Source organism: Elephas maximus, chromosome 8, assembly GCF_024166365.1.
Source record: "Elephas maximus indicus isolate mEleMax1 chromosome 8, mEleMax1 primary haplotype, whole genome shotgun sequence".
Classification (NCBI taxonomy): Eukaryota; Metazoa; Chordata; class Mammalia; order Proboscidea; family Elephantidae; genus Elephas; species Elephas maximus.
In genome coordinates this window covers 36,644,707-36,711,474 of record NC_064826.1, presented here as the reverse complement: position 1 = coordinate 36,711,474, position 66,768 = coordinate 36,644,707, and the positions used below count along the sequence as shown (strand labels likewise).

Below are 66,768 nucleotides of genomic sequence, written 5' to 3'. Positions count from 1 at the left end.
TGCTACATGGGGGAAAGATATAGCAGTCTGCTTCATGAAGATTGCAGTCTTGAAAACCCTGTGGGGCAGTTTTACCCTGTCCTATAGGGTTTATAAGATGGCTATGCGTAGGAATCGACTCAAGGGCAGTGGATTTGGTTTTGGTTTTACCCTACATAATGCAAGAAATGTGCTAAATCCTGCAAGAAATGTAAAAATCAGGTGATGGGACCTTGAACAGGTTGTTGCATCAATGTAGGGAAAGCCCGAACTAGTGGAAGAGGGAGGGATGAAATGAATGAGAACAAAAGAATGCATCTGATTGGTAAGAGGAGGTAGAAGCCATATTTCTTATCAAGTAGTTAGATAAGGGAAGCAAAGAGATTGAAGAGTAAAAAATGAGTCTCTGGTTTACAGCTTGCACAACTGGGAGGCAGGATAATTAGGAGACATTATTAACCAGAGATAGCAAAAATTTTTAAAAGGGGGAGAGATGGTTTGGGAACGAAGATCATGAATTAATTTTAGGCGCACTGACTGTGAAATGCTGGTGGGGGTATTCATATGTAGATGTCTTAGATGCAGTTGGATGTGAGAGCCACAACTCAGGACATACCTGTAGGTGATGGTGGAGCTCCAGGAGCTGCTGGATGGCATGGCCGTGGGAGAGATTGAGGAGAGAAAAGATGGTTAAACAAACAAGTCCATACTGAAAAACTAAGGGGATGCTGACATTTAAGAAACAAGAAGGGTCATGGAAGAATCATAGAAAGAACAACTTGAAAGGAAGGAGGAAAACCAGTGTCATCGACCCTAGAGGAGAAGAGAATTTCAGAGAGGGAGTAGCAATCGGTGTCAACTCTCTAGGAGGCTTAAAAGGAGGAGGGATGAGAAGACATGATTGGACCTGGTGATGAGGAAATCGTTAGCAACTTTTAGGAGAGGAGTTTCAGAGGATCAAGTCAGGCTACAAAGGATTAACAAATGAGGGGCTTGGGTTTAAGGGTTGTAATTTGGGCTAAGAAACTATTTTGCTATTAATGACAACATTGCCTTAGTGATAAAGGTTTTCATGAATTCCTTGATGTTTTATAAACAAAGTGGTAATTATTTAAATACCTACAGTATGCCTTCTTCTTCTAGAAGTCTTCAAAACTCTTCTTTAATTACAGATTATCTAAATGTGGTCCTGCGTATGCAGAGACCAACTGCAAGTTTCCTGACTAATGCCTGGTAAAATTTTAGAGCATTGAGAAAAAGCCTGTGGTGTGTTAAAATATTGTAAGTTGTCTCATTCCCCTTTGCCTTTTTTTTTTAGATGAAGTTAGTCTTAACTGCGACAGAGAAAAGTGACCCACATGGGTATGGTGTGAGCATGAGTGTGTGTGTGTGTGTGTGTGTGTTGGGGGTATAGGTAGAGAGGGGGAGCAAGTGTTGGTAAAGTGATTAAGCAAGGGGAAGTTAATTTAATATTCAGGTTAATGGAGAGCCATAGATATCTTACATGGATTATAAATTTTCACAAAATAAAAATGCAATATAATTTTTAAAACCCTAGAAGTATCAGACATTTTTTCCCCCTTGGATTATTCAGAAGTTACTGCAATCTTATAGTTTATTAAGGCTATTATTCTGAGCACTAGTTATATGATAATACAAGGACATTTTGGTTACTTAAGCTTTTGTAGTGTTTAGCATTTTGACAAATGGGGATAATTATAACATGGCTGGAAGTAAAGAATGTTACGTTAGATTCTACTTTAAGACCTTCCAATATTGACTGTCTAATCCTGTGTTTGGATTTTCTGATTAGCACTTCCACTTTCATTTCTCCTAATTCTTAAACTTTATAACTTCCTCTTTACAGAGTAACAACACTGTAAAACTAAAACCCCACCCCATCATAAATATGATTACTTCTTTAATTTGATTAACATTTGGGCCTCATTCTACATTTAAAAACATTGTTAAGGGTAAGCCCTGGAGGCAACATTATTTCACTCATTCAACAAACATCCTGATCTCCATTAGAATATGAGCCCTATCAGAACATGAACGGTGTCTTATTTTTCTACTGTTCTTCCCTGGTGCCCAAACAGAGCCTGGCACATAGTAGGCATTTAGCACATTTTTGTTGAATGGGTGATTTTGACCCAGCTTTTTATATGAGGGCTGGAGCCCTGGTGGCACAGTGGTTAAGAGCTCAGCTGCTAACCAAAAGATCTGCAGTTTGAATCCACCAGCTGCTCTTTGGAAACCCTATGGGGCAGTTCTACTCTGTCCTCAAGGGTTGCTATGAGTTGGAAATCAACTCCTTGGGAACGGGTTCGTTTGTTTTTGTGTATGAGGGCTGAGAATCACTGGTGGTGTAATGGTTAGGTGGTTGGCTGATAACCAATATTTTTGGACCCACCAGCAGCTCCACAGCAAAAAAGACTTGGTAAAGGCTGGAACCTAAGAAACTCTATGGGTTGGTTCTACTCTGTCACATAGGATCACTATGAGTCAGAAGGAAACCCTGGTGGCGTAGCGGTTAAGTGCTACGACTGTTAACCAAGAAGTCGGCAATTTGAATTCGCCAGGTGCTCCTTGGAAATTCTACGGGGCAGTTCTACTCTGTCCTATAGAGTCGCTATGAGTCGGAATCGACTCGATGGCAGTAGGAGTGGGTATGAGTCAGAAAGGACTTGACAGCATGCAACAACAGCAATATATGAGGGCTGCTGTGCTGGGCACTGTGGGTTGGATTTAAAAAAAGAAAATAAAAAAACCAGACAGTGATCCAGGCTCCAACAAAACTCTGTTTTCCTTAATTTAATAATGTTGAATAATTATTTGTATTATGGGCCCAAAGTTTTCCCGGCCAAGGATTTACTATGGATTTGGGGGAATTTTATTTGCTTCTTAGCCTTCATACATTAGCATTTACATTAGTCCTTATTTGCCTTACTACTCAGTAATTTCAAACCATTTTCTAATAACTTAATGTCTGTCATGCAGATTATGATCCAAGAGCAGATGTTTTATGCTTTGAGCTCCTAACCTCATGCTCAGCTACATGACAAAATATCTGCAGTTTTTATCAAACTTGAGACTTATGATCATTAAATTTTAAGTGTGGTGTGTCTTGAAAAAAAAATGAAACCATCTTTAAAAAAGCTCGAAAATATTAAAAAAAATTTTTACATGGTGAATATTTTCTCCTCTAATTTTGCCTGTGGATTTTCATACTTATGAATAGGACAGAAAGAAAAGAGGTTGAAACAGAAACTTGCTATTTAGCTGCTTGGAAAAGAAACCTCACAAGGATGGTTATTCATAGGTAAAAATCAGGCTTACCTTGTCTTGCTTTTTTCTTTATCTTCTTTTTAGAAGATATTCCTTTTCCTTCTTTATCAGGCATAAATTAGAGCTGAATATAAGAAGTTCTTATATTAAATAGTGCTGATTCATCTTACTAATTGAATACAATAAGAAAGCTACCAGCCAAATCACCCTTTAAGTCCTCTTAGCTTGAACAAAGGCCAGAGCTGATGATACAGTTTATAATCTCTGGAACAAGAAAAGCATAGAAAAATGCGTCCAACGACTCTCAAGAGGGTGGCAGTGCACTTTGAGAAGGTAGTGATGAATGGGGCTGGGTGTATACAACTTCATCCAGTAGAAGCTCGGTTAGGCTTGCCTTTCTCCTTTATTTGATCCTGAATCACAGCGTCGTATATTGGCAGTTGGTATGTGATTTATAGTAGTTGTTTTCTGGCATGACTATAGTTGTTGTTGTTGGTAGCTACCATCCACTCAATTCTGACTCATAAAATCTGACCATCCACTCACTTCTGACTCATAAAAAAAAAAAAAAAATTTTTTTTTTTGATAGGGACCCTATATATAACAGAACAGGCCTGGTCCTGCACCATCCTTAACAATCATTTTCATATCTGAGCCCATTGTTGCAGCAACTGTGTTAATCCATGTTATTGAGGGTCCTCCCTCTTTTTTGCTGATTCTCTACCTTATCAAGCATGATGTCTTTCTCCAGGGACTGGTCCCTACTGATAACATGTACAATGTATGTGAGACATACATAGTCTTGCCATCCTTGCTTCCAAGGAGCACTCTGGCAGTATTTCTTCCAAGACAGATTTGTTCATTTTTCTGGCAGTCCATGGTATATTTGATATTTTTTGCCAACAACATAATTTAAAAACATAATTCCTCTTAGCTCTTCCTTATTCCTTGTCCAGCTTTTGCACAGCATATGAGGCAATTGACAATACCATGGATTGGGTCAGGTGCACTTTAGTCCTCAAAATGATGTCTTTGCTTTTTAACACTTGAAACAGGTCTTTTGCAGCAGATTTGCCTAATGAAATGTGCCGTTTGATTTCCTGACTGCTGCTTCCATGGGGATCCATTGTGGATCCAAGTAAAATGAAATTCTTGACAACATTAGTCTTTTCTCCATTTATCTTGATGTTGATTATTGTTCCAGGTGTAAGGATTTTTTTTTTCAATTGTAGTTTAGGTGAATGTACACAGAGCAAATTCGTTTCTCATTAAATAATTAATATATACATTGTTTTGTGACAACACATTGGTTGCCAACCCCACAACATATCAACACTTTCCCCTTCTCGACCTTGGGTTCCCCATTACCAGCTTTCCTGTCCCCTCCTACCTTCTCATCTTTGCCTCTGGGCTGGTGCGTCCATTTAGTCTAGTTTTGTTTTACGGGCCTCCCTGATCTTTGGCTGAAGGGCAAACCTCAGAAGTGACTTCAGTATTGAGTTCAACAAGTGGTTTCTCCAGTCTCTGTCAAACCAGTAAGTCTGGTCCTTTTTTTGTGAGTTAGAATTTTGTTCTACATTTTTTCCAGCTCTGTCTGGGACCCTCTATTGTGATCCCTATCAGAGTAGTTGGTGCTGGGCACTATCTAGTTGTGCTAGACTCAGTCTGGTAGAGGCTGTGGTATTTGTGGCCCATAAGTCCTTTGGACTAATCTTTCCCTTGTACCTTTGGTTTTCTTCATTCTCCATTGCTCCAGATGGGTTGGGACCAGTGAAGTATCTTAGATGGCCTCTCACAAGCTTTTAAGACCCCAGATGCTACTTATCAAAGTAAGATGTAGAACATTTCAGTTGTGAGGATTTTTGTTTTCTTTTTTGTGTTGAGGTATAATCCATACTGAAGACTGGAGTCTTTGATCTTCATCAGTGTTTCAAGTCTTCTTTGTTTTCAACAAACAAGGCTGTGTCATCTGCATATCAGAGGTTGTTAATGAGTCTTCCATCAGTCCTGATGCCACATTCTTCTTCACAGAGTCGGTGGATTATTTGCTTAGCATACAGATTGAATAAGAATGGTGAAAAGATGCAATCCTGACACACACCTTTCTTGATTTTAAACCCTTGCTCTTTTAGAATGACTGCCTCTTAGTGGACAATGACTGCCTCTTAGTGGACGTATAGGTTCCTCATGAGCACAATTAAGTGTTCTAGAATTCCCATTTTTCACAATGTTATCCATATTTTGTTATGATCCACATAGTCAAATGCCTTTGCATATTCAATAAAACACAGGTAAACACTTACTGGTATTCTCTGCTTTCAGCCAGGATCCATCTGACATCAGCAGTTATATTCCTTATTCCATATCCTTTTCTGAATCTGGTTGAATTTCTGGCAGTTCCCTGTTGATGTACTGGTGCAGTTGCTTTTGAATGATCTTCAGCAAAATTTTACTTGTGTATGATATTAATGATATTGTTCGATAATTTTTGCATTCTATTGGATCACCCTTCTTTGCAATGGGCATAAATATGGATCTCCTCCAGTCAGTTGGCCAGCTGTCTTCCAAATTTCTTGGCATAGTGAGAGAGCACCTCCAGCGCTGCATCCATTTGTTGAAACATCTCAACTGGTATTCCATCAATTCCTGGAGCCTTGTTTTTTGCCAATGCCTTCAGTGCAGCTTGGACTTCTTCATTTGATATCATTGGCTCTTGATAGTATGCTACCTCCTGAAATGTTTGAACATCGACCAGTTCTTTTTGGTACAGTGACAGTGTATTCTTTCCATCTTCTTTTGATGCTGCCTGCATTGTTCAATATTTTGCCCATAGAATCCTTCAATATTTCACTTGAGGCTTTATTTTTTTCCTTCAGTTCTTTCAGCTTGAGAAATTCAGAGCATGTTCTTTCCTTTTAGTTTTCTAACTCCAGGTCTTTGGACATTTCATTATAATATCTTACTTTGTCTTCTTGAGCTGCCCCTCGAAATCTGTTCAGCTCTTTTATTTCATCATTTCTTCATTGGCTTTAGCTACTCTAAGTTCAAGAGCAAGTTTCATAGTCTCTTCTGATATCCATTTTCGTCTTTTATTTCTTTCCTGTCTTTTTAATAACCTTTTGCTTTCTTCATGTATGATGTCCTCAATATCTTCCCATAACTCGTCTGGTCTTTGATCATTCGTGTTCAATACATCAAATCTGTTCTTGAGATGATCTCCAAATTCAGGTGGAATATACTGAAGGTGGTATTTTATCTCTCGAGGACTTGGTTTAATTTTCTACAGCTTCAACTTGAACTTGCTTATGAGCAGCTGATGGTCTGTTTTGCAGTTGGGCTCTGGCCTTGTTCTGACTGATGATATTGAGCTTTTCCATTTTCTCTTTCCACAGATTTAGTCAATTTGATTCCTGTGTTTTCCATCCAGTGAGGTCCACATGTATAGTCACTGTTTGTGTTGTTGAAAAAAACAATGTTTGTGCCACCCAGGGACTCCTGGTTTAAAGGATAGGAATACCTTTATGGCACTTAGTTATAACAGCCTATTTCTCTTATTATTTCCACCACTTGTCTATCAGTTAATTTTACTGTGGTGGCTTGCATGTTGCTGTGATGCTTGAAGCTCTGCCACCAGTATTTCAAATATCAGCAGGGTCATCCACGGTGGACAGGCTTCAGTAGAGCTTCCAGACTAAGACAGACTAGGAATAAGGACCTGGCAGTCTGCTTCTGAAGAAATTGGCCTGTGAAAACTTCATGTATAGCAGTGGAACACTGATATAGTGCTGGAAGATGAGCCCCTCCAGGTTGGAATGCACTCAAAATGCGACTGAGAAAGAGCTGCCTCCTCAAAGTAGATTCGACCTTAATGACATGGGATGGAGTCAAGCTTTCAGGACCCTCATTTGCTGATGTGGCACGATTCAATATGAAAAGAAACAGCTGCAAACATCCATTAATAATCAGAACATGGTATGTACCAAGTATGAATCTAGGAAAATTGGAAGTCGTCAAAAATGAAATGGAACACATAAACATTGATATCCTAGGCATTAGTGAGCTGTTGCTGTTGTATTCTGTTGAGTAGATTCCAACTCACAGCAACCCTGTAGGAGAGAGTAGAATTGCCCCATTGGGTTTCCAAAGCTGTGATCTTTCTGGAAGCCGATTGCCATGTCTTCCTCCTGCAGAGCTGCTGGTTGGTTTGAAACTGCTGACCTTTCAGTTAGCAGCTGAACACTTAACCACTGCACCACCAGGGCTCCTTATAGTCTTATCAATAATGCCAAGGAGTTGAAAACCACTGAAATGTTCCAGCATTACTATACAGATGGTTTTTAAATAAGCGATAGCAAATGTATGGGATGGACTATTATGTGGTTTTTAAAATGTTTATGAAACGTTTAAATGTTTACCCAAAAACTGGAAAACAAAATGGTATGCTTGCTCTAATGGCAGTTTCATAGAAATTATGCATGTAGAGGGTAGCAAGCAAAGGTGAAAATTATTTTGCCGAAGACAGGTAAGGTGGGGATCATTTGGTGTTGTAACATTATCATTACTTAATGCTGTTGATATAATTTTGTTTTTTAAAGTAATACATTATACAGCATACAAAGGAAATAATTTTGTTTTAAAGTTACAAAAAATTGTTTTTATTACATTAAATTCACTTGTTTTTGTTTTTAACCAACTGTGTAACTTTGTGCAATTGATTTAACTTTTCTAAACCTTAGTATCTTTATCTGTTAAACTGGGGATAATGTCAGAATTGAGCAAGAACACAGAGGTCTCATTCATTTGGAGAATTAGCTCATGCAGTGGTTGCTCTTTCTATTTCTTGTCACATGCCTCTTTCACACATGGGATTTACCTCTGAATTATTTCTGATTCATTCTAAAAACTAACTGCTCAAAAATAAAGACTTCTCTTTGCTGGAATATTTGAAGGAGTGTGTCACAGGCCAAATATGAGTACCAAATATGCTTTGAATAATGGCAGCACCAGTGAAATTAAGTCCACATTTCTGTGAAGAAGTTATTCTATAAAGGGCCTGGACATTTGGATGAACAAGTTGCTTTTTAAAAAATGACCTTCAGTGCTTCTTTATACCTTTAGTCACACCTGGACTCTAAGTTGATTTACTCTTTCATAGGGGAAAGTCACAGGACCTGGGAGAAAGATTAAGCATAATAGCTGGTTAGAATCACAAAGCAGTTACTCATAGTTCATTCATCATGACTGATGGTGAAAGTAGAATCCTATTTGAGGCTCTTTATTTGAGGGAGCCATCTCTGGAAATACAGAAGGACTTTGGGTTCCAAGTATCTTTTCTTTTTTTGTCTGATAAAGCCTTCTCACTGAATGAACTATGAGCTTTGGCATCACCTGTGTTAGCATCATCAAGGAACTACAATGTGTTGGCAGCTGTCTTCATGTTTTTTCACAAGGGTATTTTTTAATGGATGACAGAGTAAATAGGAATTTCTAGCTGGTTTCAGGAAGATAGAGGTTGCACATTCATGCATAAAAGAAAAACTCCCAACCTGCAGTGTTATTAAAAAGCAATAATATTAGTTTCAACATTACAGTCTGTCAGCATGGAGACTTGTTTATTTGATGCTACTATATTAATTTTTTCTTCCAATTTTTAGGAACTAAACTCAATAAACAAATAAAAAACAGCATATTTACTGAGACCTCTTCCAGCATGGACTAGGTGTTTAATACTTGTAATAATTAAAAGGCACAATCTTGATTTCAAGAAATTTAAGATCTAGATGACAGGTCCAGGGGATGGAAGGAAGCAAGGGGGCTGGTGAAGAAAAGGGATAAGAAGTATCTAAATAACCATAAAACAAGACTGAATGAAATAAAATAATACAGGTAAAGACAATGCAGTATGGACTGTGGAGGATGGATGTTGCTAAATCCTCTTGGGAAAGGCTTTGTGGAGGAGATGACGTCTGTAAGAGTATGAAGGATGAGCACAGAGGCATGGCAAGGCATGAGATCTTGGTAATGCAGGTAGTCCAGTGTTGCTGGAGTATAGTATGAGTAGGAGACTGCGAAGGAGACAAAGAAGTAAACCATCCTCTGGCTTATCGTTTTCAAAATGGTGGATCACTTCTAAACTAAATGTTGAACAAATTAAATGTTGAACAAACCATTAAAAATGCAGGCTTTTTACAGTGCATACAATTATTCGAGTAAACTAACAAGACTATATCTTAATACTCATTAAAATCATGTTCTATAATTTAGATGTCCAAAAAAAAAAAAAAAGATAAACACTCACTATGCATCTCAGACCTGCCCCACGCAAGACCTGAAGTGTTGGTAGAGCTGTATTGAGGACGGTGAAGGCACAGCCAGGGTTAGTGAGAGGATGCCATGATTCACTGTGTATCCCAGGCTGGGGCATCTGTTTGCTGCATTAGCTCTGTAGTGACATACTCATTCTGCAGAAGACTGAGTGAGCACCTTGTACGTGCCAGACATTATGCTGGAAGCTGTGAGTCCCTGCCCTCATAGAGTTTAGAACCCTAGAATGAGGGTAAGGGTGGTTGAGGGGTCCCAATACAGGAAATACGTGCTTGGTGGGGGGGCATAAAGAATGCTGTGTGAGCACACAGTAGGGTATGCAACCCAAACAGGAAGGGCCGGGGAAGACTTCCTAAAGAAGTGGTGTTCAAGTATAAGGAGGTAAGATGTCAGGTGAACTGGGGAAGATTGCTCCAGGCAGAGGGAATAGCCTGCAGACCTAGAGAGGAAGAGAAAGGAGGGAAGTGAGAGGGAGAATGAGAAGGAGAGGGAAAGAGTGGGGAAAGGGAAAAAGAGAGAGGGAGGAAGAGAGAGGGGAAAAAGAGGGAGAAAGAGAAGAAAATGAGAACAGTGCTTTCAAGGAACTGAAAAAATTTAACATGGCTGGAAGTTAGAATGCACGGTAGGTTGTTGGTCACGGTCATAGATGAGGCTGGAGAAAGAAGAAATGGAAATAGGGCAGATCAAACAGTGCTTTTTCTCTAAAGCTTGTTAAGGAATTCATAAAAACGAAGAAATTCTTTAAGGATTTTGGCTGGGATATACCAGGATTGGACTTGGGTTTTAAGTTTGCCATGGTTGCTGTATTCAGAAAAGACTGCAGAGGGATGACACAGGAGTTCAGAAGAACACCTACAAGGATGATGTAGGTGCAAGGTGATGGTGGTCTGAACTTGGGTAGGAGCTGTGGGTGAAGAAAAGGGAGTGAATACTAGCAATATTTTGGAGGCCAATCTGATAGAACTTAGAGATGGATCAGATGTGGAGGGTGAGGAAAAGGGAGATGCCATACATCTTCTCAAATGTCTGGCTTGGTCACTGGGATGATGATGTCTGTCGGCTGAATCTCGCTGGTGGTGCCAGAGTGGACTGAGCATATGAAACTGCGAGGCTGCTTGTTCTTTGTCGCTGGATACTGCCTACTGACATCAATTAGCATGTGGGCTGTTTGCTGTGGGTGGGAATGGCAGGGCTATGGCTTGTTTTTATTCTTCCTTCTTGAGACAATCTCTAATCATACTCATTTAGTGCAAAAAATGAGCTGCCCTTGCTTCATTCAGTTGAAATCCAAAAATGTACCAAATGACTAGACTATAGTTTTCATTGAGGAATTGGAAGAGGAAAGCAGCTTCTCATTGCTGCTGACTGAAATGGATAATTACAATATTTTTAACACATTATACCTTATTTTTTGAAATTAGGAAAACTCTTTTCATGGGGACACAAAATTCTATCACTAGAAGCCTCTTAGACATTACTGAAAAATAATTTTACAGATGAAAAAAATTACTGGATCAAGGTCAATCACCTGGCAGTGAATTTTTTTTTTGTTCCTTTCTAAAGATTACTGATGATGTCTTGAAAAGTGTTGATTAAACAAGTGAAAGTTAGCCGATGTCATCATAGGACCTATAAAACCGTTTTATGTTGGTATAGAAATGTCCTGGCAATTTTTGTGGCAAAATGAAAGGATTGTTCTGACAAATCAACTGAAATAGAATATGGTATAGTTTCTGTTCTTGGTGATCATGCCTCCTTCTAAATTCTTTTGTTAAAATGATTTATGCATATTTATCCAGAGCATAATTATCTTGATTAATATTGAGAAATATGGTATTTACAATCCCAATATTTAACAAAGTACTACATGATTAGCCCTTTAAAAAATAATTACCCCTCTTGTATATACGATTTCATAATTTCACCTCAGATTATAACGTGCCAACTAATATTTTCAAAAATGTAATCACCCACGTACAATGGTATTCAGTGGAAATATGTGTGAGAGGGGAATTGTAGCTCTGAGACTGCAAATCAAGGAGAAATTAACGTACACTTTGACTTTCTGCAGCAATCACGTGTTTTTCCAGGCTTCTGCCTCTTGCATTTAGATATTAGATCTATATTATTTAATCACAGAAAAGATTTAGGAAAAAAGCTACTAAAAAGTAGAAAAAAATTTAAATGTTACTCTGCAAGCACTTTTATTGATTTGGCACTATTTTTACCAAAGGGGAACATCTTGTCTGGGATTAATAAGTCAAGATAGGGGCTTCCCTCTTCATCCCACCATAGGAAACAAACATTAAACAAATTTTATGTGGCTTGTGTCTTTATGACTTCTAATGAGATAAGTAGTCGTCAGAGTATTTTTCCTGGTGGAATGTGGACCAGATCAGCTGTTTTCTTGGGCAGGCAAAACCAAACTCCTCGCATCTCCTTAGCAGTTGCTACTAGGCTTTTGTTATGTCACTCAGGAAAGATCCATGGTTGAACATGTTAGGAGTTAGTACAACAAATCAATTCTTTTTTTTTTTTCCCTCAAAAGCCTCAGGTACAAACAAAACTTGGGAAAACTTCAGGGTAGCCAAGTTTTCTTTACCAATGTCTTTGAGCTTCATCAATTTGTAAGCCTATAGTGGTGTGCGTGAGGGGGAACTATGATAAAGAAAACAAAGACTGGGTATCTTTGAAGGTCTAAGAGACCTTGGGAAAATATCAAAATTAAAATACAAAGACCAGATGAATATAGGATTCGTTTATATAACTTTCTACCTATGTCTTCTTTCTATTTAAATACAAAATTTATGCTGGTGAAGTTTTTTTTTTTTTTTCCTGTCTTTAGGAAAGGAAACCGTGGTGGAGTAATGGTTAAGTGCTACGGCTGCTAACCAGAAGGTCGGCAGTTCAAATCCACCAGGCGTTCCTCAGAAGCTCTATGGGGCAGTTCTACTCTGTCCTGTGGGGTTGCTATGAGTCAGAATCGACTCGAGAACAATGGGTTCGGTTTTTTGTGTGTTTAGGAAACATTTCCAAATACCACTACCAATAGTAATGATAATAACAACAACGTCCAGTATGCCAAGTCTTCCACATGCATCACCTTATGTAATCCTCATCTATCTCTGAGGGAGGTGCCGTTATCCCCATTTAACAGGTCCACCACCACAACCACCAGGTGCCATAGAGTAGATTCCGACTCATGGCATACCATCTGTGTCGCAGGAGAATTGTGCTCCATAGCGTTTTCGATGGCTGATTTTTCAGAGGAGATTGCCAGGCCTTTCTTTTGACGTACTTCTGGGTAGACTTGAACCTTCAGCCTTTCAGTTACCAGCCAAGCACATTAAATGTTTGCACCACCCAAGGAGACAGAAATTGATTTAAGTAACTTGCCCAAGACCACATTTTAAGTGGTGGTGTCTGGTTATCTATCCTGGTCTGTTGGATTCCAGAGCTTAGGCTCTTAATCCCTATTGCAGTGCCACCAACCCGACTGATATGTGAGTCTCTGTGATGGAGATAGGTCATATGCAGAGAATATTCTTCCCTTCATTATGTGCTGCAAGCTGAGCTACATCGCTTTTCCTATGCCCAAAGTAGGAAATGGAGGTTGACAAGCTTCTGCAGAGCCTAGAAAGCCCAACAGGGTGAAGGAGTGCAGCTCCTGAGAAATGCTGGCCCTGGCTAGTTCTTCTATAGCTAGCACATTTGGCACCACATCAGCTTTTCCAGAAGCAGCTATTGTTCTCTCAAGGCTGAGACAAAATATGGAACAGCTTATTTTTTCAAACATCATCTGCACACCGGCATTCTTGACAGTGAGTCACACTCTCTAGTTGAGCTTATTGGAATACAGAATATGTTAGATGGGTGAAGAGGGGAATGAAGAAGTGGGAGATCAGAGGACACAGGTCTGTGTGTGAATACCTTGATTTGATCATTTACCTGTTGTTTTCTCTACCTGTGGAGTACCTGAGAAAATTCATTCCTTAAATATGCACTGAGGAGACATTTGCTTCCAGGAAGATGGAGTGAAGGTACTTTTCCCTATTCAACCTACTAAGTACAAACCTCATATGTGAAACAAGCATAAGAAGACTCTGAAAGGTGGACAGAAGAATGGCTAGGGACCTTGGAACCCGAGGAACAACACAGTGGTGAATTCTCTGAGGGTTTTTTTTTTTTTGCCTCATACAGTATATCTCAGACTGGGTACTTGACAAATTGGCAACCCAGAAATGCCAAAGAACACAGACAGAAGAAGCCCCCCAAAAAGACTGCTCTCTCTAGCCAAAATACCAGCCTAGCGAAACAGAAAGCTTTAGACAGTAACTGTTCCACTGCAACTAGACACCACAGAAAAACCAAAACTTCCACCTTCATCAGGCTGTAATGAGATGCCCCAACTTTCTCACTGGGGTGGTACCAGAGAAGGCAGAGTGGTGAGCTCACCTCCTGTTGTGGTATCAGTGGACATTATGCGGGAAGCCTGGACCTCTGTGCCAACCCAGGAATAACGAAGTGCCACTGACGTTCTCCTGGAGGTGGTATCAGAAAAGGTCTAGTGGAGAGTATGGACTTTCAACAACACTCAGTGGCAACCAGGTCACTCTCTCCACCCACCCCTGGTGACAGTGAAGGGCATGTGGGTAGCAGTAACAAAGCACTCTTTCTCCTCTATACAGGATGGGATAAACAGAAGCTTATTGGGGATTTTGAACTTCCCCCGTCTCCAGCAGTAACTTTGAGCCCTCTCCTCCTGGGTGTCAAAAGAAGCTGAATGGAGAACCTGAACTTCCATCTCCATCTGGCAGTAACAAGGCAGTGTCCTCTCTTCCCCTGCAGGAGTGGCTAAAGCACAAAATTTAAATAAGATCCAGTGTCTTTAAGATGATACCCACAATGTCTAGGTTTCAATTGAGAGTCACTCATCACACCAAGAACTTGGAAGAACTCAACTTGAACAAGGAAAGAAAATGGGCAGATGCCAACACTATAATTACACAGATGTTAGAATCATCTGAGAAGGATTTTGAAGCAGCCATCATGAAAGTATTTCACTGAGTAATTACAAATACCCTGGAAACAAATGAAAAAACAGAAAGTCTCACCAAAGAAATGGGTGGTCTCAGCAAAGGAAAAAAAAGATATTAAAAAAAAAAAAAAAGAAAATTTTAGAACTAAAAGATACAACTGCAGAATAGAGAGGACAGAGGAAAAGAATCCGTGAGTTTGAGAATAGAACAAGGGAAATTAACCAGTCTGAACAACAAAGAAAACAGACTGGGAAAAAATAGACTAAAATAAACTGAGCCTTAGGGACATGTAGGACCATAACAAAAGGATCTAACATTTGAGTCACTGAAGTCTCAGGAGGGGAGAAAAAGGATGGGGCCGAAAAAGTATCTGAAGAAATAATGGCTGAAAATTTCCCAAATTTGGTAAAAGACCTAAGCCTACAGATTCAAGATGCGGAATGAATCTCAAACAGGATAAACTCAGAGAAATCCATGCCAAGGCACATTAGTGTCAAACTTCCGAAAATTAAAGACAAAGAAAAAACTCTTGAAAGGAGCCAGAGAGAAACAATGCAAGCATTATTGGCATTAAAGTACTAGGTGAGTTACCATAAAATAACAAAAAAATAGAAATTTAAGAATTGTCAAAGTCCTTAAATTCTTCAGTCCTTATTGATTTCACCCATTGTCTTCTACCTTTCTAGCTGAACTCAAACCAATCTAGTATGTACAGAGCATTTACTAGATTCCCAAGTATCAGTATTTTGTGACAAATTGGGACATTTGTCAGTCCCATTCTTGCTTTAACTGCTTCACAGCAGATGTACGCCTTAAAGCAAATCAAGGGATTCTAGAATCAGAAAGAACCTCAAAAAAAAAAAAAAAAAAGGAAACTCAACAGCAATTTGTAACTTGGCATTCATGGATGGTCTTCAGGTTTGTGAACTCTCTGAAGTTAATCTAAAAAAGCCAACATGCATGTGCATTTTTTCAAAGGGGCTGGTGGTCCTGAAAAGGTTAAGAAACACTAAGAAATAGGGTTTCTATTCTTTCAGGTAAAATCATAAAATCTAACTTAGATGAGAAATGAGGCTATTTTTAGAGGTGTTCCCCGTCATACCCATTATCTTTGTTATCTAGTGCTGCTATAACAGAAATACAACTGGGTGGCTTTAACAAAGAAAAATTTATTCTCTTAGTCTAGTCGGCTACAAGTCCAATTTCAGGGTGCCAGCTCCACAGGAAGGCTTTCTCTGTCAGTCTGGGGGAAGGTCCAAAGGACCTTCTCAGTCTCCCCTCCCCCTGCCACCCATCTAGGAGTTTCTCAGCCCAGGGACCCCAGGTCCAAAGGATGTGCTATTCTCCTGGCTCTTGTTTCTTGGTGGTATGAGGTTCCCTCTGTCTCTGTACTGGCTTCTCTCTTTTATATCTCAAAAGAGATTGATTTAAGACAAAATCTAATCTTGTAGACTGAGTCCTGCCTCATTAATATAACTGCTGATAATCCCACCTCTTTAACATCATAGAAGTAGGATTTACTACACATAGGAAAGTCACATCAGATGACAAAATGGTAGACAATCACACAATAGTGGGAATCATGGCTTAGCCAAGTTGACATACATTTTTGGGGGACACAATTCAATCCATGACACACATCAAAACTCCTGAATGGCACTTTAAGAGAATTTTTTATTGTTAAGGAGAAGATAGGAAAATGGCAGTTTTTTAATCCCTCCCAAGCACTTCTGGAAATACACGTTTATTAAAGAATGTTTGCCTGTAGTCTTATTTTGAACATTTTAAAAATAGTACCTGAAGATGACTAAATGAGTAATGCACTGTGATTTAAAATGTACTTTAGGTTTGATTTCTCCCAATCCTAATGCAAAAGTCGATCCGCAAGGCAGAACAGCAGCCTTTTTACATCAGTTCCAATGGGCTAGTTTATAGATGACAAGTGTCTTACAACCTGTGTTCCTTTTCCTCCTTAAAAACAAAATCAAGTTCTCTTAATTACACAATGTATAACAGAACCCTGTTGCCACTGAGTCAATTCTGACTCATAGCAACCCCATAGGATAGAGCAGAATTGCACCATATGGTTTCCAAGGCTGTAATCTTTACGGAAGCAGACTGTCACATCTTTCTTCCACTGGTGGGTTCGAACTGCCAACTTTTTGGTTAGAGACCTTTCCCTTAACCACTGTATCACTAGGGTCCCCCAAAATATTAGTGCTTTCTCTGGTGAAAAAAATGAAACAGCTATGATAAAAAGTCATGCAGTTTCCATGTTTTTATAACATGTCTGTCCCTCACTGCTTGTATCCTCTACCAATCTCATGCAAGCCAGGTCAGCTCACACCAGAACTGTAAAAAGGATTGTAGGCTGTGGCTGCCGGTTTCCAGATCAAAACCGAGGCTCCTGATGTCACCTAGAGACTAGAGATTGGATAATGCATTATTTTATGAAGAAACTTAACTACCTGCTTCCAGTGAGACCCCAAAGCAGATTTACTCAGACTGTAGACTGATTTACTATGCATTCTGCACCAACAGAATCTAAGAGTCACTGGAGGCCCTTGTTAACACATAGTTCCAACCACCCCCACCCCCCGGCCCTTAGATTTACTGAAGCACAATATTCAGAAGAGGGGTCTGGGAATCTGAGTCTTATCAAGTGCCTAGGGTGATCCCTGGGCTCAAGGAAGTTTGGGAAACACTACCTAGCACTCTTCTTAAACTTTCATGTGCCTACAAATTATCTTGGGCTCTTGATACAAACGTAGATTCTGAATTAGTTGGCCTGGGTGAGCCCTGAGAGTCTGTATTTCTAAAGTCTCTAGTTGACATTGCTGGTTGGAGGAAACTTTGAGTAGTTAGTCTGAAGATCTCATCAGATTGGTGTGCCATTACATTTTCCTTCCCTATCTGTGGATTTTCTACCAGAAACCCCTAGGCTGCCCATTTCTCAAGCTCGTGTGATTAGGTAAGCCATTCTGCTCTTCTCCAGTTAGCTTATGTAAAAATTTAGTCCACACATATAAAAAGCAGCCCAAAATAAACACAGATACCATACATTTACTTCCAACATAATGAGTTTATATTTAATATATAATTTCTCACTATCAGGGTATTAGTCAGTTAATCAATATAAAGGTTTTATTTATTTTTTTTAAACAATATTTTTCTCCATTTCAATGTTCAATATAAAGTTTTTTTAACATTAAATAATTTCTCCATTTCAATACTAGATACATTGAATACATTTTTCTAAACTATTTTTTTCCCCAAAGAATTAAAGATTTCAATTTTTGATTAACTAAATTTGATATATAAGTACAATACTAACTTAGGATATAACAAAACACAAATCCAATAAAAACAGGGAGAAAAGACTCTTCAGTGATTCAGGAAGCCTCAATGGTAACCAAACAATGGCGGTTTCCTAGGATTCCGGACAAGGGCTTCCTTCTTCCTATTTCATGTGGTCTGGGACTTCTGAAGCCAGTTTTAGTCAGTATTTCTTTCACCTCCTTTCTAATCAGCAAATGCAAACTACAGTCTGCACTTTTTAGCGCGTTTTTCATGAGAAGAAAACATTTTTCCCCATTTAACATACATCAATTTGTTCCCATTTAGAGGAAAACATTTAAAGGCCAAACTACCCTAGTCACTGTTGCTTAGGAACTTTCAGACATCAATGCTCAGTTTTAACTTCAACAGGACAAAGGTTTTTAGGGTGAGGTTTGATCCAGGGGCCCTTCAAAGTCACATCTGTCCATTTCTCTTTCTTGCATATACCCCTAAACAAGCACAGATGCCGGTAATGCTGAGAACCACACCTAACAAGAGAGCAATTGCATCTCCTGCTTCTACTGCTTCAACAACAGGGAGCAGCAAAAGCAGTGAAATGAGGGCGAACAGGAACTGTGTGGAAACTGAAGTCATGATGCTGGAATCTTCGCTTGGTTAGGACTTTAGGGCTGATGGTTCCTAGAAGTTAGAACATTAACACAAAAAGGAACCATTAAAAATTGCTAAAATCCCTACATTTTCAAATGACAATATGAATATGACAAATAATAGTACACCCAACTTTTTAAATGACTTTATAAATCATTTTAGACCCAACTTCTCATTTCACAGACGGAAAAAGCAAGCATACATAAGAGGTACTTAACTGTGGCCATTTGAGGATAATCTCCCCTTGTCATGATAACCCCCTCACCCCGGCAATTTTTCCATACCCTATAATGGAAACTATAATGTAAACTACGTGTGCATCAACCAAACAGAAAAGAAACAGCAGGACATAATTAAGAACAGAATATGCACAAGACACTCACTTGACCACTTAAAATATCCTAGTGTTAAAAATTACATTTTCTTAGGGTTTCCTCCCACCCCGGAAATGCAGACAAATCTGGCAAAAGTCACACAACCTATAACTCTGTGAAGTTGTGGTGAATGAGTAAGACTTACCAAAGGAACCGGATATATATGTAACTCTGACTTAAAATACTCAGTTCTTGGAGCTCCGATTGCTGAGGCTAAGAGGTTCCACGTGACAGCGCCTATTATCAGAATGGGAAGGGGAGGATTTAAAAATAACTCATTATTATTACTTTAAAGAGGCAGCTACAGTCAGTGCAGGGCAGGGAGGCTGTATGAAAGGGAGCGAAATGGGTAGTGAATTGAGAGTAGTTTGTCCAATCGGGAACTAGACGTAAAGTTGGTCAGTTCACCCACACTTAAACACTAAAATAAATCGAACCGAGAGATAAGTTGGCTCCACGACTTGATGTTAAGGATTTGAAAAAAGAATCCCTGCTTTGGCTGGCAAAGTGTAAATTTGCTCCCTGTTTTGCAAATACACTGAGGAACTCTAACTATCCTTTAGGGACGAGTTTGTACATTACCTTTCGGGGAGCAGCCATTACAGAAATGGCGAGGAGGGCGGAGTCTGGAAACTACATTTCCCACAATCCCCGCGGCCGACGACGCCCATGATGCACTGGTGCGCTACCCTGTAAGTGGCTGAGGCAGTGACGGTCACGGTTCACTGCTGACGTAGAGGAGCGAACAGGCTAGGTTTTCCCGCATGGACGTTCCTTTACTGCACAAATGACTTAACAAAAGCTTACTTAAAAATAAGCTGACAAAATGACAGCGGGAGGTTTTCTACCTTGTCTCAAGACAAACCTATCTTTTTTCCTGGACTGAAATGATGACGTAACAGCGGGAGGCGGTAACCCCAATAGAGCCATCTGTTGGGACGTTTTTGAACCAGAAGCAGGGAAACTCCAGTTACCATTTTGCGAATGTGCCCTACAGCATTTGTGGCTTTAGTCAGTGGCGGGGCGGGGGGGTGGGGGGCGCGTTTAATAAAACATTTTGGAATATTACAATTACTTGTAGTGCCTATACAGTGATTTATGGAAAACTGGTTTAGGAAAAATAGTTTAAGCCCTAAAAGCAGAAGCCCTCTTTATGATTCTTTAAGTTGCTGGAGTTCTGAGTTTACCTGTTATAGTTCAAGAGTGTGGTGATTCCTTCCCAATCTTTTTTTTTTTATTGTGCTTTAGGTGCAAGATTATAGCTCAAATTAATTTCTCATATAAAAACTTATATTGTTATCTAACACTAGTTGCAATTCCCGAAATGTGACAGTACATTCCCCCTTTCCACCCTGGATTTCCTGCGTCCATCCAACCAGCTCTTGTGCCTTTCTGCCTTCTCATGCTGTCTCCAGACAGGAGCCATCCATTTGGTCTCACGTATCTGCTTGAACTAAGAAGCATACTGCTCATGAGTATGTTTTATAGTCCAGTCTAATCTTTGAAGAGTGGGCTTCAGGAATGGTTTTAGCTCTGAATTAACAGAATGTCGGGAGGCCACGTCTTTGGGGTTCCTCCAGCCTCAGTCAGACCATTAAGTCTGGTCTTTTTATGTGAATTTGAGTTCTGCTCCACATTTTTCTCCTGCTCTGTTAGGGACTCTCTGTTGTGTTACCTGTCAGGGTGGTCATTGGTGGTAGCAGGGCACCATCTAGTTCTTCTGGTCTCAGGCTGATGGAGTCTCTGGTTTATATGGCCCTTTTGTCTCTTGGGCTAATATTTTCCTTGTATCTTTGGTATTCTTCATTCTCCTTTGCTCCAAGTGGGTTGGGACCAATTGATGCATCTTAGATAGCCACTGGAAAGCTCTTAAGACCTTAGAGGCCACTCACCAAAGTAAGACGTAGAATATTTTCTTAATAAACTTTGTTATGCCAATTGGCCTAGATGTTCTCTGAAACCATGGTCCCCAGACCCCCACCCCAGCTACTCTGTCCCTCGAAGTGTTTGTTTGTGTTCAGGAAACTTCTTAGCTTTTGGTTTAGTCCAGTTGTGCTGACTTCTGTACTGTGATGTTGTCTTTCCCTTCACCTAAGATGATTCTTGTATACTATGTAGTTGGTGAATTCCCCTCTCCCTCCCTCTGAGCATGTTTTTGTAAACCTCTGCCCCAGTATCCTCAGATATTTATGAAGACATGTAAAATTATTACTTTCAAACCATAACACAAAAATTATTTTCATGTGTAGGTCTTACCCATTTCTGAAAGGCTCTCTTGAAGTCTGTGAAGTCCATACTGAACATTTCTAGTCACATGGTCTTCTGAACTCATTCATCATTACTTACTCAGCAATTTATTTGGCACATACCCACTCATTTAGTTATTAATGATGTGTCTTAGGGATGAAGTTTCTGACCTTTCTGAAAGGTCCACTGGCTCAGTGTCTCAGATACTGCAGATGTATTCAGTTCAACACCCATAATTAGCATGTAACCTTGTATTGCTGGCTACCTTTTTTTCTTAACACATTTCTAGTCTTTATACACTGACAGCAAGCTTCACACCCCTATATTCTAACACCCATCCAGCAGGTGCTCAATAATATTGGCCATTAATAGTTATTTAGCTGCACGTAAGCTAAAAAAGGAAGATGGAAGAAGAATTGATGCCTTTGAATTGTGCTGTTGGCAAAGAATATTGAATACTCCATGGGATGCCAGAAGAACAAACAAATCTGTCTGGGAAGAAGTACAATTTCAGAATGCCCATTAGAAGGAAGGATGGTGAGCCTTTGTGTCACATACTTTGGACATGTTATCAGGAGGGACCAATCCTTAGGGAAGTACATCATGCTTGGTAAAGTAGAGGGTGAGTGAAAAAGAGGAAGACCCTCAAGGAGATGGATTGGCACAGTGGCTGCAACAATGGGCTCAAGCATAACAAGGATTTTGAGGATGGTGCAGGGCCTGGGGGTGTTTCATTCTGTTATACGTCGAGACCAACTTGATGACACCTAACAACAACAACAGTTATTTAAATAAAAAGCACGTCAATAAGCTAAAGCCAACAGGTACCATATAAACCAAGTAAGTGTCTGGCAAATTAGAGGTCTGAAAATAACTGCCCAATTATGTTGTCAGCATTGCTTCTCTAAACTTGGTTATTTTAATGAGCTCTTTCTAAATGTTTTGTTTGGCTTGAGCTACTTTTATTTTCATACCTTTCTAATCAATTGTATTTCAAATGTTGCTGTTTTTATTGTTGTTGTTTTACTTCAAATAGGAACCCCCCCGCCCCCGCCACCCATGGCTTCCAAAACATCTTTTTAGTCTTATGTAAACATTTGGAGACTTCATTTTTTCCTATATATTTATTTCAATTAGCTAAAATCAACACAGACCATTTTAAAGTAAGAGTTATTAACAACTTGTTTCTAAATGTGTCAATGTTGAAGATAATTGTTTAGTTTTAAGTTTGAAGAGATTTGGAATGGTAAGAATTCTTATTTCTTTAAATTGTACTCTTAAGAGATCAATTAATGACCTTACCCATATGAAAAATAGTGGAATGAATTTGTTCAGGGATGATTTGGTCCTGAGCAGTTTTGAAGTGGAGTCCTGGGGTGGTGTTTAAATCCCTTTCCTCTTTGGTTTTATGCTGACTACAGATTTCTTTCTGTGTTCCATCAGAGTCCCTGCCAGGCACCTTTGGCACCTATAATAGTACCAATATGCAAATAGAAATAAAATTTCTGTTTATATATTATGCCTGCCATTCAGTTTGGTTTTTAAGTTACAGGGAGGTTGTGTGATATAGTGTAAAGAATTTTAGCTTTGTGCTTTGCCGGCTTTGTGGATTTGGGTGAAAAGTATGTTATTTAATCTCTGAGTCTTAAGTTTTGTTTGTTGTGGAATGTGTTGTGTGAGGATTAAATGGAGAGTTTCTGAAGTACCTGAAAAAGTGAGAAGAGCTCAATACTTATCAGTTCCCCCATTAATCAGGCAGCTAATAACAACAACAAAGGTTAGTGGTTAAGAGGTAGGGTCTCTGGGGTCAGAGTGCTTGGTTAGAATCCTGATTCTGCTGATTACTAGCTATGTGACAATAAGTAAGTCCTAAACTTTTCTAAGACTTAGCTTATCCATCTATAAAATGGGGATGTTAATAGTACCTACTTCATATGTTTATTATAAAGATTAATTACATGTGTTAATTCTCAAAAAGGGTTTAGCATAGTGCCTGTCATATTGTAACTCTTTTTTAAATATTAACTATTGTTATTACTTGCTGTTACTCATATCCATGAAATGTGGGTCCTAGAATGTGGCTCCTCTCCATCGTGAGTGCGCTCTTCTGCTGCCACACACAATAAGTAGAAAATATCGGTAGAAGCCTTGGCTGGAGAAGTATTATAAGCTTTCTAGGCTTTGGGTTGAGGCTGACTGGAAAACCAAGAAGAAAAAGAAAAACCCACTGCCGTCGAGTAAATTCCGACTCATAGTGACCCTGTAGGACAGAGTAGAACTGCTCTATAGGGTCTCCAAGGCTGCAATCTTTATGGAAACACACTGCCACATCTCTTTTCCATGCAACCTCTAGTGGGTTCGAGCCACCAGCGTTTCAGTTAGCAGCCAAGTATTTAACCACTGCACCACCGGAGCTCCTTTGACTGGAAAACACTTCCCTGTTGCTCTAAAGCTGTGGTTAGAAAACTGTCCAGTTGCTGTCTTGATGAGGCTTTTATATTCAACTCTTAACTACCCACTTGGGGTTACATTTGTGTTTAAAACATGTTCTCCACTCAGCTTGTGTCACATCATTAATTCACAAGACTGGGTCCAACAGGTTTTGAAAATATGGTTGAAAGAGTCTAGATTTGGATGAATGGCCTCAAGAAATCCTTCATCTGGAATGGCCTCTACAGCCATTCCAACAAAACCTAACAACCGAGGAAATAAACATTTTTTTTTATTAACTTTTATTGAGCTTCAAGTGAACATTTATAAATCAAGTCAGTCTGTCACATATAAGTTAATATACATCTTACTCCTTACTCCCACTTGCTCTCCCCCTAATGAGTCAGCCCTTCCAGTCTCTCCTTTCGTGACAATTTTGCCAGCTTCCAACTCTCTCTATCCTCCCATCCCCCCTCCAGACAGGAGATGCCAACACAGTCTCAAGCGTCCACCTGATATAATTAACTCACTCTTCATCAGCATCTCTCTCCTACCCACTGTCCAGTCCCTTTCATGTCTGATGAATTGTCTTCGTGGATGGTTCCTGTCCTGTGCCAACAGAAGGTTTGGGGACGATGACCGCCGGGATTCCTCTAGTCACAGTCAGACCATTAAGTATGGTCTTTTTATGAGAATTTGGGGTCTGTATCCCACTGATCTCCTGCTCCCTCAGGGGTTCTCTATTGTGCTCCCTGTGAGGGCAGTCACGATTGTGGCCGGGCACCAACTAGTTCTTCTGGCCTCAGGATAATGTAGGTCTCTGGTTCATGTGGCCCTTTCTGTCTCTTGGGCTCTTAGTTGTTGTGTGACCTTGGTGTTCTTCCTTCTCCTTTGCTCCAGGTGGGTTGAGACCAATTGATGCATCTTAGATGGCCGCTTGTTAGTATTTAAGACCCCAGATGCCACATTTCAAAGTGGGATACAGAATGTTTTCATAATAGAATTATTTTGCCAATTGACTTAGAAGTCCCCTTAAACCATGGTTCCCAAACCTCTGCCCTTGCTCTGCTGACCTTTGAAGTATTCAGTTTACCCGGAAACTTCTTTGCTTTTGGTCCAGTCCAGTCCAGTTGAGCTGACCTTCCCTGTATTGAGTGTTGTCCTTCCCTTCACCTAAAGTAGTTCTTATCTGCTAATTAGTCAGTAAAAAACCCTCTCCCTCCCTCTTTCCCTCCCCCCTCGTAACCACAAAAGTATGTGTTCTTCTCAGTTTATACTATTTCTCAAGATCTTATAATAGTGGTCTTATACAATATTTGTCCTTTTGTCTCTGACTGATTTCGCTCAGCATAATGCCTTCCAGGTTCCTCCATGTTATGAAATGTTTCAGAGATTCGTCACTGTTCTTTATCGATGCGTAGTATTCCATTGTGTGAATATACCACAATTTATTTACCCATTCATCCGTTGATGGACACCTTGGTTGCTTCCAGCTTTTTGCTATTGTAAACAGAGCTGCAATAAACATGGGTGTGCATATATCTGTTTGTGTGAAGGCTCTTGTATGTCTAGGGTATATTCCGAGGAGTGGGATTTCTGGGTTGTATGGTAGTTCTATTTCTAACTTTTTAAGAAAATGCCAGATAGATTTCCAAAGTGGTTGTACCATTTTACATTCCCACCAGCAGTGTATAAGAGTTCCAATCTCTCCACAGCCTCTCCAACATTTATTATTTTGTGTTTTTTGGATTAATGCCAGCCTTGTTGGTGTGAGATGGAATCTCATCGTAGTTTTAATTTGCATTTCTCTAATGGCTAATGATCGAGAGCATTTTCTCTGTTGGCTGCCTGAATATCTTCTTTAGTGAAATGTGTGTTCATTTCCTTTGCCCACTTCTTGATTGGGTTGTTTGTCTTTTTGTGGTTGAGTTTTGACAGAATCATGTAGATTTTGGAGATCAGGCGCTGGTCGGAGATGTCATAGCTGAAAATTCTTTCCCAGTCTGTAGGTGGTCTTTTTACTCTTTTGGTGAAGTCTTTAGATGAGCATAGGTGTTTGATTTTTAGGAGCTCCCAGTTATCTGGTTTCTCTTCATCATTTTTGGTAATGTTTTGCATTCTGTTTATGCCTTGTATTAGGGCTCCTAGGGTTGTCCCTATTTTTTCTTCCATGATCTTTATCGTTTTAGTCTTTATGTTTAGGTCTTTGATCCACTTGGAGTTAGTTTTTGTGCTTGGTGTGAGGTATGGGTCCTGTTTCATTTTTTTGCAAATGGATATCCCATTATGCCAGCACCATTTGTTAAAAAGACTATCTTTTCCCAATTAACTGACACTGGGCCTTTGTCAAATATCAGCTGCTCATATGTGGATGGATTTATATCTGGGTTCTCAATTCCGTTCCACTGGTCTATGTGCCTGTTGTTGTACCAGTACCAGGCTGTTTTGACTACCGTGGCTGTATAATAGGTTCTGAAATCAGGTAGAGTGAGGCCTCCCACTTTCTTCTTCTTTTTCAGTAATGCTTTGCTTATCCGAGGCTTCTTTCCCTTCCATATGAAGTTGGTGATTTGTTTCTCTATCACCTTAAAAAATGGCATTGGAATTTGGATCGGAAGTGCATTGTATGTATAGATGGCTTTTGGTAGAATAGACATTTTTACTATGTTAAGTCTTCCTATCCATGAGCAAGGTATGTTTTTCCACTTAAGTATGTCCTTTTTAATTTCTTGTAGTAGAGCTTTGTAGTTTTCTTTGTATAGGTCTTTTACATCCTTGGTAAGATTTATTCCTAAGTATTTTATCTTCTTGGGGGCTACTGTGAATGGTATTGATTTGGTTATTTCCTCTTTGCTGTTCTTTTTGTTGATGTAGAGGAATCCAAGTGATTTTTGTATGTTTATCTTATAACCTGAGACTCTGCCAAACTCTTCTATTAGTTTCAGTAGTTTTCTGGAGGATTCCTTAGGGTTTTCTGTGTATAAGATCATGAATAAACAGCCTTAATTCCTTTCAAAGTCTATTTTTAATTACTACAGCTAGTCTGTAACTCTGTTCTGCTTTTTCCATAAACTGCATCAAAGAAAAGGCAATGTTAGATGCCTTGCTAAAAGGGAATTGTAATAATTGAAATTTATGGGCTCAGAGGAATATATTACTCTTGATAGATTGTTATGGGATAATTAATTGCAGAGCTTGCACAAAAGAAGGAAATGCTTTTGTATTACCTCTGGAGGCAGCATTCCACACAGCATTGAATGTGATACCAAGACTTTTACTTAACCTTCTCGGCTTCGGTAAGATCCACAGTCTGAAGAGGATATACATTATTCTTACAGCCCCTACTTAGAACACATTTGCTTAGTATAAAGGAACTTTATCTATTTTACCAAAAGCTTAATAAAAAGATCATTAAAAAAAATATTTGGCTTTAATGAATAAGTCAGGATCATACAAATGGCTTTCATTAGTTCATGATATATACTGTATTTGGAAATGTTTCACCCAAGGGGTACCAGTACTAAGTGATATGGATACTGGAATTAATTTCTGGGATATAGTGAATATGATAATCTCCTCCAATCCCTTGATCTGAAGCTACTCTTTGATTTTTTAACATGCCTTCAATCCATCTCAATGAACCATTATCTCCTAGCTCTAACCTGATTTAGATATCTCAGGACAATAACTGCCATGTTGTGGATGTGTGGTCCCTCACCTAAAAGAGACAATTGCTTCTTAAGCAGTGCTAGCTGGATGAGCAGCTCCTTCTGTGCCTAGCATCTGCTAGCTCCAAGTTCTGCCTGTGAACATCTCTGCTAGCAATGTGAACCACCATTTTCCTGAAGCAATGCCACATTCTGATTTTTCCCTCCAGCTGTCTGAATGTGCCTGCAGGCTTCTATGTGGTTGCTGTTTTGACATTATCTAGTATTATCAAATCTAGAATTTTGTTTTCAAGTCAAGAAAATCTAAACCTATATACCATCCTTCATCAAAACAGATCACTGATAGCCACTGGTATACTCAAAGACAAAGAACATTACTTTAGTCACTTATCTGAGTGGTGGAGGGCAAAATTTCCCGAGTCAGTTGTTACCAAGAAGTGGTTTCAGAGAAGAAAGGAGAAGTGGCTTTTGCTTGTTTTATGACTGTTAGAAGTGAGTCATTGCTAGGCCCTGAAGGAGGCACTTCTGGGATCTATCAGAGGAGGCAGGATTGGCACATATTAGGGTTTTGCAGTGACTGGTGTGTATCAGGGAATTCATAAAACCCAGATTTCCTGATTAGCAATTGAGCAAGCCAAGTGAGTGGAAACATTTTATTGGAAGCATCACAATAAAAAAAGGACAACCCAGAGCTAGTTAGTATTTCCCATCAATAATAGGACATTCATCACTGAGATCTTTACATTAGGCCTAACCATTAGGCTAACAGAATGGGGCAAGCTCCACTTTCCAGAATTCTTCAGCAGCTGCAGGAAAAAAAAAAAAAAAATGCCTGTTGAAGCTAAATATGTCTTGTGCCAGAAATCTACAAAGATGTACGGGAGAGTTATGAAATGTTATTTTTGGCATATAGTTTCAGGCATCATCTCGAGCCCATTTCAGATGTGGACACAGTACCACTGAACCTCAGGAACCTGTGAGAACCAATCACACAAACCTGTAGTGTCTAAGAAAGTAGGGGAACCACACCCATAGACACAGACAGATTCAATTTTTTCTTATATTACTGAGCTTCCAGAAGGAAACAGAAGCAAATTAAGCATGCCTGTATGGGACAAATTTATACTTTTGACAGCTGTGAGGTAATCTCTCTATAAAGCCCTTTTTCCATGGTAATGGGCGGACCAAGATCACAGCCCCATGGTCCAAAATTCATCCCTTCCACCTATTAACTCTATGAACTTGTGCAAACTATATAACTTCTTGAAATTCAAATTTTCTCATCCATAGTGAGAAAATCACTAATCTCCATAGGAATGCTAATGCAGATTAAATGAGGTAACATGTAAAATGCCTAGTACGGTCAGTGTAAGTGCTGTTATTATTAGCCACAGAATAGAACTTTCTGATACATGGGCTAGCTGATCAAATAATATTTATTAAGTGCTGCAAAAGGAAATTTAAAGTCAGTCACGGGAGGGTGGATGTATTAGTTTCTTATGGCTGCCGAAGTACCACAGCCTGGGTGGCTTAAAACAACATTAATTTATTGTCTCGCAGTTCTGGGGGAATGCAAGTCTGAAATCAAGGTGTCAGCAGGGTCATGTTCTCTCTGAAGGCTCTAGGGGAAGATCCCTCCTTGCCTTTTCCTAGCTTTTGATGATTCCTTGCAATTCTTGGCATTCCTCAGCTTGTAAATAGATCACTGTAATCTCTGCTTCTGTCTTTACATGGCATCTTCCTTCTGTGTCTGTGTCTCTTCTTTTTAGAAGGATATCACTAATATGGGTTAGGACTCATCCTAAAATATGACCTCATGTTAACTTAATTGATAACATTTTCAGAGACCCAATTTCCAAACAAAGTCACATTCACAGGTGCTGGAAATTAGGATTTCAACACATCTTTTTTGAGGGCACAAGTCAATCTATAACAGTGGACAAATATTTATTAGGAAAAAAATACAGAATATGGTTTCATAATACATGTGGTAAGATAGACTCATTTACTTACTTTTATTTAACACTTATATAATGCTTAATACGTTCCAGAAACTACTCCACACATTTACAAATACAAACTCTTTCACTCCTTAAAACAAGTCTTCGAGTTAGTTATGATTATCATTATCTGTTACAAATGAGGAAATTGAGGCCCCTTATTTTACCTCAGATCACATAACTAGTGTGTGATAGAATCAGAATTTGAATACAGGAAATCTGACAGACTACACTTAATCATTGCTCCCATACTATTATGTGGAAAATGGCCACAGAATCAAGCACCCTTTTAATTTTCCTTGTAATAAGGTGCTCTAGTGTCACTTCCACCTTTTGCCTGTCAGTTCGTTGTACTGTGGTGTCTTGTGTGTTGCTGTGATGCTGGAGCTATGCCACCAGAATTTCAAATACCGGCAGGGTCACTCACAGTGGACAGGTTTCAGTGGATCTTCCAGACTAAGACAGACTAGAAAGAAGGACCTGGCGGTCTACTTCTGAAAAAACTGGCCAGTGAAAATCTTACGAAAGCAGTGGAACATTGTTTGATATAGTGCCAGAAGGTGAGCCCCTTAGGTTGGGAGGCACTCATAATACTGGGGAAAAATTGCCTCCTCAAAGTAGAGTCAGCCTTAATGGAGAAATGTTTTTGGGACCTTCATTTGCTGGTGTGGCATGACTCAAAATGAGAAGAAAGAGCTGCAAACATATGTAAATAATCGGAACATACAAAGTATGAAGAATGAATCTAGGAAAATTGGAAATAGTCAAAAATGAAATGGAATGCAGAAACATCGATATCCTAGGCATTAGTGAGCTGAAATGGACTGATATTGGCCATTTTGAATCAGACAATCATATGGTCTACTATGTTGGAAATGACAAAAGAGGAATGGTGTTGCATTCATTGTCAAAAAGAACATTTCGAGATATATCCTGAAGTGCAGCACTGTCAGTAGTAGGATAATATCCATACGCCCACAAGGAGGAAGATCAGTTAATACAACTATTATTCAAAATTTGCCAACAACTATTAAGGCCAAAGATGAAGAGAGTGAAGATTTTTACAAACTTCTACAATTGGAAATTGATCAAACATGCAATCAAGGTGCATTGATAATTACTGGTGAGAGGAATGCAAAAGTTGGAAACAAAGAAGAAGGATCGGTAATTGGAAAATATGGTCTTGGTGACAGAAACAATGGTGGAGCATGATAGAATTTTGGAAGACCAATGAATTGTTCATTGGAAATACCTTTCTTCAACAATATAAATGGTGACTATACACATGGACCTCACTGGATGGAATACACAGCATCAAATCAACTACATCTGTGGAAAGAGACAAAGGAAAAGCTCGGTGTTATCAGAACAAGGCCAGAGGCTGACTGCAGAACAGATCATCAGTTGCTCATATACAAGTTCAAGCTGAAGCTGATGAAAACTGAGACAAGTCCACAAGAGTCAAAGTACGACCTTGAGTATATCCCACCTGAGTTTAGAGACCATCTCAAGAATAGATCTAATGCATTGAACAGTGATAAATGAAGACCAGATAAGTTGTGGAATATATCAAACACATCATTTATAAAGAAATGAAATGGTCATTAAAAGTCAGAAAAAAAAAAAAGATCAAAATGGAAAGAAGGGACTCTGAAACTTGCTCTTGAACATACAGAGGCTAAAGCAAATGGAAGAAATGATGAAGTAAAAAACTAAACAGAAGATTTCAAAGGGCAGCTCGAGAAGTCAAAGTATGAAAATGTGCAAAAACCTGGAGTTAGAAAACCAAAAGGGAAGAATATGCTCAGCATTTCTCAAGCTAAAAAAATTGAGGAAAAAATTCAAGCTTCAAGTTGCAATATTGAAAGATTCTACGGGTAAAATATGAACGACACAGGAAGAATCAAAAGAAGATGGAAGGAATACACAGTGTCACTGTACCAGAAAGAATTGGTCAGTGTTCAACCATTTCAGGAGGTAGCCTATGATCAAGAATTATTGGTACTTGTCATGGATTGGGTTTTGTTTCCCCCAAAACATCTGTCAACTTGGCTAGGTCATTATTCCCAGTATTGTTTGATTGTCTACCATTTTGTCACCTGGTGTGATTTCCCTATGTGTTGTGAATCCTATCACTATGATGTTAATGAGATGGATTAGCAGCAGTTATATTGATGAGATCTGCAACATTAGTGTCTTAAGCCAATGTCATTTGAGATGTAAAAGAGAGAAGCGAGCAGAGAGACAAGGGGACCTCATACCACCAAGAAGGCAACACCAGGAGCAGAGTGTACCATTTGAATCCTGAGTTTCCTGTGCTGAGAAGCTCCATGACCAGAGGAAGATTGATGACAAGGATCTTCCTCCAGAGCCAACAGAGAGAGAAAGGCTCCCCTAGAGCAGACACCCTGAATTCGGACTTCCAGCCTATTAGACTGTGAGAGAATAAATTTCTCTTTGTTGAAGCCATCCACTTGTGGTATTTCTGTTACAGCAGCACTAGATGACTAAGAAATATTGAATGAAGAATTCCAAGCTACACTGAAGGCATTGGGGAAAAAATGGCTCTAGGATATGACAGAATACCAATTGAGATGTTTGAACAAAAGGATATAAAGCTGGAAGTGTCCACTCATCTATGCCAAGAAATTTGTAAGACAGCTACCTGGCCAGATGACAGGAAAAGATCCATGTTTGTGCCCATTCCAAAGAAAGGTGGCCAACAAATGTGAAAATTATCAAACAATATCATTGATATCATACTCAAGTATAATTTTGCTGAAGATAACTCAAAAATGGTTGCAGCAGTACATCAACAGGGAACTGCCAGAAATTCAAGCCTGTCTCAGAAGAGAACTTGGAACAAGGGATATCATTGCTGACATCAGATGGATGTTGGTTGATAGCAAAGAATACCAGAAAGATGTTAGTCTGTAATTTATTGACTGTGCTAAAGCATTCAACTGTGTGGATTATAACAAATTATGGATAACATTGTGAAGAATGGGAATTCCAGAACACTTAATTGTGCTCATGGGGAACCTGTACATAGAGCAAGGGGCAGTCTTTAAACTCCAGAAAGGTGTGTGTCAGTGTTGTATCCTTTCACCATAGTTATTCAATCTGTATGCCAAGTAAATAGTCCTAGAAGCCAGACTATATGAAGAAAAATGAGACATCAGGATTGGAGGAAGACTCATTAACAACCAGCGATATGCAGATGACACAAACTTGTTCACTGAAAGTGAAGAGGACTTGAAGTACTTACTGATACAGATCAAAGGCTACATGTATGAATTACAACTCATCACAAAGAAAACAAAAATCTTCACAACTGAACCAATAAGCAGCATCATAATAAATGGAGAAAAGAGTGAAGCTGTCAAGATTTCATTTTACTTGGGTCACAACCAATGCCCATGGAAGCAACGATCAAGAAATCAAAAGACATATTGCATTGGGCAAATATACTGAAAAGCCCTCTTTAAAGTGTTAAAAGCAAAGATGTCGCTTTGAGAAGTGAGGTGCGCCTAATCCAAGTCATGGTATTTTCAATCACCTCATAGGCATGTGAAAACTGGACCATTGTCCATAAGGAAGACAGAAGAAGAATTGATGCCTTTGAATTATAGTGTTGGCAAAGAATAGCGAATATACTATGGACTTCCAGAAGAATGAACAAATCTGTGTTGGAAGTAGAGCCAGAATGCTCCTGTTCTTAGAAGTGAGGATGGTGCAACTTCATCTTACCTACTTTGGACATGTTACCAGGAGGGACTGGTCCCTGGAGAAGGACACCATACTTGTTAAAGTAGGTTAGCTTAAAAGAGGAAGACCCTCAATGTTATGGATTGATCCTGTGGATGCAACAATGGGCTCAAACATAGCAACAGTTTTAAGGATGTCACAGTACTGGGTAGAGTTTCATTCTGTTTTACATAGGCTTGTTATGAGTTGGAAGTGACTTGATGGCACCCATCAGCAATAGCACAACAATGGCAATGTCCCTTGGGAAACCTAACCATGGAGAGTCATTGAGGGGTCTTTGGTGTTTGTGTGCTTTTCCTCAGATGAATAAGTGAATGCTAATACTGGTTTTGACTTAGATATAATAAATATATACAAAAAAAGTGTGTGTGTAAATTAAATATATCTGACCCAGACTCAGAAACACTGATAGGCACAGGTGTTACATGTCAAGAACATAGATTGCAATATGTTGGAAAATATCAACTATCCTAAAACCACTGAAGTCTGTATAATATATAAAATTCAAAAAGCACATGAAAGGGGACCATTTGAAAAGTCTTAGAGGTCAAGAACTTGAACTAGTCACTTCAAAGTGTAAGGAGCTTATTAATAATTAACTATATTCATAATGAAATATTAATTCCTTTGTACAGACCACTGCTCATTATGATTAAGGGCTAGTAATTGTGGGGACAGATTACATGAAATTTATACTGTGAAAACATCCTAGGTTGAAAATGCAAATAGCATAGGAGAGTGAATCATGCATCAGCTGGTCTTAGCTTGATTTCCCTTCAGTCTAAAGACTTATAAAATTTCTGTCTGGCCATCTTCTGAGTAAAATTACTCATTTTTGAGACCCTGAATTTCCACTTCAGATATTTTACCTTGTTCATTTGATAACACCTTTTTCCTACAGTTGATTTGGTCATATTAGAATGTCTAATGCTAGAGTTTTTATAGAGAAACAATATCTGAGAAGTAGTGACTTTTAACTTGATCTTAGAAACTCGAATGAGTACCAACCTTTTAGGCAGAGATTTATTGTGAATTTTCAGTTGACATAGTATAAGTGATTGGTCATTTTTAGTTTCCAAATTTATACCTTTTGCTAAATCATGTCGATGGTCCAGATAGAGAACTTTATGGTATAACATTGGTTTCTGTGTCACGGAATGAGTTAGTTTCCTATGAAATGGTGAACTGGAGAATGACAATAAAGTTCCTTTATTTCTGCCTGTAATATTTTGATTGTTTATAAATCTATTCCCTGAGCCCATTATGCCCACAGGATACTTGCCTGCAGATATCCTAAAAATGGTATTGATAATATTAAAAATTTTCAGAAAAAAATTGACAAAAAGATTTTACTTTCTGGAAGAATAATTTTACCCAAGGAAGTTGCCAGATTCTCCACTTAAAGGGAAATTCATTATTTTAAAAGTGGAATAGCCAAACCAAAACCAAACCCATTGCTGTCAAGTTGATTTCGACTCATAGTGACACTAGTAGGACAGAGTAGAACTGCCCCATAGGGTTTCCAAGGCTGTAAATTTTTATGGAAGCAGACTGCCACATCTTTCTCCTGCGGAGCGGCTGGTGGGTTTGAACCCCGGTCCTTTTAACAACTGACCGAGTGCTTTAGCCACTGCACGACCAGGGCTCCTTAAAAGTGGAATAGGTGGCATTAAAAAAATGATTGCAACTGGCTCAAATGAGGAAAAAGACCCATACAGTGCCATTCACAGTTTCATTTGATTGTGGCTCATTTTAATGCATTTTAAGTTCATTTCTCAGGATAGTCAAAGTAACTAGTCGACCTCAATCTGGCAGTCAGCCAAATCAGGCCGTGCTTTTGTGAGTGAGCATGCCTGTAGTCACTAAAAAAAAAAAAAAAAAAAAAATAAGGATGTATAAAACTGAGTGCACGATGTAAAAGCAGGGATAAAAAACAACAACAACAAAAAAACCAAACCCAGTGATATAGCCTTTAAAATCCTTTCATGTATACTGGTATATATAAGTACTACTCACATTTTCCACCTCTGGTGTTTATAGGCATGCTTTTGTAACATTTTTAGTATGTGCTGGAGTGGGGCAGGGACTTCTGTTAACTGCGTAAACCGGTAGGAAGCTCATCGTTGCCATGTTGTGCTGAGAGGTTGTTGCAGGAGGCGTTGTAGCCGGGACGAATGACTGTGAATGACTTTTGCCTCTTTTTTCCTCTGTACAGCGAGATAAGGCTTGTGAGTACATTTATTCCTTCCTTTGTGTTATTGAAAACGTGCGGTTTTCAGCATTAGGTAATACTCAAGTGCGTAAATTATTTTCCGGTGAAATATACCGTAAACATGCATCCTTGACATACTTCATGTAAAGTACCAACTATTTTTTGGCTGTTTGGAATTCTGAACAGTGAGATAAGCCTTGTAAGGATATTTGTGGTTTTCTTCGTGTTATTGTGTAGGTGTGATTTTCGGGATTAGGCAATATTCATGTGGAAAACTTGTTTTTAGGAGAAATACAATGTAAGCACACATTGTATCGTCCTTGATGTACTGCATATATGTTTTGTGCAATCACCAAGTGCCTGTGTTCTGATTTCTGAGCTGTAAGGGCTTGCTTTGCAGTAAGAGGTCATTTGTTGCAGTGGTAATGTTCCCACCACAGCACTTTTGGGGCTTTAATTTTACAGGAGGCTGCAATTAATCATATGTCTCTCCTTGTGTATTCTCACACTGGTTTGGAGGTATGGTATTTGTACTATCCTGTTGTGCTGGTTTAAGTTGTGTGTCCACGTTGCTGGGCCATGGTTCACAGTGGTTTGACATTTACATAATGATGTAGTTTGGCAGTTATGTAATGATGGATTCATCTTCCAAGATGTGATCTGATGTGACTAGCCAATCAGTTGTAAGGGCAGTTATGCAATGATGTAGGGTGCCTTTGTGTGTTACCTCATGTTTTCAAAAATTTCACTCAACAAAAACAATAACAACAAGAAAATTGATAAGAAGAATAATTTTTTCCCTGCCTCTTTCTACCTGTCTTACTTGCAGAGTCCACTGGCATATATCTGTACCACATAGTATTAATAAAAAACCATATTACATAACACTTAGTGATTACCAACACTCAGTGGTTCAACATGCATTCCATTAGCAAAAAAACATTCATCACCAAAAAAATTACAAACATAAATAATATGTTCATGAAAGAGTTTTAATCTACTCTGCTTTAGTAAGACCCCTGGTAGAGTACACTACCTATTTTTGGTAACCAGGCTGTAGAAAAGACCTAGAGAAAGAGCAGAGGGTCCAGGAAATAATGACCAAATTGATTCACGTGATTCAAAATTGGACTTTGAAGAGTCGTCACAAAGTGTGTTCTGTGGTTCACTTTTATTGTAATCACACAATGGTGAGTTTTTTAAAAAATGAAAATGTTAACAAGTCTCCAGGTAGTTCTTAGGTTCATTTGATCTAATATCTAATGCAATTGATGAAAAATAAATTATTAGGGCTGATTATTTGGGCAGAGGAGACATAGGGGCAAAGGAAAAACTTTCTTTGACTTAATTGATAATAAGCATTTGGTGAGACCCAATAAGAATTATCTGTCTTGCTGTTAGATCCCTTTTCAATTTTTGGTGGAGTACTGTAGATATTTCTTGCTATTTTTTCATTCATCATGTGGCATTTTTCTCATAATTTTTTGTAACCTTACCTTTCTCTTTCTAAAGCTTAATTTTTTTAACATAAAAAAATCATTCTGAAAATTTCCCTCATTAGATGTGTAGAAACATATTCCTCAGGGAAAGCAAACCCTTTACTAGGCTTTGAAAGGGACTCTGAGTAACAAAATGGGCAATATCCTCAGTTTTTAAAAATAGCAATGCAACTTGGAATTTCATATGGTTATTTCTTTTAACAACTTCTGTCAAAGATTAGGGCAAAACATTAAATGCAACTCAGTGAAGGTGATCAGAAATAGCCTTCTGGTAATTCAGTATTAACCAAGGATTGAACAAGAGTTGAATTTATAAGGTCTTGAACCTATCTTCCATAAATATTTCTTCTCCCACTAGGTATTTGGAAAAGAGCTGGATAACATGGAGTGCTGGTATTCTAAGTTGCTGGCCGAAGGCCCATCCATATGCTTTGGATCTGAGACCAGCAGGTAGTAGGATAGTTATCCTATTATGAAAATTGAATAGCTCTAACAAGTGTTCTTGCCATGCACCTATAGCAGGATGTGGTGGGGCTTGGATCCAGGGTCTCATCTCTTAGTTACATCACTCTGATTTCTTGTACTGTTCTTTCTATTATAATAGCTATGCAGTGGCATTCCATAAATACATGTTGAGTAAATTAACAACTAAGACTGTAAGGTTTTAGCCAACATAAAGTTCAGTATGAATCAACAGTATGCGACATAGCCAACAGAACAGTGAGTGTGATTTTAGACTACAGGAATAGATGTGTTGCATCTAGAACTGTGAGGGAAAGTTCTGCTCTACTCTTCCCAGTTCGAGCCATACCCAGCAATACGGTGTTCTTTTATAGGTTCCCCGCTTCTAGATGAGTGTTAACAAACTGTAATATTAACTAAGGTTGTGACAGAACTAGCATCATTAATTGAAGGACATAGTTGAAGGCCTATGGGATGTAAATGAGAAGACTCCATGAGACTATCTTTTATTTTTGGTGGTGTATCATCCCATAAAAGAAGCTCTAAAAGAAAGAAATTGAACTTGTTCTGCATGGCCATTGTGCAGAAGTGATAGAGAAATATGTGTCAGATCAATATAAGGAAAAGTTTTCTTATATCTTGAGAGGGAATTGCCTACCTTGCTGAGCAGTGAACTCTTGATCAATCAGTAGGTGGGCTTAATGAAGACTTGGCTGGGATGTTGTGGAAAGTATTTAGACTTCAAAAAGATGATTGAGTTAGGTGTCTTTGAAGGTTTCTTCTGAAGCTGACATTCTCTGAATCTCTTATCTTCCCCTTTCAATCCCCAATACTATGTTGGTAGGCTGGTGTTCATTACAAGGGCTTGTTTCAAGAGTCCTGAAAACACTGTCATTTATCTTTTCAAAGGCTTAGAAATTTCTATCTTTCTTTAACTGAAATTGGGAGGAAAAAATGGGCACTTTTCTATTTCTGAAAAGAAAACTTTTGTTAATATTTTGTTAATATTTATACATATATGTATGTAAATATACATATTGTTAATATTGTTCATATTTTATCATCAGCCTGTATGTCTTAGGCTGGGTTCTCTAGAGAAGCAAAACCAGTAAAGCGTATAAATATATACAGAGAGAGATTTAAATCAAGGAAATGACTCACATGGTTATAGAGACTGGGATGTCCCAAGTTTGTGGGTCAGGCTGGAAGCTTCTCCTAATTTGCATAGCGGCAGGGGCTGGCAAACCCAAGATGGCAGGTCAGAGAGCAGGGCTCTTGCTCAGAGGCTGCAAAGATCAACAAATGCCAAGATTGGCAGGCAAGACTGCAGGTAAACTGCTAGCTCAAGTCCCAAGAACCAGAGGTCAGATGAACAGGAGCTAGCTACAGGATTCAGAGTGAACAAAAGCCCAGGAACCTTGCCAGAATGTCCGCTTATATTTGATGCAGGCCACATGCCCAAGGAAACTCTCTTTCAACTAATTGGCTACTCACAACAGATTCTATTATGGGGGTGATCCAACATCATATGACTGCCAAACCACTGAGAATTATAGTCCAGCCAAATCGATACACAATCTTAACCATCACACTGTATAACATACTATTTCATAAACTATCATGTAGGCTAAAACAAACAGATAAAAAATCATTTCTGTATATTTTATTTAGACTACCCGACCCGAAACTAGCAAGGGTCATGTCTGAGGATTAAGATATAAGCTTGATCAAGCTTTTGAATATTATGTGTTCTGAATACGAATTTCTTATGGAATACTATAAAGTGCTTCCTGTCGTGAGTCAGAATGATCTTAACAGATTTGTGGATATCAAGTCATCATACTGTACGTTTCTGGATGGTTAAATTTCACCCTAGAGAAAAGTAAATTTTTATATTTTTTTTTATTCTAAATTTCACATTATGCTTTTCTGGGAGATAGCTACTTTGATTTAATTTCTGAGTGAGGAAATCACTTAAATATTGAACATCAAAATTTATTTCACATTTAAGCATATTGTTTTTGTTAGGTGCCATTGAGTTGATTTCTACTCACAGTGACCCCATGTGATAGAGTAGAGCTGGCCCATATGGTTTTCTAGGCTATAATCTTTACAGGGGGTGAATCGACAGGTCTCTCTCCCACATAGCCATTGGGTGGGTTTGAACTGCCACCCTTTCGGCTAGCAGCTGGGTACTTAGCTGTTGTGCCCCCCAGGGACCAAAATATGTGCAGTATAGAGATCATAAAGCATGTTGACACTGCTTATCATGTTATCTCTGTGATTACCTACTTAGTTAGGGAAGCAAAACCTGAAAAAAGACAAAGTCAAAGACTTAATTTGCAATGTCCTCTTTTCTAAGCAATTCAATGAAATATGTTGTTAGGTTAGAGGCGCTCTCCTTGGATTGCCCAGGGGTGTGGGAATAAAATATTCAAATTCTTTTTGTAATTAGTTTTTCTCTGGAAATAAGGAAGAAATATATAATTACTAATATTTATTATATGGTTTAACCTTGCTCTGTCTACATGTCAAACAATCATGTGTTCTGAAGAGTTCCCTAGCTACTCCAGGGAAGCTGTTGTTGTAAGGTGCCATCAAATCGATTCTGACTCATAGAGTTAACAGAGTGAAACAGTGCCCGGTTCTGTGCCATGCTCACAATCGTTGTTGTACTTAAGCCCATTGTTGTAGTCACTGTGTCAATCTATCTCATTGAGTGTCTTCCCCTTTTTCACTGACCCTCTACTTTACCAAACATGATGTCCTTCTCCAGGGACTGATCCTTCCTGATGACATGTCCAAAATATGTGAGACATAGTTTTGCCATCCTTGTTTCTAAGGAGCTTTCTGGTTGCACTTCTTCCGCAATAGATTTTTTCGTTCTTTTGGCAGTCCATGGTGTATTCAATATTCTTCTCCAACATCACAACTGACTCTAGGGAAGAGTGGGAGTCAGTCATGGTCCCATATTTATTTGTTCACTTTTAGCATACAGCCATGTATTGCAGTGCCTGGGTGTCTGGGTAAGTGGATGAACAGATTGTGCTGTCTAGTTTTTTTTTTGTTCTAAATATTTTTGTTGTGGTATGTACACATGTAAAATTAGACATTTCAGGTTTTTTTTTTGCATGAACAATTCAATGACACTAATGACTTTTATCATGTTGTATAACCATTATGTATATCTGTTTCAAAATTTTTCCATCACTCTTAACAGAAGCTCAGTGCCCCCTGTGCTATCTAGTTTTAACTAAAATAAGCCACTGGATAAGTGATTTCAAAGATTCTCACAGAGAAACCATGGACTGAATATAATACTAATCACTCAAAAGATTGTAAAATGAATATCATGATTTGATAAACACAGTGATGTGCTTCACCCATTTGGATCTATTAACTTTGTACAGCATGGTTTTTTAGCTTATGATACCTATAAATGAACTTAGAACTGGACTTTTGAATTACAGTATCAGTAAGTGTTAAAACAAGATAAAAAGAAATGTATACTAGAGTACATTGATATTAATTTAAAAATTATTAAGAATATTTTAGTGGGAGCAAAAAGATTTTTGGACCATTAAACAAACTCAAGTTATATAAATTTTATTTCATTCTTTTAACATTCCTATTTTTATATATTTTGAAAGTGTACCTACTAGTACAGTAAAGGAAACCCTGGTGGTATAGTGGTTAGGTGCTACAGCTCCTAAAAGGTCAGCAGTTTAAATCTACCAGGTACTCCTTGGAAACTCGATAGGGCAGTTCTATTCTGTCTTATAGGGTTGCTATGAGTCGGAATCTACTCGATGGCGATGGACTTTTTAACGGTTTTAATACAGTAATACTGAGACAAATATTTAAAATATTTTTACTCATTAGGATATATAATCAAATAATTTGGAAACACTGGTCTAAGTTCAAATCACTGGGAGGGAAAGAAAAAGATATATTATTTTACTTCTCCCAGAATTTGAAGATTGCTTTATACTAATTGGCACTACTCTTTAGTTTGTTCTTGATATGTTTCCTTCAAGGATAAATGCAGTTCTCTGGGAATTTAAACATTTGAAAAGAGAATAAATTAATTTTGGATCAGTTTAATCCTTGATTCCTACCAAGTAATTGGTTAAAAAAAAAAATTTTTTTTTTTTTTTTTTTACCAAATAATTGGGACAGAAGAATGCTTCCTCTTCTCCTTTTCTCTCTCACTATTCATTTGTTATCCCCCCCTTTTTTTTTTAGGACAAGGCTTTCTACTTCCTTAAAAAAGTAATTTTCCTAAAAAAAAGATATCAACAAAGTAATCAGTAATATATAACTAATAGCATGACCAGTCCTTGTTGAATAATATGAAATGTTTTGCATTTTATAAATAAAACACCCGGATACTGGGAGACAAACATAATTTAAATGACTAAAAAATTTCTGTCCGGAATTGACAGCCTCTCTTTTCAAAGAGATAAAGTCAAGCAGAAGAAGCTTACACATAGTTCACCCAGCGTGCTGCTTTGACTCTTCTCAATCTCTTCCTTTTTTCCCCCTAAGTGCCAAAGTTAAACATTTTTTTCTTACAGTTGAGGTTAATACAGGATCTTCAAGCCATAATCCTGGAGCCCCAGCAAGAAACTAACAGCACCTGATTCATCTTGTCAGGCCTTTTGTTACACAACCTCACATTACCAGAGTTAGGCTCGCATTTCCCTGGACAAGCATTCTTCCCACATCCTGAAAGTTTTTAGCTTTAGCCAATTTTCTCCAGTAGTATGAAAAATTGACGGCTTGTCTTATGGAGTAAGGAGTACTATGTAGCTTGAATGCTTATGTTAAAAAGAAAAAGTGTAATTATTGCCCCATTAAAAGTTAGAGTAATAGGGTACATTGCTGGATTGAAGATAGGCATTCCTATATAGCTGTGTGTGCCAAAGATTCTGTATAACGTAACATTTTCTCTTTGATTTACACTATGTATTCAAAGATGGCTTTCTCTTTGTTTCTGATTGATCTTCAAGTGGGTGTTAGACACTGAATGTTAGTTTAAAATTTCCTATCCTATAACCCCTTGGTCTAGTGCTTTATAGAGGAGCCATGGTGGTGCAATGGTTAAGAGCAAGGCTGCTAATGGAAAGGCTGACAGTTTGAACCCATCCCGCGGCTCCATGGGAGAAGGACCAGGTGATCTGCTTCTATAAGGATTACAGACTAGAAAACCCTATGGGCAATTCTACTCTGTCACAGGGGGTCACTATGAGTCAAAAATTGATTTGACGGTACTTAACGATTTTTTTTTTTTAACGACAGTGCTTTATATGTTTTTAAAGCAACTCTGTGCTCTAAAAAACAGAACCAAAAACAACAAAAATTTCTTCACTTTCTCATCTCGCACACACACACACACACACACGCACACACTCACACACATAGCCATTCAGTTCTTTGCCATCTGTTTAGTTGGCAATTATTTTTTCCAAATATGGCCTCAGTGAAGGCCAGGTCAGGACTGGCTACATAATTTTCACGGCCCAATGCAAAATGAAAACATGGGCCTCTTGTTCAAAAACTATGAAGAGTTTCTAGACAGTGATGGCAGAACATTAAAGACAGTGATGGCAAAGCATGGGGTCCTGTGTGACTGTACAGGTCACATGTCCATGTAGTCAACCCTAGGTTAGGCTGTGGTGAATCAAGTCCTTGTTCAATAATGGTAACTTTCCCCCCTGCTTTTGAAAGGCGGCTCCATTTTATATCAGATGCCCCAACATGCCTGAGGCTGGGCTCAAAGCCACAGCTGGCAGCACCGAGTTGGGTAGGCAGCGAAGAGGAGGCACTGCACCCGGTGCAGGCACTTTTCAAAAATCCTCCTTGGATGTGGCAGCCACTACCTGGAGCCCTGTGGGAGGAGATGGGGCCCAGGAAACCTTCCAGGCTCCTCTACCTGGCTGCATTAGGTTTCCCCTGGGGTTGGGAGGAAATGGGATGCACTTAAGTACTGGGGCAGTGGACTCCTGGGCCTGTCCCAGTCTTGAGCTACTATTGGTGCATTAGGAAGTCAAGGAGGCAAAGTTTGATGGCTTCTCCATCACCTGGGAGTGTGAAAAGCTGGCTAAGTGCACCAAAGCAGTTCGAGTTCTAGAGCCAATTGCTTTTCCAGGTAACTTCTGCTTGACTGCTGAGGAGTCCCAAGCTCTCCAAAAATATAAAAGAACGGGTTCCTGCCCTCATTTGCATTGGCTTTTTTCTCCCAACATGAATAGGGTCCTGTCATTCAGTTATAGGAAACCACTGTCAGGGATTTACTTGTACTAGAGAGAGCTAACTACTTCAGGGAAACAGAAGGCAAGTCTTTGTTTTTCTGTTATATTTTCTTAAAAGGGATGCACATCATGTTTTTTTTTTTTGCTGTTGTATTCTGATCTATTTAGGAGTTGTGTTTTTTGACTGCTGCTTCCATGGGAGTAGATTGTGAATCCAAGTAAAATGAAATCCTTGACAACTTCAGTCTTTTCTCCATTTATCATGATGTTGCTTAATAAAGTGTTGTGAGGATTTTTGTTTTCTTTATGTTGAGATGTAATCCATACTGAAGGCTGTGTGGTCTTTGACCTTATCAGTAAGTGCTTCAAGTCCTCTTCACTTTCAGCAAACAAGGTTTTGTTATCTGGATATCACCGGTTGTTAATGAGTCTTCCTCCAATTCTGATGCCCCGTTCTTCTTCACACAGTCCAGCTTCTCGGATTATTTTCTCAGTATACAGATTGAATAAGTATGGGGAAAGGATACAACCCTGACACACACCTTTACTGACTTTAAACCTTGCAGTATCCCCTTGTTCTGTTCAAATGACTGCCTAATGATCTATGTACAAGTTCCTTGTGAGCACAATTAAGTGTTCTGGAATTTTCATTCTTTGCAATGTTTATCCATAATTTGTTATGACCGACACAGTTGAATGCCTTTGCGTAGTCAATAAAACACAAGTAAACGTCTCTCTGGTATTCTCTGCTTCCAGCCAGGATCCATCTGACATTAGCAATGATATCTGTCATTCCACGTGCCCTTCTGAATCCAGCTTGAATTTCTTGCAGTTCCCTGTTGTTGTACTACTGCACCACTTTTGAATGATCCTCAGCAAAATTTTACTTGTATGTGATATTAGTAATATTATTAGATAATTTCCACATTTGGTTGGATCACCTTTCTTTAGAATGGGCACAAATATGGATCTCTTCCAGTCGGTTGGCCGTGTAGCTCTCTTCCAAACTTTTGGCATAAATGAGTGAGCACTTCCAGCTCTACATCCATTGGTTGAAACATCTCAGTTGGTATTCCATCAATTCATGGAGTTTTGTTTTTTGCCAATGCCATCAGTGCAGCTTGGACTTCTCCCTTTAGTACTATCACTTCCTGATCATGTGCTGCCTCCTGAAATGGTTGAACATCGACCAATTCTTTCTGGTATAGTGATTCTGTGTATTCCTTTTATCTTCTTTGGAGGCTTCCTGTGTCGTTTAATATTTTCCCCATTGAATTCTTCAATATTGCAACTTGAGGCTTGAATTTTTTCTTCAATTCTTTCAGCCTGAGAAATGCCGGGTGTGTTTTTCTCTTTTGGTTTTCTAACTCCAGATCTTTGCACATTTCACTGTAATACTTTGCTTTGTCTTCTGGAGCTGCCCTTTGAAATTTCCTGTTCAGCTCTTTCACTTTGTCATTTCTTCCTTTTGCTTTTGCTACTTGACGTTCAAGAGCACATTTCAGAGTCTCTTCTGACATCCATTTTGGTCTTTTCTTTCTTCCTTATCTTTTTAATGACCTCTTGCTTTCTTCATGTGTACTGTCCTTGATGTCATTCCACAACTCATCTGGTTTTCTGTCAGTGTTCAACATGTCAAATCTATTCTTGAGATGGTCTCTAAATTAAGTTGGGATATACTCAGGGTCGTACTTGGCTCTTGTGAACTTGTTCTAATTTTCTTCAACTTCAACTTGAACTTGCATGTGAGCAATTGATGGTCTACTCCACAGTTGGTCCCTGAGATACTGAGCTTTTCCATCATCTGTTTCCACAGATGTAGTTGATTTGATTCCTGCATATTGCATCTGGAGAGGTCCATGTGTATTGCTACCTTTTATGTTGTTGAAAAAACGTATTGGGATGAAGTCACTGGTCTTCCAAAATTCTATCATGTGGTCTCCAGCATGGTTTCTATCAGCAAGGCCATATTTTCCAAATACTGATCCTTCTTCTTTGTTTTCAACTTTTGGATTTCAATCACCAGTAATTATTAATGCATTCTGATTTCATGTTCAATCAATTTCAGACTGTAGATGTTGGTAAAAGTCTTCAATTTCTTCATCTTTGGCCTTAGCGGTTGGTGCATAAATTTGAATAATAGTCGTATTAACTGGTCTTCCTTGTAGGCCTATAGATATTATTCTATCAATGACACTGTTGTACTTCAGGATAGATCCTGAAATGTTCTTTTTGACTATGAATGAGATGTCATTCCTCTTTAATTTGTCGTTCCCATCATAGTTGACTATTTGTCCAATTCAAAATGGCCAATACCTGTTTATTTCAGCTTACTAATTCCTAGGATATCGATGCTTATGCCTTCCATGTTTTTTGACGATTTCTAATTTTCCTAGATTCATACTTCATACATTCCATGTTCTGATTATTAATGTATGTTTGCAGCTGTTTCTTTTCATTTTGAGTCATGCCACATCAGCAAATGAAGGTTCGGAAAGTTTGACTCCATTCACGTCATTAAGGTTGACTCTACTTTGAGGAGGCAGCTCTTCTCCAGTCATCTTTTGAGCTCCTTCCAACCTGAGGGGCTCATCATCCGGCACTATATCAGCATTTCGCTATTATTCATAAGGTTTCACTTGCTATTTCTTTTCAGAAGTAGACCGCTGGGCCCTTCTTCTAGTCTGTCTTAGTCTGAAAGCTCAGCTGAAACCTGTCCACCGAGAATCACTGTGCTTGTTTTTGAATACTGTTGGCATAGCTTCCAGCATCACAGCAACATGCAAGCCCTCACAGTAAGACAAACTGACAGACATGTGGGCGAAATGGTAGATATTAGGTAACTTTTAATACCAATGACTTAGTTCCTAAATTTTATTGCAGTTGAACAGGATGAATTACGTTCTAGACTATGACTCTGTCTCAATTAATAGATTAACACCTCTAATGGAAGGTCAAAGTCTGAGAACTTAAAGTTACTGATGAAGTTAGCAAGATAACTGTATACTGCTGAATTTGCCTAAGTGATTGTTGACTTGGGTCTTAGATAGGGTTGCCTAGAAACAGATTCTGAGATGAAGAGTTACATTAGAAGGTCTTTTGAGGAGTGTTTCCAGAGATGCACCTGTAAGGAAGAAAGCACAGCAGGACTGGGCAGAGGGGAAAGGTGACCAAAATGCAGATGTATCTGAAGCCTCAGTGAAGCCTACAGGGAGCTTTGAGCTGGGATGCTCTTTGAGTTGCTACAAACTAAAGCAAGGATCCTTTGTACCTTGTCTTGAGTGGGTCTGTGACTGGGGCTGTTTCCTGAGAGTGGATTAAACTTTAGATGAGGTAGTTCCTTGCAGCCAAGGGCATTTCTCAGTGATACAACTGTGAGCTGTTAACAGATGGTATTCCTAACAGCTGGGGAATGGGTGCTCTAACCCTGAAGAAGGGAAACAGGTGGAGCGTCACAGTACCAACTACAGTTGGTAGGGTAGCACAGCATTCCCCTGTTATTCATACAGGGTATGGAATAACAGCTGGGCAGGGAAGGTGAGTCCTTGTGGATTATAGACCCTGTTCTTGGCAAGACCAATACCTGTTTCCTCTAGATCACCAGGGTAATCAGAGAATATTCACACCTTACCTGTACCCTCTTCTCCACTCCTTGCACACAAAATCAAAGTTTAGACATTGTATTTGAGAGTTCAACTGCAGATTTCTTGTTCAAGAGACTCTTCTAAATTAGACAGAGTTTATCTTGATGCCAATTGACTTCTAAACACATTAAATGTTAACATTAAAAAAAAAAAAAAAACCCAAACCTGCTGTCATCGAGTCGATTCCGACTCATAGTGACCCTATAAGGCAGAGTAGAACTGCCCCATGCAGTTTCCAAGGAGCGCCTGGTGGATTCGAACTGCTAACCTTTTGGTTAGCAGCTGTAGCACTTAACCACTACGCTGCCAGGTTTTCCAGTATCAACATTAAGAACTCTTAAATTGCCAGTCATCTTCAATGGGTTTTGAAAATATTTTTCTCTTGTTGGGTGCTGTCGATTTCAACTAATAGAGACCCCATGTGACAGAGTAGAACTGACCTGTAGGGTTTCCTAGGCTGTAATCTTTATGTGAGCAGATGGTCAGGTCTTTCTCTCCTGGAGCTGTTATGCGGATTCAAACCACCAACCTTTTAGTTAGCAGCTGAGTGCTTAACTATTGCACCACTAGGGCTCCTTATTTTTCTGTTATATAACTAGTTTTATGTTAATTATTGAGAAAGTGGTAATATTTCTTTTGACGGAATTTGCTTCCAGTTATCACACTTGTTTAGCTAAGTTCTTTGGCTTAGGTTCAGATAATATTAAACATCTTAGAGCTGTGCAATGCTCCACCCTCTGTTAGCCAGGCAGTTACCAACCACTGTGAGAAGGAAGCAGCTGATCAGCTTTCAGACAGTTATGAGTCAGTGGGGTGATTCTGAAACAATGAAAGTTGATTTTTTATTTAAAAAGTCTAGGCAACTCTCTTAGCAAACTCAAGCCTTTGTTTTCTGGAAAATATCAACCTGTCTTTCCACTTACAGGACTTGGATTTGATGATATCAGGGCCCTGGTCAACCCTTCATAGTATAGAGCTAAAATAGCCTGGGTGTATGTGCAGCCAAACATTTAGATTGTGGGACGTAAAACAGAGCGCCTTGATTTGTTGTTAGCATCTTTGATCTTTATACACAAGTGCCACAACCAAACTGGTCATACAACCAAATGATTTGGATTTTTCCATTCTTTCAGTGTAGGTTACTGAGGGCCTGGTTTGCATTAGGTGCTATGCTAGGCCTCTGGATGACAATGGTGCATGGGAACAGTCCCTGATGTGTTGGGAAAGCTAAACGTGAATACCCCATACAGTTGTGTGATATTCAGTTTCTATGACAGCATCAAACAAGGTAGGGCGGATGGCCTTCTAAAGGAATCAACATCTGAGGTGAGTCTTTTAAATTGAGCACGAATCAGTCACCTTAAAGGCAGTAAGATAGCCGGGAGGGTTTTCCAGTAAGAAGGGGCAAAGGGTGCAAAGATCTTAGAGCATGCCTGCAGTTCATGATCACTAGAACACAGAATACCTAAGAGTTAGGAAGGAAGTTAAGAGGTAAGCAGGGGTCTGATGACAAAACTTATACTCTGAACATGTAAGACTTTATCCTAAGAACACGGGAAGCCATGAAATAACCGAGGAGTACTTTGGCCAGATTTGCATCTTAGGTTGATTAGCTGCACTGTGAAGAGCAACTGGAGGAGCCAAGAGTGGGGACATCAGCACCAGTGAGGAGACAAGGAGGAGACTGTGGTGGTCCAGGTTAAGGTGCAGACAGTGAGGATGGTGGGAAGTTAACAGATTTGACAGGCCTTTAGCAAAAATACATAATAAGTTTTGACAACCCATTGGTTGTGGGGGGTGAAAAGCAAAGGTGAGGCTGCCTACATTTATTTTCTAAAATAATATTTTATTGTGTTTTTGGTGAAGGTTTACATAGAAGTTTTGTTTCCCATGTAACAATTTCTACACAAGTTGTTCAGTGACATTAATTACATTCTTCATAATGCATGAACATTCTCATTACTTCTGTTCTGGTTGTTCTGTTTCAATTAATCTAGTTTCCCTACCCCCTTACATTCTCATTTTGTTTTAAAGTAATTGTTGACCATTTGTTCTCATAGAGGTGACTTTTTAAAGGAACACAATACTTATGGGTGAATGGGCAATATTCATTATTTTGTGAGCCAATCTGTTATTTAGCTGCAAGGTGACCTCCGGGGTTAGTTTTGGTTCAAGCTTTAATAGTATTTTAGGGCAATAGTCTTGGGGAATTCTCCAGTCTTAACCAGTCCAGTATGTCTTTTTTTTTTTTCTTTTTCTTTTTTTTAGGAATTTGAGGTTCTGTTCCACATTTTTCTCTCATTCTATCAGGGTCTGTCTATTGTGGCCCTGATTAAAACTGGCAGTAGTGGTAGCCAGGCACCATCTAGTTCTTCTGGTCCCAGGGTGAAAAAAAAAAAAAAGTGAGACTATTTGTCATGTAGACTAGTTTCTTTGAGTCTTTGGTTTCCTTCTTGCTGCCTACACTTTTGATGTAGGCACCTAGATAAATAACAAATAAAAACCAAAAAACCAAACCCAGTACCATCAAGTCGATTCCAACTCATAGTGATCCTATAGGACAGAGTAGAACTGCACCATAGAGTTTTCAAGGAACACCTGGCAGGTTCGAACTGCTGACCCTTTGGTCAGCACTTAACCACTTAACCACTATGCCACCAGGATTTCCAGATAACAAATAGAATTTTTTTTTTTTTTTTCTGGGGTGAAGTGTGTGGAAAGATGATGGATTTATTCTCTGTGATGGTCCATTGGTCTTTGAATGCAGACTGAGGTAAGGGCTGGGGTACATGTAGACTCATGGTCTTACTAGCTCCCATTTTATTGTTATTATTATTGAACAAAAGAAAAGACAAGGTGGTGAGAGAGTGAGAAAGTGTGAAAGAAAGGGAAGAAAGAAGGTAGGGAATCTGATTAGAATTAACAAGACAAAAAAAAAAAAAGACCACTATATTAGACATCAGTGGGAGGTACTTAAATAACTTTAAGTAAGTGCAGGCAGATGCTGTCCTAGTATTATTATTGCTACCAGCTTTCAGTGGCGATCATCCTTCATGGCGTAGGGAGGGGGAGTTTCTCTGTAGATCATGCTTTGAGAACCTGCAAAGCAGCTCTGACTTCTATTTCTTTTGAATTCTGTTGCTTATGAAAACATCTTGTCTCAGGCTGGGTTTTCTTGAGAAGCAAAACCAGTGAAATGTATATAGCTTCTATATATACAGAGAGAGATTTTTTTAATCGAGGAAATGGCTTACGCAGTTGTGGAGGCTGGAAAGTCCCAAGCTCATGGGTTAGGCTGGAGGCTTGTCTTGACTCACATAGCTGCAGGGGTCGATGAATCCCAAGATCAGCAAGCAAACTGCCAGCTCAAGTCCCAAAAACTGGAGATCAGATGAACAGGAGTCAGATGCAGGATCCAGACCAGAGCAAAAGCCTATGAGCTTTGCCAGAAAATCCACATATAGTGGATGCAGACCACACCCCAAGAAAACTCCCTTTCAACTGGTAGGCTGCTTATAGCAGAGCTCATTGTGGAGGTGATCACATTATGTCAGATCTCATTATGGAGGTAATGACATCACTACCTAGCTGCCAAACTGCATCATAACTGCCAAACCACTGAGAATCACAGCCCAGCCACATTAACATACGATCTTAACCATCACACACCTCAACATGGTGAGAGCACATTTATGGGGGACAGTTGACTTGCAGGTTATGCTGGTATACATTTCAAATATTTTTAGCAATGGTTACAGTGTTTGGGTAGCCTATGATAAGTAGAGTCTCTGATTTCTTTTCTAATGCTTAAGGAAATCCGTAAGACAATTAAAAATACATTTTTTAAACACAATAGAAATAACATGACACTAAAATACTGTCTGGTAGAATTCATTACAAAAATTGTTTCTTTTCTATGTCAAGAAGAAAGTAATATTTTTGCACTTGAGACATTTATGGGATCTATTAATTTCTCTTTGAATTCTTTTTTGGTTAATTTGTATTTTTCCAATGTTGAAGCTGGTCGATTAGTATTAAATGCCTTTTCTTTTCTGTTTGCATTATTTGAAATATATAGGCCATATGCTAAAACGTTTATGTAAAGGTTGATGATACACCCGTTGTCATGTTAATGCATGACTGCTGTAGAACCACTTATTTTCTGTTTCATCAAACTCTTCTGCCTCATTTTGTCCTGATCACTGCCCGGCACACAAGATTTAAACAGCAATCTAAAAGCGCCGTAAACCCTCATGAACTGCTCCACAAGTTTCAGGATCAGCCACCTTTCGCAAATGAAACTTAAGTATTTTCCCTCCGGGCAACTGGAGAAATACAATGGGATGAATAGACATCCCACTGTTATGTGTGAAAAGGCAGGGCTAACTTACCATAGACCTTAACCTACTGTTTTCTAATGTCATAACTCCAGTTTATTTTATTGCAGGTATTGAATATGGGTAAGCTCTATGACCATCTATCTGAAGTTTGGCATGTAATCAGAGATTTTGGTACTCTGGATGCATGGATTAGGCTGGAGTTGACTGACGTCAAGAGATAAACAGCTTTTGGTTCTCAATTCCAAAAAGTCACCGTAACAAAACGAGAACCTGTTATGTTATTCTGGGAGACTCAATCTTTACTAAATCATGCTAGAATTACTCCAGATAACACTGACCTTCATATTCTTTCTGATCTGTTTACTATGTCTTAATTATAAACATTCCCAGTGGAAACCCTGGTGGCAGAGTGGGTAAGTGCTCTATGGCTGTTAACCAAAAGGGTTGGCAGCTGGAATCCCTCAAGCACTCCTTGGAAACTCTATAAGGCAGTTCTACTCAGCCCTATAGGGTCGCTATGAGTCGAAATCGGCTCCATGGCAATGGGTTTGGTTTGTTTTTTTAACCATTCCCACTATGGGCTTCATTATGATCAGTGGAGAAATGTCACTATAATTATTTTGCACAAGTTCATTTTTAATGTGTACATCTAATTAAAGTGACTTTATTAAGTGCTTTTTCTGCTAAACAAATTATTTTTCTTAAGGAAAAAATTTTAATCCTCCCCCAGATAATACCGAGAGTATTCAAAATCCAAGTAAGAACAAGGTTTAAAACTGATGCTGCTGCGTTGGGGAGAGCATGTTTGATGACCCAGTCATCTAGGAAGTGCCCAATCAATTTCAATAACTGAATTTTCTTTTTTCTTATTTCATTGTTAGGGAGAGCTGTAGACATCTGACTTTAGAAGCAATAGGTAGCCATTCCCAGGAAGATGCCTGAGATCTAGAAAGTGTTCGCCTGGATGTATATTAAACAGGTTAAGCAAAGGTGTACTTTTTCAAGTTTGAGTGTATATTCATAAGTAACATTGTCCTTTTGGTACTGGGCATTGCGTTTAGAAGAAAATAATGTCCGTATAAATAAATTTATCAAAAAAGTAGGCACTTACACTCAAAAAGATCAATATTTGTGGCCGAATCAGTGAACCTTAAAATCCTCTAGAAAAGCGATAGGAACTGCCTGATGCACGGACCCCTAACTGGGACTCTGAAGATGACATCCTTATGATTATGGGTAATGCTAGGGTTTAGGGTGAAACTAATGGACTTATACACATCTCCAGCATAATGAACACCACTCTGCGCCTCCCAGTGGGGCTAGGTGGAGTGTGATGCCAAGGTCACAGGAAGGAGTATAAAGCCATAGCGCTTCTCATAGTTTTATGGCAGACTCCTGTCTTATCTCCCAAATCCATCTTTCTGCGGCCCCAGTTTTCCGTTAGGTTTTTTAATAGAGGAACTAGCAGCTAACAAATTTCTGCTCTACTTTTGATGCCTGCAGGGGTTCACACATTTATTCTACCCTCCCTTACCTCTTCTGCATAATTCATTGAAACTATTTGTTCTGCCACTGTATCTACACTGAAGGAACATTCAGCTCAAGTAATACATGATCCACTAGAAAGTACCCGTTCATTTTGTGAGATTTGATTCGGGTCATCCCCTCTCTAAACCCTTCCCTGATCTCCCCTGGTTAGGGCTAACTGCTCCTGCCCTGGGCCTCTAGTACAGGTAACTTGTTTCTTGCATAACCACCTAACAATTTATTGCATTTGTTTACAAGTCCTTCCCCTCCATTGCACTCCAGACTGTAGGTGCTACTAGGATGAGAATTGCCTCTTATTCATTCTCAGTGCTCCAGTGCCTAGCATCCTGCCCAGCCACTTCAGAAATGATATATGCACATATTCATATTTCCTTTTTTCCTGAACAAATTATTGAAAACCAAAAACTCTAACGGCCAGGGAAGTAGGCACATCCAGGTCACCACCAACTTCTGCCTATTTTGCCATCTAGACACGTCTTGTTCCCTACCTGTCCATCTCCCTGTCTCTGCCCAAATCCAGACTCTCAGCTTCTCTCTTCTGCACTCTTAAAACTGCCTCCTAACAGACCCCCTGCCCTCTAAACCCTCAAGTGCATCCTCCAGTTAGCTGACATAATCATTTATTAGTGTGCAAATCTGAAGATGTGCTTTCGTAGTTTATAGGAGAAATTCTAAGATCTTTAGCATAGTATACAAGATCTTTCATGATCTAGCCCCTAATTCTCCAATTTCATCTCTTGTTATTTCCTGTTCTAACCATACTGGACTTTCTTATGTGGTTTCGTGCAGTCCAGTGTATTGCTTTGTGCTGTGCTCTGAATTTCTCTGTTGCAAAGAATGTTCCTCTTCATCCATTTTCCTGGCAAACTGTTACTCATATATAGCATACTGCAGAGATTAAGAGTTATTGTCGTTAGGTGTCATTGAGTTGGTTCCAACTCGTAGCAACACTATGTACAAAAGAATGAAACACTACCTGGTCCTTCGCATCCTCACAATTGTTGTTATGTTTAAGCCCACTGTTGCAGCCACTTTGTCAGTGTTCCTCTTTTTCACTGACCTTCTACCTTACCAAGCATGTTGTCCTTCTCCAGGGTCTGGTCCCTCCTGACAACATGTCCAAAGTATGTGAGACAAAGTCTCACTATCCTTGCTTCTAAGGAGCGTTCTGGGTGTACTTCTTCCAAGACAGATTTGTTTGTTCTTTTGGGAGTCCAGTGTATACTCAATATTCCTTACTAATACCATAATTGAAAGACATCAATTCTTCTATGGTCTTCCTTATTCATTGTCCAGCTTTCGCATACATGGCTTGGGTCAGGTACACCTTAGTCTTCAAAGTGACATCTTTGCTTTTTAACACTTTAAAAAGGAGGAGCCTTGGTAGAGCAGCGGGTGAGCGTTTGGCTGCTAACCAGGTTGGCAGTTCGAATCCGCCAGCTGTTCCTTGGAAACCCCATGGGGCAGTTTTACTCTGTCCTATAGGGTCGCTGTGAGTCGAAGTGTACTTGACAGCAATGGTTTTTTTTTTTTTTTTTTTGCAGCAGATTTGCCCATTGCAATACATTGTTTCATTTCCTGACTGCTGCTTCCATGGGTGTTGATTGTGGATCCAAGTAAAATGAAATCCTTGATGATGTCAATCTCTTCTCCGTTAGATAAGAGACTTATTTAGATTAAGAGAGAACAGGCTAATATCCTGGTTCTATCACTTATTTATAAACTTTTTAAGCTTGGGCAAGTTGCTTGTATCTCAGGGCCTCAGTTTGGCCAGTTGCTGACTCATGGCAATGCCATGTGTGTCAGAGTGGAACTGTACTCCCTAAGGTTTTCACCGGCTGATTTTTCAGAAGTAGTCTGCCAGGCCTTTCTTCTAAGGCACGACTGGGTAGACTCAAACCCCTAACCTTTCGATTAGGAACTGAGTATATTTACAGTTTGCACCACTCAGGGACTCCTTCTCATCTGTAAAACAGTGCTAATAATGGTATCTGCCTCTGGTGCAAATGATTTATGCTTGACTACTACCCTAAGGGTTGGAGGTTCAAACCCACCCAGCGGTGCCACAAAAGAAAAGCCCAATGATCTGCTTCTGAAAATGTTACAGCCAAGAAAACCCTATAGAGCAGTTCTACTCTGTAACATGTGGGATTACCATGAGTTGGAATCAAATAGATGGCAACGGGTTTAGTAAGTATACAAATATAAGCTATTATTGTTATTTTATCTCTTAAGACTGAACAAAGAATTCTACTCCCCCAGGAAACTTTCCAGGGTTTGTCAGAATGGATTCGGTTTCACTTCTATGTCCTCCATCATTTCTTTTACTATCTATCTATTGTTGGACTCATCACATTTTGTTGGAATGGCCTCTTTATGTAACTGTCTCCCCGTCCAACTTTGAGCCACTTGAAGAAAGAAATAATGTTTGCTTTTTTTTTTTTTAGTTTTATATATTCAGCATAATACTTGTCCATAAATATTTGATGACTGAATGAGTTGTATAGTAGGAAGAATACATGCTTTGGAATCAGACCAATCTGTGTTCAAATCCAATACTTACTAGCTCTATATCTGCAGACAAGTAACATAATTTCTTTGTTTCTTCATCTATAAGTAGGAATATTGCCTTTAAAAAATTTTTTTAACATTAGCAATAGTATGTAGAATCTGTTGTAATGCCTGAAGTGTTGTTGTTATTACTATCCTGAAAAAATATGTAATAATTTCATCTCAGAGTTAGTAGGCAGATACTTTTTTTTTTTTTTTCCTGAAGAAACATCTTAACTCCAAAGAAAATACACCCTAGTGCTTGTGTTTTTCTGAAGCTAACCTCTTGTGGAATTTTTCTGTAAAGCACCCATGGCCGCCTAAACTCCTGTGCTATCTGTAACACTCATGGACACTTGTCATTTTTTACCTGTAGCTTTACCAATCTCTTTATTTTTGCTTTTTCTGTGCCAATAGATTGTAAACCTTTGAGGACAATAATCATGTCATATATCTTTTTATTTTCTTCCTGTCTTCCCCTACGATTACCTTCTAATCTAATAGAGCTCTCTGCATTAACTGACATAGTGATGATGATTGATTGATGGTGATACATGGAACCCAAGAGCAGGCAATGGAATTGGAAGGCTTTGGCTCTGCCAGTGTCCCTCTTATTTGAAGTAGAATCCCAGCCAATAGGTACTGCAAAGATTGCAAGGGGCACTAAGGGGGAACATAAAATAAATATAAGACATAGCCCCTTCTGTTCAGGAGCTGACACTCCATTTTGCAAGATAAAGAGAGCCCATGCAGAATTGTTAAGGAGCAGTACTGGACCAAACGTGATGAAGTCCCCACAGCATTCAGAGGAAGAGAAATCTATGTGGGCTGGGTGTTATCCAGGCATGACTTGGGGCTGAGGCAGAGTCCTAGTCCCTAGAGGAGCTGGGTTTGTCAGTTCTGGCCAATAAGCAAACAAAAAGTTGATTCTATGATTAGAAATTCTTTTGCAGATGAGGCTGAAATCAGGAGACTGTTGGGAGACTCAGAGAGGAACCGCACAGAACCTCACAGGTATTTAAATGCTCAATGCATGCCAGGCTAGTGATGAGTGATGCACATGTATATATATATTTTTTAAACTATTCCTTACAACAAACCTGTGAGATAGTTATTATGGGTGTCATTTCACAAGGAATTAAGTGAGGCTTCAAGGTTAAGAAAATTTCCCAAGATTAGGGTATGTATATTTTCAACAACGATGACAAAATAAAATCATAAAAAAAAGATAAATGAGCAGTCAAGCTAATATATGTCTCAAACAGTGAGGCAAAAAACTGGAAACGGTAGTGCTAATGGTTGTAAAACATGATGAATGTAATTAATGTCACTGAATTGTACACGTAAAAAAAAATTGAGATGAGAATGCTTTTGTTGTATATATACTCACCAGAATAAAAAATGAATTATTTAAATAAATAAAGGCAGAATCACATGAGCCATGGATCAGAAAGGGAAGGAACTGTGGTAAGAACCAATTATATCAGGCAAGATTATAGAAGCTCTAAATTTTGCTTTTTTGCAGGAGGTGGTTGTTACAGGCTATTCACGGACATGGTGGCTCTTGATTTTAAAATGTGCCACATGGCACCTGATACTGTCTTGCTTTCATTAATTGTCCTTCCTAGGCCTAAGGTTTCTGTTGTCTGGGCTGGTGGCTGCCAAATGGAGAACATCAGAAAAATGGTGAAACGTTCCAATGTCCACTTATTGGGTATCTTAGTCATCTAGTGCTGCTATAACAGAAATACCACAAGCAGATGGCTTTAACAAAGAGAAATTTGTTTTCCACAGCCTAGTAGGCTACAGGTCCAAATTCAGGGTGTAGGCTCCAGGGGAAGGCTTTCTCTCTCTGTTGGCTCTGGAAGAAGGTCTTTCTCATCAATCTTCCCCTGGACTCGGAGCTTCTCTGTGCAGGAACCCCAGGTCTACAGGATGTGCTCTGCTCCCGGTGCTTCTTTCTTGGTGGTATGAGGTCCCGAACTCTCTGGCTTGCTTCCCTTTCCTTTTATCTCTTGTGAGATAAAAGGTGGTGCAAGGCACACCCTGGGAAACTCCCTTTACCTTGGATCAGGGAGGTGACCTGAATAAGGGTGGTGTTACAATCCCACTCTAATCCTCCCAACATAAAATTACAATCACAAAATGGAGGACACCCAAACAATACTAGGAATCATGGCCTAACCAAGTTGATAAACACATTTTTTGGGGGACATAATTCAATCATGACATTGGGTATACGATCCTCCCAGGTCACAAGGTATTTTTTAGGGTGAGGAGATGTCGGATCAAGTTGAAGTCTTGCTAGAACTAATCATGGAGAAGAAAGAAGAAACTTGAATGTGACTTCATGGATCAGGGCAGCTAGCCTATTGGGTTGAAGGGGGTAAGGAAAAAGTAGGACCTAGGTGATATTTTTTGCCACATTTTCAGGATGACAGAGAGGAATGAAAGTAAAAAATCTAAAATCCAAACATGGTCCCCAACCTAAAAGAGCTCCCTGTTGGCTGAGGTGTTATAAATAGAGTTTTCTGCTGAGATATATTCTGGCAAAAGATTAGGCCACACACAGGGCTCTACAAAGAAGTTGTTTAAGGAAGGCACTGGGGGTGGCAGATGTACTTGGAAGGATGAATCAGGACCCAGCAGAAACCATTAATTGTTGAGAAGTAATGCATTTTATTTGTCAAGCACTATGTGAAGTGCTTGATATACATTATCTCCTATTCTCAAAACATCTTTTTTGGTAGGCACTATCTCTATTATCCTTATTTTACGACGAATCATGTCTCAGGTAAAGAATTTCCCCTAGATTACGGGATTGTTATTATGTTATCTCTCTCAGCTTCATACCCACCCTTCTATATTTTGCTTCTTTAATAGTGGGGATGTTGCTGTTGGGTGCCTTCAAGTCAATTTCGACTCATAGACCTTGTAGGACAGAGTAGAACTGCCCCATTGAGTTTCTTAGGCTGTAATCTTTACAGGAGCAGATCACCAGGTTTTTGTCCCCCCGCGGATTGGCTCATGGGTTCAAACCACTGACCTTTAGTTAGGAGCCAATTGCTTGCCACTGTGCCACCAACGCTCCTTAATAGTGGGGATGGGCATTTGCAAATCACATTTCTGCTTTGCCAGGTGGTTACACTTTGTCAGTAGGGGTGTTTGAAGGAGACGGCAAGCTGAAGGAGGCAGATGGAACATACTCCTTCCTGTTTGCTGTTGTCCCTGTTTTTCCTCTTATTTGCTTTCTTTTCCCACGAGCGTTGCCCTAGCAATGCTTCTTCACCCCTGCAACAGCAGTTTGTTCCAGTAACAGCAGTTGAGTCCAGTTTTCAGTTTTTACCAACATTTATAGACCAAGCCTCTCTGCACCTCTGTAGACACTCTGGTGGCACAGTGGTTAAGAACTCAGCTGCTAACGAAAGAAAATGGGCTGTTCAAATCCACCAGCCACTCCTTGAAAACCATATGGGGAAGTTCTACTCTGTCTATAGGGTCTTTATGAGTTGGAATCAACTCCATGGCAATGGGTAGACACCCCAGCACCAGCTGCTGGAATAATCTCCTCGGAGGCCTGGGCTCCTGCCCCATGGACTGCCTCCTCCCTCTGAGCTCAGGGCCTCAGCATGATCTGAGCTTCCTCCTTTCTCAAAAGTCACAGGTTCAGCTCTGTGGGCTGTCCTCCAGGCCTCTAAGTGTTGATAAGAAGCTGTCCTTCAGCTCCCTCCCTGTGTTCCTCTAGCCCTTGGGATGGTAGCTGCTTCTTGTTGTTTCCTCAGTGATGCCTTAATGTTCTCTTACTCTGCCCAATTAACAACTTTGATCTGACTTAACAATTCTTTATCTTAAATTCTTTCTGCTTTAATAACTGGTATGGTTTCTGTCTCCTGACTGAATCCTAATGGAATTTTATTATTGCTACTGTTGCTAATAATAATAATGGCCTCCTTTTATTGAGTATTTTGTATGTTCATATTAAGTGGTAGAACCACATTTCTCTGAATCCAAAATCCACTATGTTTCCTTGTTACCAATCCAGCTGCCTGTGGGTTGGAGTGGAATTTTCCGAGGGCACCAGTAGCTCAGTCTTGCTAGTTCTGGGAATGTCCATCAATCCTGCCTCGATGAAGCTTTTCAATCTATATATTTGTTGTTGTTATGTTGTTAGGTGCTGTTGAGTTGATTCCAACTCATAGCAACCCTATGTACAACTGAAAGAAACAATGCCCTGTCCTATGCCATTCTCACAATTATTGCTACGCTTGAGACCATTGTTGCAGCCACTGTGTCAGTCCATCTTGTTGAGGGTCTTCCTCTTTTTCGCTGGCCCCCTACCTTACCAAGCATGATGTCCTTCTCTAGGGACTGGTCCCTCCTGATAACACGTCCAAACTATGTGAGATGAAGTCTCGCCATCCTTGCTTCTAATAAACATCCTGGCTGTACTTCTTCCAAAACAAATTTGTTCGTCCTTCTGCTAGTCTATGGTATATTCAGTGTTCTTCACCAATGCCATAATTCAAAGACGTCAATTTTTTGGTCTTCCTTATTCATTGTCCAAACCCTGAAGCAATGCCAGCAAAGTTCTTTGTAAGGGCAGGGACCATGTTTATTTTTCTCCCACTGAATCCACAGGTGTAGGCACAGTGCCTCACATATAGTAGGTATTTAGTATATATTTATTAAACAAAGGATTAGATGAGTGAATGGATGGAAGAGGCTTGGAAATAGTAGAACCTTGTACTTTCCAGTGGTTGAATTGTGGAAATAGATGTCTTGGACTTTGGGCCTTATTCCTGATTTGTACTTCTGCTTGCACCTAAAACTCAAGCCTTGATCTGAAACCCTATTTGTTTGAGGCCTGACAGTCAATCCAGAACTTGTCAACTTCACCTTTTTTGTCCCTTTCTCTGTCTACACCCTTTGGTCTGTTGGCTGGGGATGTGCTTCCAGCCAGATGGACCCTCTTTGAACCGTGGCATTACCCTTGTCGCACTTGCCATGGGTCTCTACCCTATATGTCTCTGTGCAAGTGACCTTACCCTGAGCATTGGGACAATCCTCTTTGTCACTGAGATTTGCACAGCAGGCAACCTTTCATGCTGTAGACCTTCAGCTGGGTTAGCTTCCACCATCCCTACCTCAACTCTATCAACTGTCCCTCTTCTCTGCCCCCCTATGTTCTGGCTCATGGTCTTCTCTTCTGCCAGCCTTTGGAGATCCAACATGTCTTACAGTTAAGGCTGCACAATTTAGGGCATTTATAATTCAAATATTCTTTATTGGTGCCTCATTATATGTAGGACGAGCCAAGTAAACAGATTTCCTCCTTGTTCTCATCTCAGAGATGAAATAAAATCATCTTTCATGCTTAAATAAAATCATCTTTCATGCTTAAATAAAAATTTCCTGGTCATACTTTTTGCTTGAATAAACTTTTCCTAGATATATGACTACTGAAGGAAGGGTACATTAATAGACATGGCTATATTTGTAATTAAACATGACCTAATTTTATTTATTTATTCAAATTGACACGTTTGAATTGTGGTGTTGGCGAAGAATATTGAATATACCATGGACTGCCAAAAGAAAAGAACAAATCTGTCTTAGGAAGTACAACCAGAATGCTCCTTAGAAGCAAGGATGGCGAGACTATGTCTTACATACTTTGGACATGTTTTCAAGAGGGATCAGTCCCTGGAGAAGGACATCATGCTTGGCAAAGTACAGGGTCAGTGGAAAAGAGGAAGACCCTCAACCAAGTGGATTGATACAGTAGCTGCAACAATGAGTGCAAGCATAACAACGATTGTAAGGATGGCTCAGGAGCAGGTAGTGTTTCGTTCTGTCGTGCATAGGGTTGCTATGAATCAGAACCAACTTGACGGCACCTGACAACAACAACAAAATTTTATTGCCCTGAAAATTGAAGGAAAACATGATTTTATGCAATATTTAAAATTAATATCTCATGTTTACCTTTTGTTTTTTATTGTCTTCATTATTTTTCTTTTCTATGCAGAGAAAGACCATTAATGGGTCACTGGTATCACCTGATTTCTTTCTGTTTGTTCTCTCTCCACCTAAAATGTCAGAGAGCAGAAGTTCCCATATGGCTCAGAATGCTGCAAAGCCTGAAATCATAGCAAGACAACATAACAATATTTTCTGTGATGGTTTTTCTTTTCATAATCAGAGTTCTGGTTTTCAGGTTATACTAGGAAACTCTTCAAGGTGGAATGCTTTTGTAGTAACCACACAGCTGCTTCTCACATCTTTTTTCTATGATGTTGTTGTTAGGTGCCATTGAGTTGGTTCTGACTCACAGTGACCCTATGTACAACAGAACAAAACACTACCCCATCCTGTGCCATCCTCACAATCATTATACGTGAGTCCATTGTTGCAGCCACTGTGTCAATCCATCTCGTTGAGGGTCTTCCTCTTTTTTGCTGACCCTCTACTTTATCGAGCATGATGTCCTTCTCAGGGACTGGTCTCTCCTGGTAACATGTCCAAGGTACGTGAGACGAAGTCTCTCCATCCTTGTTTCCAAGGAGCATTCCGGCTATACTTCCAAGACAGAATTGTTCATTCTTTTGGCAGTCCATGTATTTTCAATATTCTTTGCCAACACCGTAATACAAAGGCGTCAGTTCTTCTTAAGTCTTCCTTATTCATTGTCCATCTTTTGCATGCCTTGTCCATCTTTTGCATGCATTTTCTATGATTACTGATTCTTTAAAATGAATAAGTAGACATTTTATGACCAGAATCCAACAATGGAACACTGAGATTGGGTAGAACCATAAGCACAGGGCAGACAGGGGAAGATATTAGCAGGAAGATGAACTTATGAAGTCCCAACAATAGATTATGAGTTGGAAAATGTGTGACAGGTAGTAGGGACCCAGCAATGGTGTCTGGAGTACAGACAGAGCCAGAGATTGTAGAAGCCAGGTAGGGATTTAGGTGTTATAGGAATAAGAAAGAAGCCAACAGAAATCAGGGACTCAAGAGTCCAAGTTCCTAAGGCTGATTTAGTGCTGGGTCGTTGAAGTATGGACTAAGGCTCCTTAAGATCTTTTGGCCAGTAATTGGATAAAGCAATGATGAACACTGTTTTAAGGGTTAAGTGGGATACATAGTGTAAAATACATAGTGTGTAAAATTTAGAAATGATACATTTCCATTGGGCAAAGGTTGGAAACTGCTTAGGGCAAAGGACGAAGACAGAAGTACACTTTCTCCACATAATGTCTCCTCCCCTTTTCTTTTTTTTTTTAATTTAATTTTTTTTTTATTAACTTTTATTAAGCTTCAAGTGAACGTTTACAAATCCAATCAGTCTGTCACATATAAGTTTACATATATCTTACTCCGTACTCCCACCTGCTCTTCCCCTATTGAGTCAGCCCTTTCAGTCTCTCCTTTCATGACAATTTTGCCAGCTTCCCTCTCTCTCTATCCTCCCATCCCCCCTCCAGACAAGAGCTGCCAACACACTCTCAAGTGTCCACCTGATATAATTAGCTCACTCTTCATCAGCATCTCTCTCCCACCCGCTGACCAGTCCCTTTCATGTCCGATGAGTTGTCTTCGGGGATGGTTCCTGTCCTGTGCCGACAGAAGAAGGTCTGGGGAGCATGGCCGCCGGGATTCCTACAGTCTCAGTCAGACCATTAAGTATGGTCTTTTTATGAGAATTTGGGGTCTGCATCCCACTGATCTCCTGTTCCCTCAGGAGTTCTCTGTTGTGCTCCGTCAGGGCAGTCATCAATTGTGGCTGGGCACCAACTAGTTCTTCTGGTCTCAGGATGATGTAGGTCTCTGGTTGATGTGGCCCTTTCTGTCTCTTGGGCTCCTAGTTGTCGTGTGACCTTGGTGTTCTTCATTTTCCTTTGCTCCAGGTAGGTTGAGACCAATTGATGCATCTTAGATGGCCGCTTGTTAGCATTTAAGACCCCAGACGCCACAATTCAAAGTGGGATGCAGAATGTTTTCATAATAGAATTATTTTGCCAATTGACTTAGAAGTCCCCTCAAACCATGTTCCCCAGACCCCCGCCCCTGCTCCGCTGACCTTTGAAGCATTCATTTTATCCTGGAAACTTCTTTGCTTTTGGTCCAGTCCAATTGAGCTGACCTTCCATGTATTGTTGTCTTTCCCTTCACTCAAAGCAGTTCTTATCTACTGATTAATCAATAAAAAACCCTCTCCCTCCCTCCCTCCCTCCCCCCTTTGTAACCACGAAAGTTTGTGTTCTTCTCAGTTTTTACTATTTCTCAAGATCTTATAATAGTGGTCTTTTACAATATTTGTCCTTTTGCCTCTGACTAATTTCGCTCAGCATAATGCCTTCCAGGTTCCTCCATGTTATGAAATGTTTCAGAGATTCGTCACTGTTCTTTATCGATGCGTAGTATTCCATTGTGTGAATATACCACAATTTATTTACCCATTCATCCGTTGATGGACACCTTGGTTGCTTCCAGCTTTTTGCTATTGTAAACAGAGCTGCAATAAACATGGGTGTGCATATATCTGTTTGTGTGAAGGCTCTTGTATGTCTAGGGTATATTCCGAGGAGTGGGATTTCTGGGTTGTATGGTAGTTCTATTTCTAACTTTTTAAGAAAATGCCAGATAGATTTCCAAAGTGGTTGTACCATTTTACATTCCCACCAGCAGTGTATAAGAGTTCCAATCTCTCCACAGCCTCTCCAACATTTATTATTTTGTGTTTTTTGGATTAATGCCAGCCTTGTTGGTGTGAGATGGAATCTCATCGTAGTTTTAATTTGCATTTCTCTAATGGCTAATGATCGAGAGCATTTTCTCTGTTGGCTGCCTGAATATCTTCTTTAGTGAAATGTGTGTTCATTTCCTTTGCCCACTTCTTGATTGGGTTGTTTGTCTTTTTGTGGTTGAGTTTTGACAGAATCATGTAGATTTTGGAGATCAGGCGCTGGTCGGAGATGTCATAGCTGAAAATTCTTTCCCAGTCTGTAGGTGGTCTTTTTACTCTTTTGGTGAAGTCTTTAGATGAGCATAGGTGTTTGATTTTTAGGAGCTCCCAGTTATCGGATTTCTCTTCATCATTTTTGGTAATGTTTTGCATTCTGTTTATGCCTTGTATTAGGGCTACTAGGGTTGTCCCTATTTTTTCTTCCATGATCTTTATCGTTTTAGTCTTTATGTTTAGGTCTTTGATCCACTTGGAGTTAGTTTTTGTGCATGGTGTGAGGTATGGGTCCTGTTTCACTCTTTTGCAAATGGATATCCAGTTATGCCAGCACCATTTGTTAAAAAGACTATCCTTTCCCCGATTAACTGACACTGGTCCTTTGTCAAATATCAGCTGCTCATACGTGGATGGATTTATATCTGGGTTCTCAATTCTGTTCCATTGGTTTATGTGCCTGTTGTTGTACCAGTACCAGGCTGTTTTGACTACTGTGGCTGTATAATAGGTTCTGAAATCAGGTAGAGTGAGGCCTCCCACTTTCTTCTTCTTTTTCAGTAATGCTTTGCTTATCCGGGGTTTCTTTCCCTTCCATATGAAATTGGTGATTTGTTTCTCTATCCCCTTAAAATATGACATTGGAATTTGGATCGGAAGTGCGTTATATGTGTAGATGGCTTTTGGTAGAATAGACATTTTTACTATGTTAAGTCTTCCTATCCATGAGCAAGGTATGTTTTTCCACTTAAGTATGTCCTTTTTAATTTCTTGTAGTAGAGCTTTGTAGTTTTCTTTGTATAGGTCTTTTACATCCTTGGTAAGATTTATTCCTAAGTATTTTATCTTCTTGGGAGCTACTGTGAATGGTATTGATTTGGTTATTTCCTCTTCAGTGTTCTTTTCGTTGATGTAGAGGAATCCAAGTGATTTTTGTATGTTTATTTTATAACCTGAGACTCTGCCAAACTCTTCTATTAGTTTCAGTAGTTTTCTGGAGGATTCCTTAGGGTTTTCTGTGTATACGATCATGTCATCTGCAAATAGTGATAACTTTACTTCCTCCTTGCCAATCCGGATACCCTTTATTTCTTTGTCTAGCCTAATTGCCCTGGCTAGGACTTCAAGTACGATGTTGAATAAGAGCGGTGATAAAGGGCATCCTTGTCTGGTTCCCGTTCTCAAGGGAAATGATTTCAGGTTCTCTCCATTTAGAGTGATATTGGCTGTTGGCTTTGCATAGATTCCATTTATTATGTTGAGGAATTTTCCTTCAATTCCTATTTTGGTGAGAGTTTTTATCATAAATGGGTGTTGGACTTTGTCAAATGCCTTTTCTGCATCAATTGATAAGATCATGTGGTTTTTATCTTTTGTTTTATTTATGTGATGGATTACATTAATGGTTTTTCTGATATTAAACCAGCCTTGCATACCTGGTATAAATCCCACTTGATCATGGTGAATTATTTTTTTGATGTGTTGTTGGAATCTATTGGCCAGAATTTTGTTGAGGATTTTTGCATCAATGTTCATGAGGGATATAGGTCTATAATTTTCTTTTTTTGTAATGTTTTTACCTGGTTTTGGTATCAGGGAGATGATGGCTTCATAGAATGAGTTGGGTAGTATTCCGTCATTTTCTATGCTTCGAAATACCTTCAGTAGTAGTGGTGTTAACTCTTCTCTGAAAGTTTGGTAGAACTCTGCAGTGAAGCCGTCCGGGCCAGGGCTTTTTTTGGGGGGGAGTTTTTTGATTACCGTTTCAATCTCTTTTTTTGTTATGGGTCTATTTAGTTGTTCTACTTCTGAATGTGTTAGTTTAGGTAGGTAGTGTTTTTCCAAGAATTTATCCGTTTCTTCTAGGTTTTCAAATTTGTTAGAGTACAATTTTTCGTAGTAATCTGAAATGATTCTTTTAATTTCATTTGGTTCTGTTGTGATGTGGTCCTTCTTGTTTCTTATTCCGGTTATTTGTTTCCTTTCCTGTATTTCTTTAGTCAGTCTAGCCAATGGTTTATCAATTTTGTTAATTTTTTCAAAGAACCAGCTTTTGGCTTTGTTAATTCTTTCAATTGTTTTTCTGTTCTCTAATTCATTTAGTTCAGCTCTAATTTTTATTATTTGTTTTCTTCTGGTGCCTGATGGGTTCTTTTGTTGCTCACTTTCTATTTGTTCAAGTTGTAGGGACAGTTCTCTGCTTTTGGTTTTTTCTTCTTTTTGTAT

At 39.3% G+C, this 66,768-nt stretch overlaps 1 protein-coding gene across 1 annotated transcript; it reads right to left on the bottom strand.

Annotated features, from left to right (window-relative positions):
- Positions 1-16,355: 16,355 nt before the first annotated feature.
- Positions 16,356-19,615, bottom strand: SMIM30 (small integral membrane protein 30). The gene is made up of 3 exons (XM_049894307.1): positions 19,535-19,615; positions 19,098-19,189; positions 16,356-18,608 (listed from the first exon to the last, which is right to left on the bottom strand). Exon 3 carries the CDS (start codon positions 18,561-18,563, stop codon positions 18,384-18,386), a length of 180 nt encoding a protein of 59 aa, XP_049750264.1. The 5' UTR covers positions 18,564-18,608; positions 19,098-19,189; positions 19,535-19,615; the 3' UTR covers positions 16,356-18,383.
- Positions 19,616-66,768: the final 47,153 nt, after the last annotated feature.

What these genes read in the sequence shown, in the direction of transcription:
- SMIM30 (XM_049894307.1), bottom strand. Translation starts at nt 18,563, where the DNA reads ATGACTTCAGTTTCCACACAGTTCCTGTTCGCCCTCATTTCACTGCTT.